Genomic DNA, 60,392 nt, shown 5'->3' with positions numbered 1-60,392 from the left:
GCAGCTCGTGGCTTAGACAGGTATACTCTTCATTGGGTGAGGATCTGGCTGGATGTTCAAAAAACGTGTGGATGTGGCGCTTCAGGACATGGTTTAAGGGGACATGGTGGCGCTGGATTAATGGTTGGACTTGATGATCTTGAAGGTCCTTTCAAACCTTACTGATTCTGTGATTCTGTATCCCTCTCCCATTTGAAAGTGATCATTGGCAAAATATGGCCTTAATAAAAAATACAATTTTTTTCTGCTAGTGAATTCCTTCTGGCTTACTCGCTTCTCTGGCAGTTGGAGACAGAACTCTTTCCAACATTTCCACAGTCAGCAGCCCCGCAGAAACTGAGAATCAGTAGCCCTAGCATATGAATATCATTTTAAGATGTCTTCAGAGGACTTGGGTGTCAAAAGGGCTTATAAGACAAGAAAACAATTTTTAAGGAAGATTAGTTCAAAAAATTTCTGTGCTGAATGTCCCTCAGAGCATGGTTACTGGGGAAGGGTTGACTTAAAGAATCTAGTATTAACTTCAGCTTTAATTACAGCTCTGAAGTTCACCTTTTAATTCGTTCAGTCAGCCATTTCTGTGGGCTGATGAAACGTTCCTGTTTTTAGGTACAGTTAAAGCACCACTGATCCATTTTTCTGCTAATGCAGCAAGGAGGCGATGACAGTCTCAGACAGTATGGAGCTGGCTGAGAGGAAAGGTGAAACAGTGGTCAGAGGAGAAAGCTATTGCTGAGGTCAGTGCTGTGAAGTCAGAAAAGATAAAGGCTGGGAAGATTGACAAAGGCTATAGGATCTTTAGTCAGGTAAGCTGTCCGTCCAAGGTGGATGCAAAAGGCAGACCGAGAAAGTGTGGTGCTACTTATCTGCCTTTATATAGGCAGTAAACCAGGAAGAAAAAAGGACTAGCGTGAAGAGACAGCAGGAAGGACAGCAAAAGAGGAGCTGGGGGGACCTCCCTTGCTTCACAAGGATGAACAGAAAATAGAGGCTTTGAGACTTAATGCATGCTCCCCCTTCCCTTGTAGCCTAAAACCCCTGCAAAGAATGGCTCTGTGTGCATGATTGGGCAAAGAAACTACAAAATGATTTCTGCAAAAGAAACATGCATGGTTTGCAGTTAACATGTCCCATGTTAAATTAGTTAATTCTAGGGTAAAATTGATTGGGTTTGAGTCTTACATGTCTCTTAATGTTGGAATATTTCTTTCTTGACTGACCTTGTTTTCTTTTGCTCTGTTATTCATTTCAGAGGTGCCGAAATATAGCCTTAATTATGTTGCTTTGTAATATAATCTAGCATTACTAGTTTGCAAACAAGCAGAAAGTATTAACAGCATGTTCAGGGCTCAATTTCTAAATCTTGGGTTTTTGCTCTAATTTTGTGTCCTTGTAGCAACATGACTGTGTTCAAATTTATAGGTTGTCCTAAATAATGAGATAGAACAAGGATCAGGTTGTGACTTTTCTCTATTTTCCAGCTTTAATGTAAGTGTTCCTATGACATTTAAGCTTTCAGTATGCAGGTATTATTTGAAGGATGACCAAGCTTTCTTTGAATCATTTGTGTATGTTATCAGACAATGTGTGTTATTACAAGGGAGAAAAGTATCATGAAGTTGTTAGGGCTCAGCCCCAAAAAAACCCCTTTTCGTTGGACCATACCCATACTGGAGTCCCGCATTGGCTCAGCACCAGGCATAGCTTCTGGAGAAGCTATCATAAAAGTGGATATTTTCCCCTTCCACATCCTGCAAATTGGCTGCTCTTCCAAGTTGAGGACCTTTTGGAGGTATTTTCTCCTTCCTCTAGGCTCATCTGCTGGTTCCTTCTATGAGCAAGGTATCTGATGCATGTGTCTCTGAAACACAGCTTGCTGTGCTTCTAGAAGCACACCTGTGTATTCAGAATAGGACTTAATTTCCCTAAGTTTCACCTTAGAGTAGGCTTTTTTAACCCTTGGGTAAACTTCAGGTTTTTTACCCTAGAATACAATTTGTTAATTTCTCTCTGGGGTAGCAGGAAAGAGTTTCTATGAAGTCATAAATGGGGACATGAGAATGAAATAAAAAGATGGCAGTTGAAACTTTTTTTTTCCTGAAGATATCATCATATATCTAAGGACACTACCTTCTTTCACTGTATATACCTACCTTGTAGATGGCAAAAACTGAGCCCTTAAGTTCATGCATAAGTATCAGTAGTACATATACGAGGCAGTGAAAACAAAGCAGATATTCCTCTTTGATTCTCTAATAAGAGAAATGTAGAAATGAATACTTTAAAAAAATAAAATTTAAAAGCAGGAAAGATTATTTCCCTATCTGCATAAAAAGTTAAATTCATTAAAATAGATATTACACTTTTTTCTCAGAAAACAGATGTATTGTAAATCATGCTTTTACGTACTAGTTAAATACTGGGTCCAAGCATAAAATTAGTAGCTTCCTCATGTTAAGATAGGTGTATATTTTCTGCTGCCTTTTGCCTGTAACTTGAAGGTGATGGAAAGAGGTAGTTTTCATTTGTTTGAAATCAGATCTATTTCTTTTGCTATAGTTTATTCCTAACACTTCCATTTGCTTTGGTTAGTCCATCACTAATGTGTGTTTTGTTATTCAGTTGTCTTTCCTTATCAAAAACTATGATTTTTATCATCCCCTTCTCTGAAGAGCAGAAAGCTGAAGTTTGGTGTTCTATCCAGAGGTTTAGCATTCTGATTGTCTTCCCAGCAGTGAGAATGTATGTGAAAGTTAACTCTTTTACATACCAAAACATAAGTGTTTTCAGTGTTTCTTTTCCTGAATTTAGTCTTGAAAGTTCGAATACACTATTTTCATTACTTTTTCTAAACAATGTGACAGGCTGAAGCCTATGGGAACCACCACAAATAATGCCCAGAAAATGTCTAACCATTTACATTAATGACAGAAAGAATAAACAATCTCCATGTCTTATAGGCAAATTAATATTCCAATGACATCAGTTGAAGTTTTTGACTTTTTATTCTTTGCTTTTTTTAATTTCTCGTATCATTCAGGAAGTGCTTTATTTTCAGTAGAGAACCAAAGAGCGTTTTCATCCTGGGTTGCCATTGTAAGCAGATTCCAGGCACAAAAGATCCAAATGATCTCAGGATCTGTGGAAGTCTTTTGGCTCACAGCAGCGACTTGTCTTGATATGATCATTAAGAGTCTGTATGTAAGTGACTGTCGGGTAAAAGCCAACATGCTGCAGCTAGATGGACTTTCATGACATATGTGCAACTAAGCTCTTTAGGTGTTCTTAGCTTTTTCAAAGAGAACAGATGTTTCAAAACTTTTGTAAAATAGTTTGATTGAATTCCAGTTTTGAAAGACTACATTGTTTGGGTTGGTTAGAGTGTTCAGGGCCTATGTAATGGGGTGTGTGCACTGTTGGGTTTTTTGATTCATTTGTATAGCACCATGGTGACAGGATGCTGTAAGTCTAGAGCATTTCCCATGTGAAGGTGGGTCTAGCTTAGATTGCAAACATGTGATGTTGCATAAGGGAACAATCTAGTTCTACTCTTGAATGGTTGGCTAGGGAAGCTAAAGCTTATAGCAAAGATCAAATTATGCAAATTTTGCATGCAATCAATGAAATGGACTCCAGATTTCCTTTTAAGAGGAAGATGGGGAATAATTCTCTTTTTTTTTTTTCTTCCGAGATCCATTTCTGTGGTATCTACAGATAGTTTCCAGGCTTTATTATTTGTCTAAGACTAATTGTTATAGTTTGTGCATGTTAGAATAAAATAAGTCCATAAAAGCATATACCTTTCTAAAGTTGAAGTATTACAAGCTCTGCATCTATGTATCTGTGCAATGCTATCTGCAGAACTGAAACAAATGCTCTAAACATTTCTGCATCAGAAATATAACAGTAGTCTCAAATAGGAAACAATTCTGAAGATTAAAACTAGCAGGAGGAGCTTCGCAGACAGTAATTTGACAGAAAGAACAGGAGGAGAGAGCAATACCATATCCTCCAGGAATGTCATTTAACAGTTATTTAATATTACTGCAGTCTACTACTAATGAACAATTATTTGAGGAGAAAGAGGAAGATAAAAACCTAGTGTTGAAAAGGGGAAAATTATTAAAAGTATTGTCTTGTTCGCAGTGTATTATTAGTTAAGTTCTGTTCAACTTTGAGTAAAATATTTTACATGTTCAGGCCTGTAAATTCAAGCTGTGAGTGTCTCTTTCCTTACTTTTGTGTCTTTGAGTAATAGGCATGATGAAAATCAGACTCACTGTGCCTTTTCTGAAACTTCTGTCTTCAGACAGGTGTCCAGTATATAGTAATTGGTTCTGTTGATTCAGGAGAAAGAATTAATTTTTGGAGAAAATATAACCAAAGCTGAGACTATGACTTGTCAGAGAAACAGGAATGTGATCTTGCTCAAAACAGAACTACAGAGGTCTTTGAAGATGAGACAAAAACTTGTGAATTTAATGAGTGTAGAATTAGGCAATGACTGAGAACTTGGGGCAGAGACTTTCATAAATCTGTGAAATAGAGAAGCCATATTCTGTAGCCTTCCTTTCAGGTGTAGGGTGGGTTTGAATTAGTCTGGTGTCAGCAAGGTGAAATCAGCTTCTCTGCATGTGTTGCATTGACCTTCTGTCGAATTCAGCAAACTATTAAGCCCTGTCTCTCTTCAGGAGAGCGTGGGCAGGCTGTGCTGTGCTGCCCAGCAGTCCTGTTTCTGCCTCAAGGGTCCCTCTAGTTTCAGAAGCCCCTAAGCCCACTTGGCAGCACATCTGCTTACCCATCTGCCCAGGCTGACCAGCCTCCCCTCAGTGTTGGAAGAAAAAAAAAAAAGTATGGAAGCAACCTGGCTTTAACCAGCTTGTTTCCTTGGTCCATCTGATCTCGGTCTGGTGAGCAGCATTGTCAGCATGAGCAGGAGGAGGAGTACAAACTGAGGGCCTAGAGGTAGGGCAAATGCTGTTCTTCTTGGTGTCAGCCAGCACTTCGGTTAGAATGGTCTGAAACCTCACCAAAATGGGTAAAAGTTAGTAGAATTTTTAAATGTGTGTGGTTTTGAATTAGGGAGACCTGAAGAGGTCCTATTCTGTAATAGTAAATGTTAACGTTCTCTGAAATTTTCGAAGATTCAGGAGAAAGGAAGAATTAACATGGGAAGTTGGCAGTGCAGAATTTTAAGTGCTTTAGAAATTTCTTTTGCCAGTTTTCAGATAGTATTAAAAATAAATAATTTTTTCCTTTTTTTAACAAGTAGTTGGTTGAAATTAACTTGGTTGCTGTTTTTAGAGAAAGTTTTTTGATGAAGGAGATAAATGCATGTAGAGTAAGTGGCAAAAAGTACAGTTTACTGATGTGGCTGTGTATTCTTGGGCTGACCGTATTCTGCAATCCAACTGTGCAGAAGTTAATAGGAAGAGCAAGCTTTTGCAAAAATCACTACCTTTCTGGTGACAGGCTGACAGTGGTTCTGTATTGGTTAGTGAAGTTAGAGCATTAAGCAGAAGGCAAAGATAAAAAGAGGGGTCAGTACCTCACAGGTGACATGTCTTACACTTCAGTTGTTCAGAATGTAACCCAAACTGTTGGAAAAGGTGCCCTCAGACTCTGGGCCCTCTGACTGAGCCCTTTTCTCAGTCTGCTCTGGACCTGAGCAGTAGAAAGATAGCATCATGAGGGGTCATATAGTCCCAGGAGAAGGGTAGACTATGGTGAGAGTCATCTCTGTCCATCTGTTGTCTTGGTGAGCCATTGACTCCCAAGAAGGGGCAGCAGGTACATGTTTCTGGTTTACAAATTAGTCTTGCATTTGGAACACTGATTTTGGCTCTATTTTGTTTTGCTGTAAGGCTTTAATACAGAAGAAAGAGCCTTTGCAGATTTCAGTTGGCCTGCAAGCCGCTTTTTCTGCTGTATCTGGCTATTTTCTGCCTTAGTCTGCAGTTCACGTTTCTCATTCAAGTCACTTAACTAAATTAGCATAGAAAAATTTTGCTATAAATCTTCCAGTGGCTCTTGCATTAGTATTTCACATTTGTAGGTGTCACTTCTCACCTATAGTTAGCAATTATCTAAGCAACTGTACTATTCCTTGTTGTAATTGTTCTAGTTATAATTGTTAAATTTCCTGCAAACAACTTGCTGAACTTTCGCCCATCTTTCCAACAGGATGTCTTATGATTGCTCCTAGCTGCTGAGCAAACACCTCTCTGCTAGATTGCATACCACAGCAAAGCTAAACATGCTATCTGCATTTCTCAGCAAAGTACTTGACATCTTAAACAGTAGAGAGCTGTTTTCTTGATTTAGTCTACATATGAATTGGTCTACTCAGCGTAGGGATTTTTCATGAGACTGCATACCCAAGAACGTAAGGTGTAGAGTGCAATCTAAGTTCTTTATTAGGTGAGGTGGGATTTGAGTTGGGCATAAAAGTGCAGAAGAGCAGTTTAGTGAAGATGAGTCTTAGCATCGTAAGAAGGGATTGCAATATCTGCTCTGAACACCTGGAAGTGTTTGGGTTTTTTTGGTTTTGGTATGTGGTGGTGTGAGCACAAATATCTCTGCCTAATTGAAGGCTGGAGTTGCTGTTCTAGAGTATGTGATTGTAACAACAAGCTCTTTTTTTTTTTCCTTTTTTTGTTTTTTCCCCAGATTGAATTTTAAAAATACCGTCTCAGGCTTGGGTTAAGAACTTCCTTACATTGCTGGCCTTGGAAATGGAAAGTCTTTTTGACACTTTCCTGTCCTGATTCCCTGTTGCTATTGTGTTATCAATGAGTTCCTTCTGTGTGTGGTTTGCTAATGTGGTTCTTGGTGATGTTTGTCTTGTGCATCTCTTCCTGCACTGCCGTCTGTCAGTTCAGGAAGATCCAGAGGTATCAAATGTCTGGGATTTTTAGAAAGTAAGTAGCAGGGTTTTTTAGAACATAAAAATTTCTGGCACCTGAAGCTTTCAAGACCAGCAATGGGGAGAGATCCAGAGTATCATATGTAAATGGCTTCACGTGGACTATAGTTTGAGCCTGTGTTCTGGGTAGTACCTACATGAAAATTCAGACCCTGATGAGGAGCCAAATTTGTCTCGTGTAGTGCTTCTTGATTAGCACATTTGAAACATGTTGTTCAGAGCTGTGAAGTGGTAGAGTTACAACAGGTTAAAGTTCACCTTTAGACTGACTTTTTGGGTGGGTAACTTGTTTCCTTCTAGTCAGCTGTTGGTACAGCTAACAGTTCGGGTGCTAGAATTGTCAACCCAACCACTTATATCATAAGAGATCTGTATTGATCAGTAAAGGTATATAGTAGTGATAGTTTTATCTTTCTTTTTACAGTTAAAGATTAGAGAATGGCCATAGTTTGTACAACAGAAGTGTGTTCACATACAACTGCCTTAAGTATTTAGGTATTTTAAACTAACAAAAAAATCCTTTCTTCCACATAGAAACTATATGCTCAAATAACTTAAATATTTCTGGTGGCAATTCATAGCAAGTAAATTGAGATTAAATGAGATGAATGTGACCAGGGTTTTAATATATGAGGAGAGATTAGAATATCATGTGTGTCTTTTTAAAAAAATGCATTAAAGTTTTTTCCATTTATCTTGGTTATTCAAATTGTATTAAAAAGTTCACCACATGTAGCATGTTAATACTTCTATTTCTGATTTTTCCTCACAGCTGCAAGAGAATCCATCTGGTTAGAAAGAGAAGAGAGAGCCCGGCAACATTATGAAAAACACCTAGAGGAACGCAGAAAGAAGCTAGAAGAGCAGAGATTAAAGGAAGAGAGAAGGCGAGCTGCTGTAGAGGAAAAACGAAGGCAGAGAATAGAAGAAGATAAGGTGATAAATGTCATGAAAACACTTTGGCTTGCTTTTACCATAAGACATGATACTATCAACCTTTTTCTTTGGGTTATGGAAAGAATGCAACATAAGCCATGGTCAGTATGAAAGCATACAAAAGAGTGTTTTAAGCCTTACTTGTACAGATACTGCTTCTTAAAGTGCTCTTTGTGAATCAAATGCAGCTAAGTTGAGCATGTCTGGGTTACAGTGTATGGCACCACACAAACTCATGCAGAAAAGTACAAATTGTGTCAGTTTTTTATGGTTATCTGTTCATTCTTAGCTATTCAGTATAAGGGTAGCTAAATATTAGTTGCCCTAACAAAACCTTTAAGGAAGGGAGTGTGTAATGAAATATGCTCCTGGCTGACTTGTCCCAGTTAAGCTGGGAATTATGTGCAGTAGGATCCTATGTAAGTCAGCTCATCCTTGTGGGTTTTTTGTTTCCTATCTTTCCCACTGCTCTAGTATTTAGTAGGTGGGAGATACAAGGTGGGAAGTAGCCCTAGGGTGGTTTGTGTAGTGGCTACCGTAACAGGGCCACTGTTTTGTCTCTGCAGTTCTTCAGGTCTCAAACAGATCTTACCTTTTCAAAATTATAGTTAATAGATTAACTTGTTTATGGCTTAATTGCTGTTTAATCCTGTTCTAGTGTGTCTTAGCAGGCAGCACATAAGCTTGAACACAACTCCAAGATGTCTGCTAGGTTTTGTCCACGTGGAGGGTAGCAGGGTTTGATGAGAAGATTAAATTTAAAGCCCAATAGTATCCAAATGTATTATCCTGTTGTACTTAAGGAACGTCATGAAGCTGTTGTACGTCGCACAATTGAAAGAAGCCAGAAGCCAAAACAAAAGCAAAACAGGTGGTCCTGGGGAGGAGCACTACATAACCGCATTAATAACACAGGTAAAGAGGGAGGCTTGGTTTGCTAGCCAGTTTCCCTGCCCTGCCAGTTAACTGGAATTTATTTCGCTTCTGTTAAAAGGAAGGATGATTCAGTGTATGCTGGTTTAAATTCTTTGCTCTTGATCTTCTTATTGCTAGCAATGGCATGTTTCCGACATTCTTGTGTTAGCAAAGAGATAACAAGGAGAAATCTGAACAAAAGTTAAAACTTGTCAGGAGTTGACTAATTCTGTAACTCTATCTTGCTACAGCTTCTCGCTTCTGCTGCTTTGATGTTGTTTGTGTGTATGTGTGGGTTTGCTTGTGCTGTGTCAATCTTGTGATATGAGCTACTGTGCGCAAATGCTAAATATCATGGCTCAAAAAACAGGTCTGGTGGAAATGACCAAATACCAAGGTTAAAACAGACACAAGGAAGAAGAATTGTTCTTTGTAATAAGCCATCTGTACCTTGTACAGCTACATTAGGAGAAAGAAGTCCCTTTTTTCCCCTAGAAAAACTTAAAGATGGGCAAATTAAGTGATTTTTAGATATATGTTTTTTTCCCCAGTTATCTTCTCTAACTTAATCTGCCAATCATTAATGTATACATGCCCTGTTAAATATGACTTGAACCCAAAAAAGAGAACTTGTCCTTTATTTCTTTCACTAGAAAGAGATATTTAGAATTCTTCCATTCCTACACTAATATATACATTTCAATGTGTCCAGCCTTTCATCAAGCAGGGGGGGAAAAAGTTGATAAGAGTATTCTGAAATCTTTGTCATATGTAAGTTCAATAAACAGTTATTTTTTCATAAAAGATTACTTTTTTTGCTTAACTCTGTATAACTTACTTGATTTTTATTTTCTTTACTGTGAAAAATCATTGTCTTGCATTCTGTCCCTAGGTTATTTTTTTGAATCATCATTCACCTTTCTCGATTTAGCAGGCCTGGAGCACCACTTCAGATCTCTGAGTGGTGCTAGAAAACCTGGTACATAATTGCTGTGGTTTGTTGATTCCTTTACCCATAGCTAGTTCTCAGGAAATGAGATCATCAGTAACTAAACCACCCTCATGTAGTTGCAATGCATGCTTAACACCATGCTGATAGATTAGAACTGTTATTAGTACCAGATTTTTTCATTATTATTTATTTTTACTATGGACAGTTACTACTGGCTGACTAAAGATTTGGCACAATTCGCTGAAATGAGGCGTAATATTCTGTCTACTGGAATTCAAGGAGACCAAATTTGAATATTTTGGTCTTTTCTAAAACCCTTTTGACATAGTGCATATACACAGGATTTACAATTATTTTACACATGAACATAGACATATAACCAGCTGCATTGACTGATTTGTTGCTCGTGGATATTTTAATTCTTTTTTTCGAACAAAGAAACCAGTGATTTTCTAGGCAATGGATTGTATTTGGCCTGTCCTACATTCACAGGATTCATATTTCCAACACTTGCACTCAAATCCTCATGCTGAATTTCTTTCATTTAAACAATGTTCAGAGAAATGTTGGCATGCCAAATACAAGAGGTGATTTTTCATGTTGTCATTTGTCATCTTCAGAAAGCTGTTTTATGCAGTACATCTCATATGCCAAATGTAGAAACTTTTTGGCTGTACTGATATACTATACATTTTGTCAGCTATAGGTTAGATAGGAGATCAAAATCCCCATTCCCACAAATATTGTTCTGACATGTGCCACATGAAGGTTGAGTATCCTGTCTCCAGTACTGACTCGCACAGCACTCTTCAGTATACCCCATAGATCAATGTGGGATAATCTTATGAGCCTACAGAGGTCTTGTTCTTAGCTATAACATTTAGATTTCTCCTTTTTAAAACCCATTTCTGGGTTTTATCCCCCTTCCAGTATCCAGTTTGCTGGTTCTGTACCCTCACTGAGTCAGTCTAACATTAGACGAAGCGAGCAAATAATCACATGGGAGAGGGGGGAATCTTTCTTTGCCCCAACCAGTTAATAGTGAGTCCTACACAGTTCATAGATCTGGGAAGAGTAAAGGTATTTTTCATGCACTATTTCTTATGAAAATTTTTTGTACACAGTGAGTATGCTTTAATCCACTAGGTCAGAACAGCTAAATACAATGTTGATATACTTGTCATAAATAAACTATTTCAGCAATGTCCTCCTTAATGTTGTCAGTGTCCTGAGTTTGTACCTGCTTACAAAACAGTACATATTTTTGCACACACACAAAATATGAATCAGTAGAGCGTTTAGGTGTATGCTTAAGCCTCGTTGCATTTCAGCATGGTTGAATGCTTTGAGTAGTGCTGAGGTTCAGTACATGCTAAAATGTAAGCAAAAGCAGAACTGACTCTCCCGGCATCTTCTGAATGTCAGATTTCCACATGGAAATTTGCAATGGAGGACATGTAGTTGATGCATGTAGCTTTTTTGAGAGACCAAAAAGCATATAACTGGCCTGTTCAGCTCATTCCTCCTCTTCTGCAATTGCTGGCAACCTTCATGTGACACAAAGTGCACAATCTGTATTCTTGAAACAACTGTCACCCCCTCGGTAGGGTGCAGATGCTGACTCTGCAGCAGTTGCATAGACAAATGATGCAATACTGCTCTAGAACGTACAGAACCTAAAAGCAAAATAAAACCCTTTAGTATTATATACCAAGCATGTGCACTGCAAGTAGTCTGTAGCCTTCCACAGAGACTCATTTACTTTAACTGCTAGGCTGTATACAGTTTTTGATTGATTAACTATAACTTTATTCACAGCAGGTAGAAAATGATGCTGTGGCAGGAAGTTTAGCACTTATACATAACCATGGGATTTTTAACTAAATCCTGTAATGCCTTTTGTGCTTGCCCTTGCTTCCCTTGTGCACTAGTCTTCCCTGAATCTTTCAACATTGTATTGTGACAATACTGACCTTCAGCGTAGTAACAGTGCCCTGTCAAGTATCACCTTTTATTCAGGTGCTAAGGGTTTTTTTATGAATAACCTCAAATTTCCAAGCATGTTGGTCCTTCCCTGAAGCTTTCTATTGTAAGTCATGAGCAAGGTTTTTCTGAGAATATTGAAAGAAATGAGGAAATATCATCTTGTCTGTTAGCATCCACTTCAGATCCTCCATGAAGTCCTTGGATTGCAACCTGCTTGAATGATTACCAATGAACAGAATATTTTAGACATTTGAAACTTAAATGGTTTTGTGCCCAGTCTTTGAGTCACCTGTATGACATCTGCTGAGAAGTCCATTCTATTTTGAAAGTTCTTGTGGTAGAGCGGCAGTGACCTAGTCATGTTTTCCTCCTCCCACTAGTGAGCTAGGAACTTGCACTACTGCATGTGAGCTGTCAATTAGCGTTATTTCCATTTGTTTTAGATCCAGACAGGCGGTCTGTTTCAACAATGAACCTTTCGAAACATGTTGATCCAGTCATTAACAAGCGGCTCTCCTCCTCATCTGCAACATTACTAAATTCTCCAGACAGAGGTACAGTTTCAAAGAAAGAAAAAAAAAAAACAACAAAAAACAAACCAAGAAAGAATGTTCTATATTGATGTATTACCTTACACATAAAACAAGCTTCTGAAGTCATTTTCTGTACTTCATCTAAGTGGGAGTGAAAAGACTTCAAATGTGAAAAGTAAATGGTTGAACATTTTTTTCCTGTGAGAAGAAGTATAAAATTCTTGTTTTTTAAAACAAGAGAACTTGCCTAAATAATTTTACTTTAGCAAATGATAAAAGCAGTGCTTCTGTCAGGTTTTTAGTAAATGAAGTACAACTATTGAAAGATACATTGCTCCATAGTGCATGCAATCATGTGTGACCTTTTATTTGCATTAGGCCATTTTGTCATTATTTTGTTTTCCTTTCTTCTTTTGTTAGTGGTTCTTAAATATCTAAGAACATGTTGCATGAAGCTTTCAAAAAGTTATTTTATTACCATTTCTGATTATTTTTATTGAAGAGGTATGTGTGTTTTTCATATGGTCTGTTTATTGACTTTTGTGTCCAGTTACTTTTCAAAGATCGCTTTATTTCAGTGTATGTTTTTTGATGTTTACAACTCTGCACAAATGATAAACAACCAAGCTTTCAAAAATTAATGTAGCTGAATTACTGCTTCTGTTCTAAGGATTTATGAGATTGAAGCATTGAGCTTTAAAGGACTTTTATAAAAGAATGTCTCTTGTATAACTTGTGCAAAGAGCTTTACAGAAAAGTACTCGGGAGGGATTTTTTTTGTCCTCTGCTGAGTATGAGAAGTTCTGTCTCATTTCAATCCAGATAAATGCATGTTTTCAAAGACAACTTTGGAACTTTGTGTTTGTTGTTTGCAACATAACCAAACTGGTTTGTGTGTCTTAACTAAGCGCCATGTTTTATGTGCATGCTTGTATGTGTGTATCTGGTTGATTTGATGAGCCATGTTAATACTAGTGGGCTAACCTTGTTGCAGAGTCTGGTAACTTGCAAAAAATACAGCGTTATTTTAGGAAACAGTTTATTCCAAAACTCCAATAATTTTTTGCTTTAAATGTTGAAATCTAGTCAGTTTTATTTTTATTAGCTTTTCAGGCATATATGTATTTTTCCTGATGGTTGCTGTTCTTTGCCAGGGACTGCTTCTTTGAGGAACAATCTTGGGCTGGCAGAGTGGAAACAGCAGCAGCTAATATATACAAGGGATAGTATTTTATGGACTGTAACTCATTGTGTGAAATGGGTGGCAGAAATTATCAGATTTAGGACAAGTTAGACTGAATAGTAAGCAGTCTTGTGGTGGGGAAAGGGAAGGAATATGGAAGCGATGGCCATATGCCAAAAACTTTAAATGTTTAGGCATTCTTTGCTTGGCATTTCATTAAAACAGCACGGAACTCTTCAGAAGTCTCTTATGCCTTTCACAGACTCCAAGACAGAAAGCAAATCCAAATGCTATAAATGCCCTCTTTCTTGTGCAATGTAGAGTTAGATACCTAAATCTAGTTGAGTATGTATCTGGAGAAGTGCCACTCGTCTCTCCAGTGGCTTCAACATATCAAGGCAAATGCTCAAAGGAAGGCTCTAACTGTCTGCTCCCCATTTCACCTTCCAAAGGACACCCGATCACACTTTGTCTGTAATGCATACTCCTACCTGCAAAACCGCAAGCTGGAGATGAGTATGATAAGCTTACCCTAAGTGGTTTATAGCCGTCATCAAGAACATGTCTTCTTTTAAGCAGCATCGTTTCACCATTTGAAGGACAGGAATTTTTTTGGCCCAGCAAAAGACAGAAGTTTTCATTCAGTATGAGCCTAAAAGACTGGTTAATTCCTTTTCAAGTACAGTATTGTTATATAGCTCTTTATCACAATTTTACAATCGGGCAGCTAGAGCAGGCTTCTCATTATGCTTTTATGTTAGTGGTACAGATCTGAGTAGTTGAAACTGTAACAAAACATGAACACACACATTCAAGTGGTGAAAGCTGCTGTTGACCAATAAATTTAGGTAACTGCTCTTTAAGGAAGGCTTAGCAAGTGGATAATACTTCAGGTGAGGTATGAGTTACACAATTTCTTAGTTTTGAAAAGCAAAACTTGCACCATAGTTGTGTTCCTTCTCTCTGCAGTGCTTTTTCTTTCAGACAGGTGATGGTCTTGATCACTGTGTCACCTTTGTCTGCCACCTTTATAGAAGAAATTCAGGGTCTCCAGTATTGCTTCCTGTTGAAAGAGAATCTAAGTATACAGTAGTTTTTCTCCAGGTAGTCCTCACTATGTTTGTGGCACGCTCTGAGCAAACACAGCGAGAGTTTCCTTTGTGGTGCTCATCAGGAGACCTGTTAAATCCCTGCCTCCCATCTGTTCCCAGAACTAATCAGATGCTGCTGTTTGCTTACTTGCAATTTATTCGGCTGCTGCTAAAGACAACTTTCCAGTGTTCAGTTGGTATATCCTGAAGACAAATACAGATGCTTGTAATCAATTCACTGCTGTGAGCTCTCTGGGACTTTGTTTTTCAGTTAAAAGTTAGGCTATAAAGATCTCCTTTAATCTGTTTAAACTAACCTGCTTGCATCTGGGGGTAGGGGTGCTTGCACCAGCAACCCTGTCACGAATGTGCTTCCTGTGTGGAAACAAGGACCAAGCAGCCCTAACAGGGATAGCCTAACGCAGTATGAGAACAAAAAATAGCATTTCCCCTTGTCTGTCAGATAGTTTGAAGGACTAAATCTTGAAAACATCACCCTAAGTCATTAAAAACAAAAAGAACTTAAAAAAAAAGTCATTGTTTTAAAGTCGATCTTACTATTTTATGATGCTCTTTGGTTTGTATTCAACTTGCTTCAGTGTGAATTGGACACCAAAGTTAAGTTCAAAGCATTTAGGCGTTAATACTCTTGTACTCGGTGGGCAAAAACTTACTTGACTGTTCTAGGTTAATGGTGATGCTAATGTCCCTTAGAATGTGTATTGAAAGTGTCAAATATGGTGCTTTCAGGGACCTGAGCTCCCTGAAGCTTGGAAAATTCAGTATGTGATGACCTTGATCCACAAAGCCAAGGCGTATTTAAGTGAACTCTGATCTCAACCAATTTTAGAGATTTAGGGAGACTTCACTTTGAGTTCCTGGCTAAAACTATTTTGACACCTCTGAATCAGGCTCATTGCTTATATGGAGAAGAGGGTTTTTGTTGATCTCTCAGCTCATTGTTGGTGCATATCAGCTAGCTCACTCCCAAATACTGCCTCAGTGCTGTTAGTTGGATGCTGTGGGCACACGATTGTTTCCAGTAGGTGATGTGGTTATAAGCTCCCTTATGTTATGGGCAAAGATGAGTGTATTAAACCATACTCACCTTTAGGGCAAGTGACATGGGATTGGTGAGAAATGGCAATTTAGTGTTTTAAGTATCAGTCTCTTAGCTGTGTCCTCTTGAGACTACTTCATCTCTGGGGCCTCGCATGTAAGGTCTGTGGCTGGCCCAGACATTATGACATTTACTTATCAGCTGTTTACAGCTGTATGGATGAACTCTAAGAAATTGATAGTATACATAGTACTGATCTATTGGCCTGAAATTTCAGGGGTTGCGTTCTGAGATGCAGATCCAATTTTTGTGCAGCGCTCTTGTTCTTCTGAGAAGTTGTATGATGTTTGTGTTGAACTACGGTAGAAGAATTTCTCCAGACTCCGCCATACTTGTGCCTGTGAGCCTCACCTAGTAAAGCCTGAGACCACAAAAAAGAATCTGTTGTCTTGCAACAGTAGCTTTAAACAGTGATCGTACTGAGCGTGGTGCCCAGAGAAGAAAGAAAGCAAAGATCTTACCATTATTGTATCTGGTTTAATGGTAGCTCTGTGATTTTTTTTTTTCTTCATTGTTAAATTACAAGCTTAATGATAATGTGTGTGCTGTAATGGAGGTCTCTGTAGGGTGTTTTGTGTCTCTGTATAATCTGTGCCAATGCAGAATGGAATCATTAATCACAAAGAGCTCTGGCAGTAGTACATTGTGTATGGATACTTATTGAGAGAGCCTGCTGTGTTTGAGAGTCCTATATTTCTATAGTAATGCCCCTTATTCAGTTAGCAGAATTTAGAGGAGCAATTTGAGAAGTGAAAAACAGCACTGAGGGTGGGATTAGGCAATTATATTTTCATAGGATGAGATTGGCCCCTCTTTTCATGGGGCTCAGCATGGAGTAGATTAAAGACGGATTCAGAGTTTATGGCTATTAAAAGTGATGGATCTCTACCTTTAAAAATGCAAATTATTCTCAAGTTTATTACAGCCAGTCACTTCAATGAATGTTGTAGAGACTGAGCCTCATAAATTCAAGCTACAATTTTGTTGCCATAAATACCAAACTAAGGCCAATGAATGCTGAGGTGTAAGAAGACCTGATTTCACTTGGAACATCAAGATTACTGCTATGATCTAAGCTTATTATAATAAACTACTATGGGAACTAGTTGAATGTTTTGTTTTGTGATGCTCATTATAATACAATTTGTCGCATCAAAGTGTCAATAGTTCAATACACAAAATACAGGGCTCTTTTGGTTACTACTTCACCATGATCAATATTTGAATAGCATTTTTTAAAAAAAGAAATTTTACAAGGCAAAAGAAATATATTGACAAGCTAAGTTTGCATTAGGCAGTATTGGGAAAAGCAAGGCAAGGGAGTGACTGCAGCCAGAGCAATGTGTAGTGTGTTTTCAAAACAGACTAATAGTGCAAAAAGTTGGCTCTTGTTCTAAATTGAAAATTATAATTAGATGGACTTTTGGACAGAAAATTAATGATCAGCTGTACTTACACTGTATTTTGTGGTTTCATGTATTATTGAGGCAACTGTAGCTGCTGAGCTTGGTATCTGCAGTTGAGGCGCATTTTTTGCGATGGTTTGACAGAACCTTTCTTTGACACAATTCTCTCTATAGTAGTAAGCAGCCGCCTTTGGTTTTTTTTTCTAGCTGGGCTGGTAGACTCTGGAATATGTTTTAGTAATTGGTCTTTTTTGTAACTAGAAGACTACATACCTTATGTGTAGAAAGAGCTTGGAACACAAATGTCTCTGTCAAAGCCTATATGTAGGAGTGGCAACTGCTTTCCTAGTCCAGAAGTTATGCTATCATTCCTAGTAGGGAATGTGGCACATGAGCGAAATATCAGTATTAATTTGATAACAATTTGCCATAATGCCACAGGCAGCAACACAAATTAAATTTTCAGATATATATGTTCCTATAGGAATTTCTCTACTATAATGGAGTAAGAATAAAATGCAGAACAGAGTGATTGTATGCTTTTGATCTCTGAAGGACAGTGAAGATTTTCATGGTATGTAGTAGTGAGGAGGTAATACTAATACTTCTGTAACATGTGAAGCGTTTGGTCTAATGTCTTATTTGTACGGTGCATGTTTAGCTCGCCGTCTACAGCTCAGTCCATGGGAGAGCAGCATCGTTAGCAGGCTTCTGATGCCCACTCACTCGTTCCTGGCCCGAAGTAAAAGCACAGCTGCATTGTCTGGAGATGCAGGTAAACCTCTAAGAACAGAGGCTTCATGTCTCAGTGACTTATTTTTCCAGATTCCCTGTGGGATGTTGCAAAGTTATTGATCTAATTATGAGTGTACTGTAGCATCCCAGAATGAGCTTTTGAATGTTCATGATTACGTTGCGTGACAGCACAAAAGCTTGTTTGTACGCTTGTTTGCTATGCCTTTCTTTCTCTCCCACCACCTCTTTCTTAATTCTTCAATCAATGAATACAACACACAGGGCAACAATGTTACGCCATCCTTGGCTGTTTAAGGAAATGCCCACAATGCTGTAAAGAGCTAATTCAACACGTGCAGTGCTAAGGCTGTGAGCTGCTTGTGCAAAAAATAGTTTCACTCTGTACCCCAGGGCACTTGCCATGTGGAACACGTTAGACTTGCAGAAAGATAGGCCCTGGTTCCAGTGGGTTTACTACATGTGAAGTTAAATGCAAAAGTTTAGTGAAGTTACGGTAATTACAAAGTTCTCTGCCAACCCCAGGACAGCTCTCTGATGTACTACTGTACTACTATTAACGTGCAGAAATGTGAAAATATTGCTAAAGGTAACTTAAAGCCCAGGCAAAACTGTATTCCAAAGACAACCAGGCCATACTTGCTTATTGTGTTTTAGGTAGATGACAGTAGCCTCTTCTTTTATCATGGATGTTTTATGATCATGTGCTGGGGTCTTTACCATTACAACAGTATGTTGCTGCACATGTGGAATGTTTAAGTCTAGGCAGGTCTTTCCTATCTGATATGGACAGGATTTTTATTCTAATTAAAGGATGTAGAAGGTAAGAAGGAATACAGATCTGCTAAGATTACTTTTAAAGAAGCTTTCACTTAAGGACTCTTATAACTAATTAGGCTGCAGTACATTTCCACAAGGATAGTGCTGTAGGAGCAAAAATGTGGATGATATTCTGCAAACAGTGGAATTAACAAGTGCAAAATTCCTTTTAACTCTTCATAAACAAGAGCTTGTGAAATGAATACTTAATGTCATCTACCAAGCAGGATGTTGGAAATTCAGCTCTTCATTAGGGAATAGTTGAAAAAGCAATGACTTAATTTTCTAAGTGGTTACTTTACTGGAGCAAGCATGAAAATTTTTTTGACTGCTATTGTTAATGCTGTGCAATAAGCTCTAAACTGAGTGAAATATTGAGAAAGATTGCAAATAGCAGGAATGACTGATGTGTCAGTCATCAATCTGAGGTAATTGCCCTGAAATGCCTTCCCTGTGCTAGCTGGAACTGTACCACCCAGAAGAGTAATCCAACTGCTCATTGTTTTCCAGGATTATTCTCTGGAAGCAATAACTGCACCCCTTCATGCAGGACACTTCCTGGAGATTAATGATCAGGTGGTGGTAATAGCTCACAGCTGTTCTCTGAGCACGCTGCTCATCCCAGCCTGTCATTTTTCCCTGGAAAATTACCCTGCCCTTTCGCTGTAAAGATAAATTACAATGCAAAAAAATCAAAATCAAATTAAATATGGATTCATATAAAATTTTGAGTGAGCTATTAGGGACATCCAGTATAAGAGTATGTCTGAATCTTTTTTAAATAACCCTCCAAAATCAAAATGTTTTCTAAATAACTCTCCAAAAGCTCCTCTGCACAGATGTAATCCTGTTGGCACAGGATTCACTGGGAGTGCTTCCTAAAGTGTTGTTTGGCAACATCACAAATGAAAATGACCTGCTTGTCTTTTAATACTTATGATGTCATCCTTGGTGGTAACTTCAGATAATTGGTGTGCAGCAAGAGAATTGATTCACAGAGGGTGGGAACCACATAAATTATAAACTACTTAAAACATACATTGTGCCACTACCTCCTCTCTGGTTTAGGTACACTCAACCAAAATCAACCATGAACAAAAACCCCTGTTTTCTTGATTTTTATTTATTTACTTTTTGTCAGTCATCTTATAATACCTCATTAAACATAAATACCTATAAGTGATAAGGCAAGCATGAGTGCCGTTGCTGTAACACTTACATGAGACTCTCTTTATTCATAACTTTAATCTCTCAGTGCAGGAGAATTTGCAGCATTAGTAGTGCTAAGTCTATGAGCTCTTCCTGTAACAGCAGCTGTACTGTTGTAAGACTGGAAGAATTAACTGTATGTGGAACTGCATTCTTTCAAGTGTGTTCAGAGGTCTACAGGCAAGAAATGTTGGGCTTTCTTACTGAGGAAGCTGAGGATGTAATTCAGTTTTACTTAAAAAAAAAAAAAAAAGGTAGGGAAGATACCATATAGAAGCTGTACTTTTCCTTCAAGTAACATGCTGAATAATAATTACACTAAGAATATATTAAATGACCAGGAGGAACAAAAAGGAGCAAACAAATAAACCTCTGCAGTAATAACATTGTTTTTTTTCCCCCAATCTTCTCCATCAGTTAAATCAAGAGAAAGTCTTAAGAATACTTTGCTGCAAGAAGTTCCTCATGATATGAAGTGTTACAATTCTCTTTGAACCTGGTATACCTGATAGCCTGCCACTAGCAGGAGATATTTTGGTAATAGTTTTTTGTCCTTGTGTAAACCAAGGAAAACTGCCATCCTAGTTGCTCATACAAATATTAATTTCCAAGTTGATTTGTTGTTGTTAACCTGCTTTTTGTAATGGTTAAAATAGTTTGCTGTTGAGAATGTATTTGAGTCAGCTATTATTCTAGCATTATCAAGAAATATTAAGAGTTCTTAAATGGATGGGCTTCAAATGAATATTCCTAAAAGAGGGGGTTTTAAAAACACATCACTTGCTAAAAATAGTGGACAGCAATTGCATTGATTTCCTGGATGAAACTGTTTTGTATTGTTAATGTGTTTTAATCTTTGTGTGTACATCTCCTTTTATTTTCTTCTACTTCCAAGACCAATTAATACACATTCTGATTTTAGATTTTCTACTCTGAATGCAATTGAAACTCATGCCAGTGCATATACTAAGCTAGTCAGTCAGACCAGTCATTGTGTCCATTGCTTTTTCAGAACCACCAGTTGTATAAAAACCTAACAGAAAAACATAGTTACTTTCTACTACCCGCTTAATGTGGCATGCTTCTTTATGTAAAAGAAATCATTTGTTTGCAAATGAAAACGTACATGAGTGCCTATTGAAATTGTATCATTACTATATGTGTGGCCACGCTAATGTATCAAATGATGGTTCTGACTTGAGAATTAGTCATTCCTCTATGTATTAATACCTTCTTTCTTTTCTGTCTTTCTCGGTTGTTTCTGTTCCTGCTGGCTTTCCTCTGTCAATTCTCCAATGATGCTCTATAATTAAAATTAATAAATAACAAAACCAACCAACACCGTAGTTATCCCCGTTTGTCCCCGTTCAGCATCTTGCAGCCCCATCAGTCCTCTGTCCTACAAGGCCGTGAACTGTAGGAATCCAGGAGACCGAGCAAAACTTTATGCCTCTACTGATGCTGTTGGACGTAGGAGAACAACACATCTTGCAGGGGTAAGCATGCCAGTTGTACGTAGTGTCTCATGCCGTGACACCTGATTGCATTGCTTGTTAGGACAAGAATAGTTGCAAGGATACTTGACTGAGTCTGATCCTTCCCTCTGTGCTGTCCCCACCCCCTCCAATTTGTTTCATATTTGGCTGGATTTTAACTGAAATACACTACATTATGTGGTTGATGTGGCCTGATTCTGCACCAAAGAATCCATGTGGAAAAACACCCATGTTTGCAGAGTGGATGCCTTAGTTTCTTACGAGGCATGGAGGCAGTCAGAGTGTGTGCCCTCTTCTCAAGTGGATTCTTTGCTGCCTTTTAAGGCCCAAGCTGGTGTTGCAGCTTTTCCCTCACTGGGGAATCTGTTTTTCCCAGCAGCCTGTTTTCACAAAGCCGGTAGAACTTCATATCTTCTGAGGCCTTTAGCAAATTCATCTGAGCCTCTGGGATAAAGAGCAGGGAAGGCATGCCCTCACACGTGTCTATATATGTAAGCCCCCAGAGCACTGTCACGCTGGCTTTACTTTCTTAGGAGACCAAGCTAGTAAACTTTTCCTTGTTGAGAAGGAAGAGATTGGTTTAGGAACATGGTTTGTAATAGGAGCATGGTTTGTAAGGAAGGCTTCCCATGGATCACCTGCTCATTCTGAATGATTTGGTGGTACTACTGTGACTGATCTGAGCTTTCAGGGAAAATCAGACCAGTGTGATACAGGCAGACTGAATTCATCTTGACTGTGCTCCAAGCCAACGGGATGCAGTCAGCTCCAATTCAGATATATGCTGAACCTAAGCAGTTATATTGTTCCTTGTTCTCTACAGCCTTGGTTTGTTTAGAGTGTGAGAAGAGTGAAGTCATCTCTGCAATGATTAAGAGGTGCTTGCATTTTCATTTGGCCTGATGGACAAAATAGCAAGAGACAGTGCTGCTATTGCCATCCTTGTTGGAATCAGTGTTAATGACAGTCATGTGAATCATAGCTAGTACTTAATCTTTCAGGCAGATAGTAGTATACTGAAGTTTAAGTTAAGGCACAGCATTTGGATGCATCTGAGGAATCTGATAGTATGTGCATAGTGCATTGCAATCTCCAGAGCTATCACTGGGGACCTTATCAATATCTATAAATACCTGAAGGGTGACTGTCAGGAGGATGGAACCAGTCTCTTTTCAGTGGTGCCCAGTGATAGGATGAGGGGCAATGGGCATAAACTGCAGCACAGGAAGTTCCACCTCAACATGAGGAAAAACTTCTTTACTGTGAGGGTGATGGGGCACTGGAACAGACTGCCCAGAGAGGTTGTGGAGTCTCCTTCTATGGAGACCTTCAAAACCCGACTGGATGCATTCCTTGTGGAGCCTGCCCTAGGTCATCCTGCCTTGGCAGGGGGGTTGGACCAGATGATCTTCAGAGGTCCCTTCCAACCCCTACCATTCTGTGAGTCTGCGATAGCAGTTTAGCACCTGTTGGGTCTTTCTCATTGTGAGTCTGTGTTTTGGTTTGGTTTCAGGCTGGGGGGGAGGAGGGAGGGGTTGGTTGTTTTTTTAATTAGAAAAAAGGTTGATACATTTTGGTGGAGGAGACAATGTAAAAATGTTAATACAAAATGACTGAGTTTCAGTAGCCTGTGTGCTGTGGAGAATCTTTTTTTCTTCTGTAAACTTTTACATTAATTCAGTTTTTTACTTTACTGATATTAAGAAAAAAATTCTGGTGCTCTGTTTTTGAGACTGATAAAGTGGCTCCAATTATAGAGAGTTATTGCTAGTGAGCCAAAATTATTCTTTGTTGTAATGCGTTTATTCTGGCTGTGTATGCTTTGATAACTCAGGTGATTACCATCATATTAATCAGTAGCTATCTGGTAAATTATACTGCTAAAGAGCTGGCTAATTACTCTTGAGTAATGACATCAGGACCAAGACTATCTATCACTAATACTGTTATGTTTTTGGCAATTTAAAATAATTAATTTTAACCATAATGACCCCAAAAAAACACTTGCATTTTTGAAGATAAACAAAGGGTTTATGTGCTCATGAAGTTGTTTTCAGTTTTTCTTCCCTAGTTCTTAGCTTGGTTTTCAGTTCAGGAGACAAGCACTGCAGAGCTCTTGGCTAGTGAGGGTACACATGCTGCAGGGGTTGTGCTTAAGCCCCAGCCAAGGTGGTGAGTAGGAGCTCCTCTGCATCATGTTGGCTGAGTGGCAGCTCTGTGTACTCTCCAGTATTCCCATTCTTCAGACTTACAGAACCTGAGCATATTGTTCCAAAAACCTGAAGTTTTTCATCTGCAGTGAAATGGAGGAAATATATAGATGCCTAAATTGTGAGATATTCCTTTAAACCAATAATTCTATTAATACAAACCAGAGCTATTACAGAAATATTTTTTAAAAGTAAAATCCTGAGATGAGGAATAAAGAAGGAAAAAGAGGAAATCACTACCATGTATAAGAATCAGTGGCAAAAATGTATGTGCTGTGGAATCATCCAAGAAAAATAAAAATATAATAACTGTTGCACCACATTTGAGGGCATTGAGGGCCTCTGTGGTGTTCACATACGAGCATGAAAGCAAAAAGCTTGCGCTATATAGGGACTGTGACGAAGTGGGAGCCGAGGGGAGTGCTGAGAGGGGAGTGTTTTGCTCTTTCTTCAAGTGAAATCCTGGATTTATGGGGGGTAGTGGAAGGTATGCTGTGGCAATCGGCAAAGATCAAACCTTAAAAGGTAATTTTTTTTTTGCCTGTGTAAAAATACACCTCTGCAAATTAGCCCATTATGTCTTAGGGCAGTAGAGAACATGGTTAAGAAGGATTCTTGTTGTCAAATGCATGTTTACTGGCAAAGATGGTGTCAAGTTACAGGGACGGTATTAATGAACTTGTTAAACAGGCTGTAGAAACTACTGACTCGGCACTGCGTTTTCTCAGCCCCCTGACCCCTCATTTTTCACTGAGCTTGCTTCGCTTTAACCGAGCTTCTTGCTTTGCTTTGCTGTGTGAACTCTGGCTTGACTTTGTCTTTTTGTTTGCTGAACTATAGACTGACAAAAAAGAAAAGGAGAGAGACCACTTGTCATCCAGCTTCTCAGCCAGCTTTAAAGGAGGTCATTTTTCTTCCAACCCCAAAGCTAGATCACCAGCTCCCTCTCCAGTTTGGTAAGCCAAGTACATGCTTAGCTGGAGGTTGAGCTATAGGCAGCTCTGTTTTGTTAATTAAATGTGAAACAGTGCAAACTTACTTGGTGGTGTAGATGTTTTCTCTCTGCAACAAAGGAAAGACAGTCCTGCTTTTAGATAAGTATTACTATTGCTTTGAGGAAGGGAATGGAGGAGGAAGATGCCTGGTTTCTTCCCTCTTTGCTGGGCTCAGTGCTCACACATCTGGAGAGCTGCAGGGAAGCATATTGCATGAAAGCTAGTTGGGTGCTCCAGCAGTCCTGCATGATAGCAGAGAAATAGAGAAGTTGTTTTATTTTTAGCTATTGTAGTTGAAGTGATATAGGTGGTGTCCAGCAGAGCATATCTGATAGTAATTGTCACTTTGGTTACACAGGCATGCGTCAAAGTCTTTGCCCTTCTTGCCTGGCACACCCAAGCAGATAACTTCCCCACCTGGTTCCTCCAAAGTTACCTCTGCTCAGGCACGTCCTCCTTCTCCTGGCAACATCCGGCCAGTCAAAAAAGAGGTCAAACCAGAGAGTGAGAAGAAAAGACCAGAAAAGGAGGTTGAAAAGGCCACTGAGGAGAGGACAGAAGAGAGTAAAGGAACTTCAGTAGGTGCTGGAGAATCTGCAAGTCAGGAAGACCTTGCTGCCCAGACAGAGGTCCCTCAAGGTAAGGAGAGATCCTCCTTTACGTTAAGGAATGTCTGAGAGTCTCTTATGTTCTTCCCTTCTTTTCTCTGAAACAACGTAGCTTGCAGTAGTTTTCTATCAAATGTTAGTCTAAGTTCTTCAGAACATTCCTACAGATGTATGTTTATTGTGAGGAAAGTGTAAACTGGTTGAAGTCCTCCTGCTTGTGACAGTCAAAACAACATGCAGATCTGCCTCGTGCCATGTGGCTTCACAGCCTTCTTCTCTTGCCATTTTGGACCGGGATTTTGTCCCTCACAGCTTCTGTTCAAACTGTTGAAGTAGAATAATAATGATCTGAAGACTAATGGTACAGGAAGCCATCACAATAAGGTAGTGTGAGCAGTGAGAATGTCCAGCTCTGCTAGACACTCAGTAGGGTTGTGCTGATAACACTGCCAGCTGACCTATAATATTGCAAGAGTACCACATCGTGGGAGAGATTAGCAGGATAAAATGGAATGCAGAGGTGAACCAAGAAGAGTAAAGAGCAACAGGCAGAATTTTTCAGGGAAAAGGAGTTATTTACAAAAACCCCACAAAACAAAAACAAACAAAAAACCCCCACACCAACCCTGAAAAGCAGCAAGGCAGAAAAGGGTGTACACACAAAATAAAATAATTGTCATAAAGTGTAAGAAGGGCAAAAGGTAAATCTGAAAATGAAAAATGTAGATTTGTTCTAGCAGACATTTTAGTCCATTGTAAACATGGCATAAACTAACTGTCTCACAGATGGGATAGAATGGTCATTGTGATCACTGTGATTCCCAGGACGGCTTACTTAGGATTCTGAATTTAAAACTCATAGACTCCCCTGTGATTGTCTTTCAGAAAACTGTTTTAAGTATTAATAATCCTGCATTTAACTGCAAGATGTGTAGTTGGAGGGTTTTGTTCTGCGAGAAGACCTGATGTGAATTGTTTTCTTTTGTTCTAATAAGCTCTGTTACTGTAGTACCAGTCTGATACACAGGTTCTACCACACAAGGTGCAACCCCACAAAAAGCTAGAGATTTACAATAGTAAATGGATGCATGTGTTGGCCGTGGGCCTGTAAAGAAGATAAAATTGCCATGTTAGCATGCGTTTTCACTCCTCTTCTGATAAAAGGAAGCAGGCAAAAGGTGAAGAAGAAAGCTTCCTTTTAAAAGCATTTCAGGGATACCACTGAGATTATTGCAAATGTTTACAAGTTGTAGTTCCCCAGTACAAGGTGCAGACCAGAGAAACATCATCATGCTTGTCTGGGAGTTTAGGTCAGGAGGAAGAGAGGCTCAGCTTCTTTGCGGAGTCAGGCAATTGAGTTCATGACAAGGTCACTTAGTAGGGAAACAGGTTATGTGTGATAAAAATATTCAAAAGTAAAGTAGTTTTTATTCACAGCAAAGAAACAAGTAGTGAAGAGGGGCAAAGGAGAAGGACCCTATAGTCAAAGTGGTGAGCAGCACTTCGAATGTCGTTTGCCAGAGCTAGAGGAAGTGATGGATTGAGACCTCAGGCGAAGTGTTTTACATGTGAGGTTAGAGGACAGGCTTTGTACTGCAGATGGAGGCCCAAAACTTAACCACTGGTTGAATGCAAGAATCGAGAGAGGAGCTAGAGGGACGTTGCTGATTCTCCTAGGTCTGTGTGGCAGGTGAACGTAGCTGATTTCTGCCAATTAACTGAACTGGCCTTTAACCTGCCTGGCTCAGCTACCTGCTAGCTGTGTAGTCACAGGAACCAGGAGGTCAGCAGGTCGCTGATGGAGCTATTCAAGCTTTTGCAGGCAAATTTCACATGGCTACTAATACCAATGAAGTTTTAAAGGTATTTTGGGTGTGCCTGTGCAAGCTGCTGTCATCTTTTCTGACAGCAGGGCAGGTGTGAGTTAAACAGGCTATTTGGTACTCCGCCAGCTTCAGCACCTGAGGCCAGAAGTGAGCCCCAAGCAGCACAGAGCTGCATTCCCTTTAGGAGGGACAGCCATGGACCCTGACAGTCCATGTTAGTAAATTAAAAAGGGCTGAGGTGCAGGAACTCTCTCATTTATGCTGTTTAACTATTACAACCAGGCTCTCTGGTATGTTTCTGATCCAGGTTGTAATTGCAGCCCCACGTTTTCTTACCTTCTGTCCCCAAGGCTACTAAAAGCATAGCTCTAAAGGCCTCCCAATTTTTAGAGTGATCAAATTACTTGCTGCCTTATATTTGACCATCCTAGAATTTTCTAAGTTCACAGCTACGTCTTGGAGGTTAGCCCAGGCCTAGACTGTTCTCTAGGGGTGGACTGAATACCTGTTTTGGTAATGTGAGAGAGTAGTGCTCTTGCTGAGGCTAAACTGTGCCAGCTCACCTCAGGGCTAGAGAACAGGCCCTGGCACTCTTTAAATTACTGGTGTACATGTGTCATTTGAATTCAAGGTGAAAGCCCTGCAGCAGTTATAGAAAGACTTGCATAATCTTTGCTTGATAGAAGAAGAGAGCAGAGAGGTCAGCAGATACGAGCATTCAGCACAGAGAAAGCAGATTAATTTCTGTTTGTATACATGATGAGGTGTAGAAGGGGGGAATTGGGGAGGAAACTCCTCTTAGAAGTTGTTAGCGAGGTGAGGAAAATGCTGTAACATCCCAAAGGGTGGTTAGAAATGTAGATTTAAAATCATGTCCTGGCTGTTCCTCATGACTTGTTTTACATGTATCTTCCCAGGATCAGAATCTGATTCCATTGACAGTTCAAAGTCTTCCCTCTCCATGCTTGTCTGTGTTGCCAGGTGTGATTGTCCTGGGAACGCTTCCTTCAGTTAGCTTGGGTGTTGGTAATGGTCCCTGGCCTCTAGAGAAAAAAGTGCAGTTGAGGTGCTCTGTACCTGTGCTAGAGAATGCCAGGCAAACTTACGGAAATGTGAACTAGTGTTTTACTTGAGGAAAAACCGGTAACACCTTCTCTACTAGGTGGCCAAAGCTGGCCCTGGATAAAGAATTTATATGAAGACACTATTAAGGTTTGAATACAAGCCATAGTTCACCAATAGTGGCAAAGCTTGTTAAGAAGCTGTGTTCCAGTCCCACGAGTTGGCTCCGGTTGGAGTAACTGCAAAATTGATGGTAGTTTGTGTCCTACCCTTATTGCAGATCACTTCAGACAGGTGATGTTTGAGATCGCTAAGTCACCAAAAGTGACTGGCCTGTCACCAAAAAGTCTGTCTCTGCTCTTCAGGTGTAGACTATCAGACAGAAGAAAGTAGAATATCACAATGTTTCATTTCTGCTTGCTGGATAGAATTGGATAAACTTCAATGTGATGGTAGGGACTTGCTGAGTCAGCATAACTCCTGTTGAGCCACCTCTCAGAATTTTTTCTTCTGACAGAAAAGTTGACTTAACCCTTCAGCTGCAGCTGCTTTTGCATATCCTATAAATGCAAGCTTCCCTTAAGGAATATGAACCCCTAGCATCCAGAAATTTCTTTCTCCTCTGAATCATTTATAAAACCACATAAGCTTGAAAATATTTATGGAGTATTTGAAACTATGTTCTGCTCCTTTCAAGAGAGTGTCATCTTGGCTACTGTGTCTGTATGAACTAGTTTTCCTTCCCATCTGTTTCAGCAGTCAGCCCATCCCTACCTTCTGCTCCACCAGCTCTTTCTCCACCTCCAGCCCTGACAAAGACCTCTGCAGGTACAACTGACCCTGAAGAAGCAACAAGGCTGCTGGCTGAGAAGAGGCGCCTTGCCCGTGAGCAGCGGGAACGGGAGGAGCAAGAAAGGAGGGAGAGAGAAGAGCTTGAAAGGTGACTCTGGACCTCTGTAGTGGAGAAGACCTGTTTTCAGCAGCCTCCTAGCAGCTTCCTGTGTATATTCTGTGTTTATTCCTGTGTATATTTGGAGAGAGCAGATCCTTGCTGTAGTGATTCATTGCTTCCTCAGAGATTAACAAAGCTATACTTGTTTGTTCCAGCTAGGGATCTCTGCACAGCTGTTTGCAACTTTGGGATAATGTCTCTTACTTTGAATTGTAATCTCTCTACCATGCGTTTAGGTGTCCAGCAAGCTCTTTTTTCTCATTTAAAATCAAGAACCCCAACAGTTTGGGAGGGTAATTGATGTTATGTCTCATTTACTAGTAGAAAATTAGTAGCCCATCTGGATACTTATGAATGTGGCTATAAGACAAGTGGAGTGCCTTTTTAGAGGGATGCTATGCCTCTGGAATTTGTGAGAGTTCTTGAACAACATTGCTGAACATAAGAGCAAGGCAGAGCCAGTTAAAATAGCCTGGCTTTGCAAAAGGCTCACAAATAAGCTGCTGTGGCATAAGAGTTAATATGGTGAAAAAATACTAAGACTGAAAGATCAAAAACAAAAGGTAAAGAATAATCAGCTTTCACAGCAAAAGGAGTTGTGGCCACTGAGAGAATGCTGGTCTTCAGTGAGATAAAGCAGTTGTGAAGAGTTTCAGGCCTATCTTATATTGATGAGATAGAAAATGGAAGCTGAATTGCATTACTGCTAAGCATAAAGAAATTCATATAAGGAAATATTCCTAACTTATGTGCTAGTCACAGTCTCTGGGCTAATTACTTCTGAATGGAGAGATCTCATTTGGAGTTGAATATGCAAAAGTATCAGGTGAGTCATGGTCAACAAAATGAACTGTTGTGAGTTACTGGAAAAGGAGAACATGAAAATGTCATTCTGAACTATCCAAGGTGAATCAGTTTCTTGAATAAGGAGTTTTATGAGATATTTTTTGAGATGGTAAACTCAGTAAAACTAGGAAAATAAGTGCAGACAGACATCAAGGAAGATCACAAGTATAGAACAGTTCCTGTATGAAAATCGACTGAACAAGTGGGGATTCTTCAGCTGGGAAGACCATCTTCCCTCTCATTCTGAGTGGGGAATGTAAGCTACAAAATCCTAAATAATTTGGGTAACATCAAAGGTGAAGGGGAAAAGTTATTCACTTCCATAATACAAGGGTGAGGGGGCATTAAGTGAAGTTAGGAGGTAACGTTCAAAAATCAGCAGAATTAGATACTCTTTTTTTTTTTTTTTAAATTCAGGAATCATTGGCACAAGATAAAGGGGGGGTGCTGAAAATGTGTACCATTTCAAAATATGATAAAATTAAATTATGGAATGAAGTGTTTTGCAAGATGCATTAAAGTCAATGATACTGTTTCTGATTCAGAAAGTACCTGAGTCTTAGATAGTGGAAGCCAGGCATGTGCTGGAGAAGTATTGGTACTGCCTTGCAAAATTTTTATGTTCCACAGAGCTTCACCATTGGCCCCTGCTGGAAACAGAATGGGCAACTTGGCTTGACCTAGTTCAGGTGTTTTGATGCTCTTATGAATGAGAGTAGTGCAACCTTTATCCATATGTTCTGTAGTGCTGGTGTCTTGGGTCAGGAATCTGGTAGTCTGGGTTTTTTCCCCTCCTTTTTATACTGATTTTTCTTATGCTTGTTTCATGATTGCAGGCAAAAGAAGGAGGAGCTGTCACAGAGGATAGCTGAAGAAAGAGCTCGCCGAGAAGAGGAAGAAGCTCGCAGGCAGGAAGCGGAAAAAAAACAAAAGGATGCAGAGGAGGAGCGGGAAAAGGAGGAACGGCTGCGCCGACAGGCAGAAGAGAAAGAACAGAAGGAGAAAGAAGAGATGGAGCGCATTCAGAAACAAGTATGCTCCCCTCCTGGAATTTCTGTGCCAGTCTGATTGGAAGCAAAGTGAATGAAGCAACACTTCTTATGCAGTACCTAGATCAGAAGAATATCTAAAATTTAAGTGCTATATATAAAGTGAATAGGGTTGTGGTAGAGTTCATTCCATACAGTGGTTCAAAGAGTAAAGATATTTCTTCTTGACAAAAACATGGTAGGGAGTTGAGTTTCATTTTGTTGAGTTTTTTTTTCTCCTGTAGAGTTTGTTTATTTAGAACAAATCCTTTCCTGTTCCTGACAAATAGTGATGGAGAAATCAGTAGAGCTGTATTGGGGGATTTTAATGAACGGTGTTATACCAGAGAACTTTGTCCCCACAGTTATAGAAGGTCTAAATGCTAAGATAACTAACTATTCAGAGTGTTGGAGACATAGCACTGTTGAGTTCTAATCCTATGCCCAATATTGCTTTTGTGTGGGGCTAGTGGGAAGTGATAGGTTTTGATCACTTTAGTCAAGCCAAGGAGAAACTTTGCCTGATGCAGTCTTCCTGAAATCAGAGCAGCTCCTCAAGAGACATCAGAGTAAATAAATCAAAATACAATTTTTTCAAGTGTTCTCATTTTTGATGGGCATAATGTTGGTTTACTGGCTTCAGGCGAGGCTGTGGGAAGCATTTTGGATAGGATTCTTCTCACACATGCTCTTACTTTGTGCATGTGCTTTCTCACCCCCAAAATTCAGCACTTCAGTCTGCCTCATAGACATTATTTTTTTTCTTCTGGTATATAATTACATGTGTGCTTCTGGAAAATAAATGTTTAAGGGATTGTGTTAGCTAATACAGCTTAGAAACTGCAGTTTTCTTTTCTAGAAGACGTATGCTGCTTTCTTTGAAATGCTAAAATGAGGTATGTTCCCAGTTTAGCACTCGGAGATAACACATGGCCAAGTTTTTTTGGATGTTACAGCCTTAGCAAATGAACTGTTGTAGTAGTTCCATCACACAGTAGTGTCACTGTCAGGGAGCAAGGCCTGTCTACAAGTGTATTCCAGACAAGTTTTACATTTAATCAAAAAAGCAGGAATGGAAAGCTTGTGGAAATGTACCAGTGGCTGTTTGTCCCTGGTCTCATTAAGTGACGACTCTGGCCAAGTAAAATATTCTACTGCTTTTGTTTGACTTCAAAAAACAAAAAACAAAAACAAAAAAACAAAAAAAAAAACACAAAAACAAACAAACAAAAAAAAACACAAAAAAACACAAAAACAAACAAACAAAAAAAAAAACAAAAACAAAAACACAAAAACAAAAACAAACAAACAAAAAAAAATATCCACCACTCAAAACATGACTGTCTTGAATACTGTCCTGGCTGCTGTTTAAATGCTGAAGGTTAGGACATGTACTCCTCATTTGTCATCTGGTGTGCTTTCATGCGCATGCCCCAGACAAGGCACAGAACCAAATATGATGCCCGTTGTTGAGTTATGTATCTCTTAATGTTATGCAAAACATGGAGATGAATCAAGAAATGTGCAACTCAGTCTGAAAAGATTATCGGTGACTTGTAAACATCAAAAGTGTCTTTTCAGGGTGTTAGATATGCATAGCTAAGCAGACATCAGTGTAAATCTGTCCTTAAGTACTAAATTATTTCTCACTTTTTCTTCTACCATCAACTCAGAAAGAAGAGGAAGCTCGTCTACGGGAAGAGGCAGAACGAATTCGATTAGAACGTGAAAAGCATTTCCAAAGAGAAGAGCAAGAGCGCCTGGAAAGGAAGAAGGTAATTCAGTACATGCAGAGAAACTGTAATTCATTTTGCCTTAGCAGTTTGCTTCCACCTCAGCTGTAGAAAGTTATCCAAGATATAAATGTGCCCTCAGAAAAGCCGCTGTCCTCATCTGCATAGCCTGATGTGAAAGTGAAGGGAATATTGCCAACAGTAATAAAATAATTCATCTTTTTGCAATAAACAGATGCAAGTGGTAAATGACAGGCAGTTGTGGTTTGGGAGAGATGTTTTTAAATTAATGCCAACAAAATTATTTTATCCCTTTATTATTTCATTGTAGAGGCTTGAGGAGATCATGAAGAGAACTAGGCGTGTAGAAGCTGTAGATAAGGTCAGTGCTGCTACATAACGTGGAAATATGAGGCATGTTTCACTTCTTTAGTGCCATTTTTAATTTACAAAACTGTGCTTCCTTTGTAGAAACCCAGCGACCAGCAAAATGGACATATATCAAAGGCAAACGTTACTGGAGAAGCAGGTATTGTGTTTAACTGTGAATCAGTTCACAATCAGTGAATAAACATCTACTGAGCATGATGAATTGAGATACAGTTCTGAAGCTTTGCATGCTAATTGTGTTAAAGAAAACCATGAGAGGGGTATAACTGAAGTTTTAGCAAACATTATTTAGCCTTTCCATGTAGGTAGTTAGCCATTACTAAATGAGTCAGCTGTTTTTAGCAACTTTGTCATATTGGTGTTTAAGGAGAGGGAGTTGCTCACCAAGTTTAATTATTTGTAAAGTGAAAAGAAACATTCTCTTTTGATTCTGATCACAAAAGAAACTGATTCTATAGTTTCTTTTGCATAGTATTACAGATGTGATTGTTGCAGATTTATTCCATTTTCTTAAAGGGTTATTTCACCTTAATCATCAAAGCAAACTGTTCATTATCCAAACATGTCCATCTGATTTCTCCCTTCCACACCTGCTCCCTTACTCACTTGGTCATAATTTCTATTTGTTTCAAAATTCAGCTCCTACAAAAGCTGAGTTTCCCTGTCACACCCCCAATTTGTCTTCCCTTCTATTCTGTTTCCTCTATCTTTTTTTTTTCCCTCCTCATCATTTTAGGTAAAGTTTTATATAACATTTTAATACTTACAATGAAGGAAGCAAAATGTAGCCTATATTCCACAATCACTGAGTATGAATTAGCAGTATATAAAGATACTGAAGTCAAGCTATCAAATGGCTTATCCTATTGTAGCATAACATATTAAACTACATTAATCTTTAGTTTTCTTTTGTGTTTTGAGTTGAGTAATGTGGAGAACAAGTAACAGCACTGGCTGTGTGTACTGCTTTTTTTATGTTTAAAGTGAATGCTATAATTAGTACTGCTAGGAAACCTTTTCATGAAGGTTTCATCACGTGTTTGAAAGTTACTTGTTTGCATACTATCTTGCGGGGGGGGAAAGTTTGGGAACTGCTAATACAGAATGCATCTGGGGTGCCATCTTTTGCTGCAGGCACTATTGAAGGTGCTATAAACCACTTAATTCTTGAAACTATAAACGGCTCTATAACCTGTGGCTAGTGCTTTCCTGCCCAAGGTGGAAGAAAAGTAGTCAGTTTTCTAAAGCATAGGAGAATTTAGACCTCCATTTCCCCAGGCCCAAGGAAATGCTGGAGTCCTTGAGAGATTGGATAAAGAGAAAACTGCCCTCACCTTCAGGGCTGCTCTACTATTTGGCTTTGCTTTAACTAGGTATGCTGTTGAGTTAAAGGTATGACTTCACGGACATATTTCAGACGAATCTAAGTACACATGTTATGCTCTAAAAGACTTCTAACTATATGCAAATGGTGGGTTTTTTTCTTTCAATTTTACTGTTTGGCAAAATACGAGGAGACTTTTGTGGGCATGGCCAAATCACACAATGAAACAAAATTTGTCACCTTTTTGTTATTTGTTTGGCCTCTGCTTCAAAACAGGAGATAACTCTGCCTTTCCAAAGCAGAACAACTTCCTTCTGTTTTTCTCTTTTAAATGTTAAAGTTAAATATTTTGCTCTTGTTTTACTTGTAGAAGCACAGAAACCTGGATTGCTAACACCTTCATGTAAAAACTTACAGATCAGACTAAGTCATTTGGTATCAAAGACTTCATCCCAAGCCTTTAGAGCATAGCAAACCAAGAGCAGTTGAAGGAGGGTACTCTCAGATGAGGTTTTGGGTAACAGAGAAATGTGTCCAAGCCTATGAGTACTAAATTATCCTTGTGATTATCGTAACAGATGCTAGTGTGGGTGGGGTGCAATTGCTTCCTTTTACTGAGCTCTGTATGAATTAGTGTGATTAGGTACAGTGCAGAAGGCTGTAGCTGAGCCAGGCCAATAACATCTATCTCGTAGTCTTTGGATGAGGCACAAGGATACTCTTAATTTTTTGTTGTGCTCTACAGCATTTTATAGTAGTGATTTGGTACGTGTTGAAAGAAGTGTCCTTCCCATGGGATTCTTTTCCTCTTGATTTCCTTTTGGGTTACCGTCAGTAATCAACACAGGAACCAAAAAATACCGGTGTGTAGAACTGATGTCCCAGTGTTCTCCTATTCCATTATCTATTGCTGCTTGAAAAGTGCCAGCATAGTATTTTGTCAGTTACAGACCTGTTTTGACCACTGGCTTGTGTGTTGGAATTGTGTATACCATTGTAAAATGGTTATTCTTGTCCATAAAGCTATAGCTTTGAAATTTGTGGGATTTACTTGGGACCTGAAACAGGGCTTGTGTGCCCAAAAACTTGGCAAAGGATGTGGGGTTGGGGGAGGGAGGGGTGTGGGAACTCTTTTTTTTTTTAAACTGTAGTTTGCCTTGACTGTGCTGTCTTTTGTAGGAAATGTTTTATCCTAATCTGCAAATAGATAATGTTGCTTGGTTTTAGAAAAAACTGTCTTCTAGTCATAACCAGTCCTGCATCTCCCTTAGAACCTGCAGGAGGACCTCAGCTTCAGCATGCAACGCAATCTCCACACAACGGGAAACCCATCACCTCCACGTGTGTCATTGTTTCACATCAACCCCCTGTAAACCTGGATGGGTAAGAACACTGCTAAGTATTGGAGGGTGTTCAGAGGATGAGGGCTACTAGAGTAATAAATTATTTTCAGATCCATGTATCCATTAACTAAATGAGACACAGCTGTTCAATCTGCCTTGTTTCCTGTTTGTTTTTATATTTTCCTGTGTTCAGAGAAGAACTTTATCATCTTTCACTTAGCAGTAACCCATTTTTGCCAACTGCTAGGGAAGAATTTTGTAAAAATATCGCATGTTCTTTAGAGTGTTTGGAACAATGTGGTGTTTGCCAGCAATTATTACATAGATTGAAACTTAATGGAAAAGGCAAATTTTTTCTGATCCTTTCCATAAATTAAGCTTCATAAAAACCAGTCTGGATTTGCAGTGCTATTTGTCTTGATTGAAATAATGAACACTGTTTTCAGCCTAGATGTTTCAATTTCTGACCTGCTTGAAGTCTTAGCAAGTTTTGCTTATTAAGCAAAAATCCCTCATGTGAGATACAGAATTACTCATTTTGGCTTTGCATGTAAAAAAAAAAAGCAACAAACCTTTGTCCTCTATAAGGAGAATTTGGGGAGGCAGATATTTAACATTGGGAGCTCTCTAGCCATGAAGCAAATCACTTGGGCTTTGAGAAACTGTTGAAATGCTTGAAACCTTGGTGTTGAACCAAGTGAAATCTGTTCCATAAGCATGAGCTGTCAGCTATTTCAACTTCAGTAAGGCAGAAAGCCAAATAATCCCTTTAGTTCTTTCATGTTTTATGCAGGTAATGCCAGAATATGCATGGAAAAACTTGAATGTGGGAAGCCATCACGCAGTCTGTAATGGGCTGTATGCTTCAGGGTGTGATTGGCACTAATTGAAGGAGGAATTTGCCCCCTCTCTCCCTCTGTATGCCTGGGGGATCTTAGCCTGCTGTCGTGCTGACAAGGATGCTCCTGCTGAGAGAAGTTCTGTCAGTGGCACTGAGCTGCATTGGATGAGCTGCATGGAGCTGCCTCATAATTGTCTCGGGCAGCTATTAAATGTTAATCACTGCCAGCCTTATATGCACCTTGATGTTTGTGATATAAAACGTGCGATGCTGATGAATGCTGTCATGTAGCATTATAATCCGTGTGGAAGGAACCTCAGAATGGCCAAAGTGAAGAATGAATAAATGAGATGGAAGAACAGCAACAAAAGTAGGAAGTACGTATAAGGCTGTGGAAGGGGAAGCTGGTATGCCAGATTTGGGTGTGGAGCAACTCTACTTTATAGAGGTACATCCACACTGACTGGGAAGGCAAAGGCTGAAGCGCTTGGGAGCATCCCCATGTAAGCTTAGCCCAGGCAGTCTGAAAAACCGTTGTAAGGAGTAGATAGCAGCACAGATTTTATCACATGGTAAAAGCCACAGGTGCCAACAGCGCTGCTACTGCATCTCATGTGCCATGGTTGTCTGGCATCTAGATGTACCTGATACTGCAGCACACACAATAGCAACATGTGGAGATGGTCTCTTGTGTGAGAACCTCACTCTAGCCCCAAGAAAGATTTGGCTTTTGTCTGGAAAAGTCTTGAGGATGTTTTAAGGGCAAGATAGCTCAGATTTCTGACCAGAACTTAGGAAGGCTTTGCCTGTGGGACTTGTGGCATGTGTGTGTATGGGCAAGAGGAGGGAGTGAAGGAGAGGAGTCATCCTAAGGCCTAGAGCAACAGTCAGTCTTGTTCTCCTCCTCCTCTGTGGGAAGTTTCACTGGGTCCAGGTCAGGAGTGTATGTGTCAGTGGGTCTATTTTGTACAGCGCTGGGGTCTAGCCTGAATGCATGTCTTTGAACAGAACTGGTGGTTGGTGTTTGGTGACCAAACCCAGAACACCTGTACTTGGGGTCAGGATACCTGTATTTGGGGTCATTCCCCAGACAATGCAGGTCCTCTGTCCCTTGCATTGTAGTGTTGTAATGTTGAAGTAGGGTGACTTGAAAGGCTGCTAGAGGTTTGTGTGAAGATACGGAGTTCTACTGTGGGGCATAACAGGAAGTTTCCTGACGGCTTACTGTGGTGAACGTTCATCCCTATTCCTCCCTGTTGAGTCACCCATCCTGCGTCAGCTCTGTGGCTGGGATTCAGTTGGAAACAGCGTCCTTGTTTCCATGGTCATGAGTACAATGCAATTCAGAAAAAGGAATTCTGGCAATTTAATTTCCACACTTGACCATTCTCTGTTGCTGCTTTTGATCAGCAATGCAGATCTCATTGTGCTGGAACTTCATTAGCTTTCCAAGACAATTAATCTTCATAAACCCTAATGAAAATGCTGTGATCTGCTGCATTATTTACCACGTATCTATTGTCAATAATAATTAGTTTTATTAATAAACATTTATTGCAGATGATAGACTGGCACCATTGTTTGTCCCACCTAATAGTTTGTCAGAATTTTTATCGGTATTCCTACCTGTGTTTTAAACAAATGAACAACAATCACTTTTCCTTAGGCTTAAAGCTCCTCACTTTGCATCATGAAAGAAAAAAGCAGACAACACTAGCTTGTGAATTGAGCTCTTTTACTATCTTAGTTGTCTGAGTTAAAATGATGTGTCTGAACACAAATATGACTTCTGTGGTATGTAGTTTTAAGTGATGCTGCAACTGTTTTGATTTTGCCACCTACGCTTGCTCTGAGTATCTTCTCCATAAGTAAATTTGGTTAAACAATTTAATGCTTGAATGCTAATGAAGAATAGTGAAATTTTGGGGGGTTGGGGGTAAGCAGGCAAGGAGTGACCTTGTATCTGACCTGTAAGTCTGTGGTGAGAAGCCTCATAACTGAACTTAAATGAAGACATTTCTCATATGGGTGTAGTACAATGGAAAAGGCAACACTAAATACATTTTTAAAATGGAGCGTACCGTGGTCCATTTTTCATGGAGCAACTTTCCAGTTAGTAAAGTACCTAGAATTACCAAGAAAACTGGTATTTCATGGATGCTACAGTACTACTAACAGCATGTTAACTTCTGGCTAGGCTCTGGGTTTTGGTGGGGTTGTTTTCCCAACAAATCAAAAAAAAGAATTTGAAACATTTGACAATAAGATATAATATTAAAGTTTTTTCAGACTTTTTGTAAATTATAAAAGATTCCAACAAGATTTTTTCCCAGATTCTGGTTTTTTTTTTTTTTTTGCTTTACTGAACAGTAGAATCCAGGAAGAAACAGTGATAGAAGTTGGAGATGGATAACCAGTACAGCTACCTAATCTATCTCCCGCTTGCAAATTTTTGCTTATTCTTTACCCAAGTTAGATCCTGTTGCTACTTCTCAGAAAGTTATTTCAGTACAGTGGTTTACATTAACAATCTTTTCCTTACGATACTTATCCCGTCATTCCATTTTTTTCCTGAGTTGCTTTCTATAAATGCCTGCAGTGGGCCTCAGTGAGAGCAGTTCACCTCCTCTGTGTCGCTCCATCCTGCACAAAGGGAGCTGGGTCTGGGTAGATTAGATAACCAGTTTTTAGAAATATACATTTAGACAAGGTGACTGCCTCAGTATCTTGGCCCTGGAAAAGGATGTTACTGAGTTCAAATTATTACGTAGTGTTCATTGCTTAGTCTGTAGGATAGCACACTTGAAATTTGCTTGAGCACTACCTTCCCTTCTTTAGTCCTCCAGCTCCTCACTGCTGGCTGATTTCAGTGCTGTTGCCTCAGTGGATTAAAAATAAACACTGCTTCATTTAAATCATGCAAAAGTCTGGGGTTCGTTTTGCTGTTAATGTCTATCTGTGACGTGTCTGCAAAAATCATGTCTATAAATGAGATGACTGACATTGTCTTTCAGATCAGGAATAGCAGGTGTGGAAATATTTCAGCACATTCCGAAAGCCTGAAAATCAGGTGGTTTTTTTTTTTCTTATTCAGTGTTGATTTCAGATGGCTGATCAGAAAGACAGACATCCTAAATTCTGGTCTTTTTTCTTTCTTCTTTACTCTTTTCAAATTCTTTACATATAGATTATGCCTGCACAGAGCTTTGGTTAAAACTGTCTACATCAGTAATTGTTGGTAGTTTTTAACTCTGTGGATCTTCCAGTTCCTTTAATTAAATTGTCTGCTTTTCTCTCAACTTCCTCTAGTCTATCTTTTTAATATTGACGTGACCAGTTCAAAATGGGAAGCTGCACAGATGCTTTTTTTAGCTTCCATGAAGCTGTCCTTCAGATGCTTGCAAGACTGTTTTGTTTGGAAATGCACTCTGAATCTTGGGCAACCATTTTTTTTTAAATTATGTAGGTGTCTTGCTACAAGCATACTTATGGAATGTGTTACAATGCCAAAATTATCCAGTTCTTAGAAACATACCTGCAACATTGTATCCCTGAAATGGGTATTGTGAGTGTTGTGCAGGACACTGAGATGTCACTGAGAATGTAACTTAAGACAGTAAGAACAGCTGTACCAGGTCAAAAATCCATTACTTTTGTGTGTTATTTGCTTTAATGCCCTGTAGCAGTCACTTAGGGAGAGAGTGTAAAGGGGAAAAAAAAAAAAAGGTAAGTACCAGGAGATCCTCTGGTCAATGAAGGGTTACTAAGCAGTGTGGTCCAAATGCAACCATAGGCTCAAGCAGTCCCTAAGCTGCTAATTACCTGCAGCTGGAGGGTATACCAATCTCCTAGGAATTTGTCTAATCTCCTTTTGAGCTTATGGCCTCTAAGATGTCCAGTGGGATTAATTCCACAGTTCTGTTTTTCCCTTTGTTTCTTCTAAACTTGCTCCCCTAGTAATCTGGTGGAGCAAATAGCATAAAATATTAGAAGATTTTATAGCATAAAATACAGAAATTCATAGTTACGGTTGTTTCTTCTGTACCCCCTTTGTGGTTGTATAGACTCCCCTGAATCAAAAGACATCTTTCAAGTCTGTGAATCCTGCTCTCAGTATGTAATGCTGGCAATGCGATGACAAATAAATAGGAAGAACTATTTATCTATGAAATCAGCTGATCAATCAGATTGGAAACATTAAAATCTGTTTGTAGAAGCAAGAGTCGTCTTTGTGGTACCAATGCTTGTTGAAGTACTATGCTGTTTAATTTATGAGTGAGCAGTTGCCTTCTCCCAACCCTCTTTCTTCGCCCATCCATCAAACTTGCTGTGTTATCCTAGCTGTGATAAGGTTATTGACAGTAGATGAGGATGAAATAAGTATGAGGATACCTTTATAGTGAATAATAACTGAATAACTACATTATAGAGCAGGTTTTATTAGTCCTAAAGCATTTCAGAGATTCTGGTTCTCATCCTACAGATTGTGGATCTCTGGCACAAAAGGGTGATGTGACTTGTGACCTCTCCCAGGCAGCCGTCAGGATATCTGTGTCTGCTCTCAAACTCAGTGTAGTGAAACATACTTTTCACTTTGAAATTTGCTCAGCATATCCACAGATGGAAAAAAGGGGAATGCCTTTCTGAAAAAGAACTGGTGGTGGTTTGAAAAACTGGGAAAGGCTTGATATGAAAACCAACATGTCGTTCTCACGGGAAATCTGGGCTTTGGATAAAGTGTTGCTGCTTTCAAAAGAGCAATAATTATTTTCTGTCTTTTGAGAAGTAAAACAATTCTGTAATTGTTTGTGAAAAGTTGGACACCTAAAGAAGCCAGTAAATTGAAATAAGCCATATGCCAGTTACAAGCAGGTTGGGGTTTTTTTAAAAGACTGGTAAGTATACTGTCAGGAGAAAATTAGCCTGTGAAACCAAGCCGCCTGCTTTGAAATGGCCTGCGGAAATTGATAGCCTAGTTTAAATCTAGGAAAATTGCATCTGAGCCTTTGTGGCTGAAGGATTGCCAAACAACCTGAACAGTTGTGATGTGGTTGGAATAGGTACCCAAGATTGTCAAGGTCTAACTGTTGAGGGCCTTAAGAAGCACCTGTGGAAGATCACATGATTTTTGAGTGTCAGTTGAGTACTTGCTCTTTCTCGAGGAGCTTATGGTCCCATGACTGTCATCCTGTGCACTAAAGTAGCACCTTAGTTTCTCCCCTTTGGCAAGGTAGCAAAGACAGCAGGATTTGGCAATACGGTGCCTCATCAAAGGGTTGGGAGGGGAGGAGTGAGATGGTGAGATGTGATCACGTGCCTTCTCCAGAGAGTATGTGTAACTGGAGAGTGTGGCTGTGCTTGTACAGCTCCTGACTGGGGGAGATGGACAAAAACCTGCTCGTAAGACATCTCTGTCAAGTGGAAGATGGAAAAAGAAAGTGCAGATGGACACGAGGGGTGCTGGGAGGCATTTCTTGTGGCTTGGGTGTGATCAGTGGCAGGAGTGCAGAGTTGGATAGTGCCTTGGAAATAAGCCCCGAGAAGCTGTAGAGGAGCAGGGTCTGAAAACTGCACCGGTAAGGGAGTGTTTTCTCAGCATGAGTGGCAGGGAGAAGAGGCTGCTCCAAAACTGGAGGCAGGAGGTGATCCAAGGAGTAACAAAAATGACAATGACCTTATCGAAGGGCAATTACATGGATTTGTAGTAAGAGGAAGGGTCTGGCAAAGGTTATGAGGGCTGAAAAAGATGTTAAAGGCTGTGAATTGCATTGCATGTGTGGCTCAAGATAGCAGTGGCGGTGCTGCAGGGGTTTTCTTGCTGCTTTCCCCTCGCAGTTGCTTCTCGGAACCACAGTGTCTGTAAAGCGCTGCGTAGTTCTGGGTATCGTGTAGCCACAGGTAACAACTGTCCTGTGTGTTTGAGGAGGCATCTCTAGTACCTGGCTGCAAACCCAGTTTTTGTACTGTGGTAGAAGCATAGTTTTGTTTTTACTGGCTAAAAGAATGCTCTGGATGAATGCAGACTTTTCCATTTGTAAAATTGCTTTGAGGAGGACTATATTTCTGTTCTAGATGAAGTATATGATGAAATACCTATGTTTCTCTTTCAGTAATCTCAATCCAGAGAAAAATGCAAATGAAAACGGAATGTCTATGCAGAATGATAACTTTGAAGAGATCATAAACCTGCCTCTTGGTTCTAAACCATCCCGGCTGGATGCCATGAACAATGATGGAAGCAATAGTCCTGAAATTCCCTTGAATCCAATTCTAGCCTTTGAAGATAAGGGGACTCTTTTGCCTCAGGTAGATAGTGTTCAAACACATCAAACAGCAGGTAGGTTTGCCTTGGTTCATTAACTCTTGTAAAGTGGTGTAATTGACAGAGGACCTAGAGCTCTTAACTGATGTAAGTTGATGAATTTACGTGTTTTTTAACCCCCATGTCATTTGGGGAAAGGAGCGTATCGCCTCTTCGTAAAGCTGTGCATGCCGCGTGCACACAGATGCTGTGCAAGTTACAGTGAAGCCTTGCCTTTTGAGGCGGGTTCCCAGTTACACTGCACTTTCTGCCACTAGAAGTTGCTTGAGAATGTTTGTCCTGTGCTTTCAAACAGCAGCAGTGACAACTGCTGCTCCCAGCTTACGATCGGCAGTTGCGTTCCAGTTCTGCAAGTGCAACATCCGATAGGCACATGCGGAAGGGGAGCTGGTACCTACCTTCTGTGTAAAATTCTGGTTGTATTTCCCTCATTGGGTTCTTGCTGACATTAATATTGAGGGATGGGTTGCAGCACACTAGATTTTTCTGAATTGCATCACAGCTTTTAAAGGATGTTAGGTAAACCAATACTAACTTAGCAAACTAAATTGGACTACCATTTTCTTTTCCTGTGGCTAGCAAATGTAAGGATAATCATCTCACAATAAAATAATTGCATAAATGCATAGCGTTTTGAAGTAAGCATTGTCACTCTTTGCTGACCTGTCATTTTTGATACCTTCTGTTGTAGAAGTGATCTGATTGTTTCTTCTGAAGAACCAAAGGTGATTATGAGCATCTCTGCAGTCTGTGGAGTTTCTTCCATGCTATGAAGGAGTGTGGGGTTTTTTTCTCTCCAGTTTTTTAAAGATTTCTTGAATATCTTTTTTTGGAAGGACTTTAGTAAAACCAGCAGAAGAAATGATGGGAATAGACTTGGATCACCTTTCTAATAGCTTTCATCACTAGAAAAATCATGCTTCATATGCATTACTTAATATGGCTTTTTCCAACAAGCTTTTTTCTGTTAGTAAATGGATATTTCTGCATTCCTTAAGACACAAGACACTGGAGTCTGAAAGCAGTGGGCTGATTTGGGTGGTGGGACTGATTCTTTTTTTAAAAAGGTGGGTGTTGGTTTACAAGACATCACTGTAAGATTGGCAAAGAATCTTTTACACTTTGTGGTTCTAATACTTGAAAAATAAATACCTCATTGCTCTACAAGTAGAGTTAATGGGGTGTTTTATTTAAACCTATTGGTTTAAATATTGCAGAGAACTCTAATTATGGGGGCAAAGTATAGGCTTCTGTATCAGGTTCTTGTAAATGTAATTCCTACAGGGACATTCTGTAAATTGAGACGTCACTATGCTCTTCTCACATTTTCTCTAAAAACACAAAACAGGGCAGGTTTTAAAATGTGAAAATTTGAAAGCGTTATTTTTTCATGGACAAGAAGAAAACCTATTGTTCTCCTAGATGTATTTATGAATTTTGTTCAGTACAGAAATAAATCATTTAATTGAATAAATTAGAAAAATGTGGTAAAATGATACTGCAAACTTGATTTTTTTAGTTACATCCATGTTCACAATACTATAAAAGCATACACATATGCGCACACACGTGCACACGCAAGGAAATACCTTGTTCTGTTCCGAGTCCTGTTAAGTTGCTGCTGTTCCCAATGATGGAAGACTTTTCCTTTGCCTTATCAGACTACTGAAGACTGTGTGAAACCTGCAATATTTGATTTTTGGATGATGAAGCAAGTTTGGGGATTTTTTTGGTTTTGCTCGTTTCAGAGCAAATGGAAGAGAGTCATTGTGCTTGTTATGTAGTGTGTGATTTTTATAAGGCAGTACAGTTTGAGTGGTAAGAGTGGCCATGCAGGTTGCTTGCTCTATAGTTTGATGCTGATTTCTACTGTCACTTCCATCCCCCACTTTTGGTTGCTATTGGGCAGAACTGTATCTTGCACCTTTCTGTGCTTTGATAAACAGTGCTGTTACAGGCAGAGCTCACTAGGTATTTGAGTTTGAAGCACCAACCAGGGCTTGATGCGTTGCTCACTGAAGTCAGTGAGTAGATCCTTGGCTAGAGGAAACAGAGGTTTATGGGATTTCGGCTCATGCTACCAGAGAACGTACCGTTAAGATTCCTGCACTTGCCTTTAGCGAGCACTGAGCTAGGCCTCTAGGGACCTGTGCAGAAAGTCTGTGCTAGCAGAAGAAATCTGAGATGAAAGCTGAAGAATTTTTGAAGAAGTGACTTTCTGCTGCTGCCAAGTGTTCACCTTATACAGGAAATGGGACAAAAGCAATGGAAACGCACTGAAAGAGACTTCATCTGCCAGAATACGTGTGGAAGGGCAAAAAACAGCCGTTCAGTCAGGATGCTTTCAATAGTAGCTTGTGACACAGTAAAATGAATTGGGTTCCTTTCTTGCATTCTTTAGTTTTCCATGTACATAGCCACAATATTTTGAAGTGTCCAAAATATGTAGTTTTTCTTTAAACCTATATATAGCATGTAAGTACTAAATAAAACTTGTTTGAAATATTTACTTCTATTTATATTTTCATTTTCTTGCATAGTTGAAACAGGAGTCAATCTGTGATGGAAAAGTCTTCTTGTTGCTCCCGGTCTGCTTAAAACTTTGCTTTACTAGAAAAGCAGTACAGGGTCGCTTACAGCTAGAAACAGAGCAAAGAAATAGCCAGGAATATTTAGCTTCAACTTTGAGGATTCATTTAAGCTTAGGTTTAAATTATGTTGACCTTGATCTATTTAGACTCAGGTTTATATTACACTTATTGTTTTGTGTGAGACTTCAGAACATTTGCCTCGCTGTTTGCAGCACAGGGATGAACAGCCTGCTTCATTTCTCATGTGTGTTTTTTTAACAGGACTGCAGTAAAAACAATTTCTAGTTGTGTTCATTCCAGGTTTGCTTCAAATGAGAGAGAATTTCCTCCTTTTCAAGGGCCTGACACACATACTAAAAGCTAGGGAACTGGGAGTAGAGTTAGGTGTATGAATAAAAAAAAAAAAAAAAAAAAGAAAAGGGATTGAAATTTTAAGTCTTGGTTTAAGCCTCTTTCTTTAAATGCAGGGGGAAATAGTTTTTCTTCTGTTGAATGTGATGTTGAATTCTTCAAAATAAAATATGGTATCAAGTGAAGGCCAGCTCCTTTGCCTGCTCTTGCAACTGTTGTTGTTTGTACTGTCAGAGGCAACTTAACTACTCAATAAGATAGAACTAGCAATCATAGAAGTCACAGCTATTCTGAAGGCATGGAGTAGTGACATTTCACAGGAGCTAGACTGTACACTTTGGAAAGACTGTGCTCCTTGCTCACATCTTAACAGCACACCGTAAACATGTAGTGGGGTGACATTCAGTGAGTTCAGTACCTGACAGCTACGGAGTTGTTCACCTTTAGCTTTGCTTGTTCCATGTGTCTCACCTCCTCATGCATGATGAAGGATGCTTTGTTATCTTCCTTCTTGCTAAGACCTTGAAGTAATGTTTGCAGTTAAATACCTGGGAAAACCAGACAGATTCTAATGCCATTACTTAATATTGCACTGACTCTCTCTCTCTGAAAAATGACCTAAAGTCACCCAAGGAAGTGGCCTGGAGTTGGTGATTTTCTGGTTTTGTTCTGAGCTGTGTCATTCAGCCCTTGGTAGTCCTCTGTTTTAATAAGCCCAAGTGCCCATAGCTGAGCACTTGGGTCTTTTGTGTGAGATTTCAAAAGAAAATTCCTGTCATGCATGAATATTGAAAATGCTGTACGGCTTTATCTGAAGTCTCTCCTGTTTAACACGTCTTTTTACTGTGCTGTAGAGAGGCTTTTGAGTGTCATTTTGGTTGGGTTTGTTTTTAAACAGTACTATTAGAGAGAACTCCCAGTTCTTAAAAGGCATCACTAACAGAAATGCCTCCCCCAAGCACCAAAACGAAGCTGAGATTTGGGCCACAGTACAATATAATGTTGAGCTCTTAATTGACAGAATGTTTTGTGGGTGTTTAAATTTTTTTAATCTCACTTTTATTCCATGTTTGTGGCCTGTAGCAGCTGTAAAGCTCTACATGCATGTAAGAGTTATACCATGGTCAGAAGTACCTCAAAAGACCGGAAACTCTTCTGAAATGTTCTCATAAGAAACCGTTGTATCTGGGAGCAGCTGTTTGCCAGAAGAGTGGTTCCAAAACTTCAGTATTCCAGCAAGTTCAACATGAATCTCCAGCCTGATTCTTGTATTTAAAAACAACTATATTAATAAAAGGTGGAATTGGATTACTAATAGATGATTATTATTAGATTCTCTTATAAATTAAAACCTACATTAAAAAACTAGCCTAGCACTCCATAATTTCAAGGCTCTGTGCTACATTTTATTTTCCTGAAAAATACTGTTTTGACTGGCTGAAACATCTGAGACAGGCTCCTTCTGGAGGAAAGGGAAGAGGAGGTTATTCAGTATCCTGTATACATGTAAAAAATTAGTTAAATTTAAACATATTACTCTTTTTGGTTGTTATAAGATCAGCTCCTAATTTTGCCAAATTTGTTCACTTTTTCCCTGTTTTCAAGTACCTTTGGAAATAATTTACCACTTGCAGAACAGAGATTTTGGTATTCAAACACCTTTTACCCACATCTTTCGCAGTAGCTGCTGTATTCTGAATGTGCTCTGTGCAACATTTACCTGCCTCAATGTGCCTTTGCTCTCCTGCTGGAGTAGTGCCTACAGCGTATGCAGGGATCGGCCTTAAGGCTTGCCCTAGTTTTGTTTCTTACAAACTTTTTGCAGTTTCTGAGCTTTCCCTCAGCAGTTACTTCCTGTAATAACCTGTTAGTAGTTCGCTACCTTTACACTATGTGTTAGTTCAATTATTTTCTAAAGCCCCTGGAGCGTGCTTTGAAATAAGGGACATAGAACAGAAACAAAACAAAGATGAATGCAGAGGAGCCTCTGCATACTTGAGAGATGCCTCTTCAGTAGAATCAGCCTGTTACGTGAATAAAAACTCATGAATACAGCACTGTTTTTTTTGGAGGGGGTGGTGAGGAAACCCAAAATAGACTGTGGAAGATGACACAGGCATAACAGGTGTTTTCCAAAGAGTTGGAAGGAATGAAGCAGTAACCCTCAAATACATTTAAGCAGCCAGCCGAAGTGTTCAAGGGGTGTCTCTTGATCTGTTCCTATTCTTGTTATCACAAGATCTCCTCTCTATGATGAAACTGTAAGTAGCAGGAAAACTTTAACTACTGGAGCCAATGAAAAGAACTGTCTTTGAAAGTTCAGGCTCTTGGATCAGGTAAGTTTTCATAAGCCATCTGGCTTAAATATTAACTGTCTTCGTGGCAAATAGCTGCCCTAAGGAGCTCTTGGGTTTCTTCTGTTTGTTGACGGACTTGCTGAAGGAGTTTGGCCATTTGGCTTTTTCTGAACGCTAATGAAAATTCTGGATCTAAAGAGGAAAAACAAGTGTTAGGCAACTGCTGTTTTGCCCTATAGTCTAATGCAGATGCTTAGAAAGCTGGTATTTCATGTTAGAGTTGATGGTTCTTACTACAGTGTCAAGCATACAGAAGATAGAACAATAGTCTTCTACCACACAAAGCAGATACTAATTCAGTTTTTCATGCCTATGACAATTCAAGATTGTTTGCTGCTAAATTCTCCTGATCCCGATGTCTAAAGTTCAGTTGCTAAATTCAGCCTTATGCAACAGGTGCATATCAAGACATAGCAAGGTCTTGGCTCTGGCTCTACATATGTGAAGTTACCTACTCTATACATCTATTACCATATTATAACTCTCATCTGGACTCAGCTTCTACCCAAAACCAATAAAGACTAACCAAAAATAGAAAAAAAAAAAAAAATCGAGGAACAGAATTTAGAGTATTAAAAAGAAGTTAAACTTTCCAGCTTTAATACCAGCTAATCATGCAACCCTCTTGTTTGCTTTATCAAAATAAACTAAATTCATATTTGAAAAGTTCTTGAGGTAGGTCTGGTGCCAAACATTTTTATATTGGATAAAAACATCCTGTAGCTAAAGTCTTGTTTCCCTGCTGATGGGAAAGCCTTTAGTTTTAAAGCAAACAAACAAAAATCCCTCTGTCTTTATCATAAGATACTCTTAATTACTCAGAAAGAGTTAAGGTAACAGCTCCCCTTGAGGTTATGCTGTTTGCTTACGTGAGCAGAGCTAGCACCCAGAGGGAGTTGCCTGGCATCGTCACTGCTGTTGCAAGGCAGTGCCTGTTTGCTGCTGGTGGGAGCCTGGGGGGCTCGGCCCAGCACTAAGGACATACCTTCTCGCAGTCTGCAGAACGTAGAGATGCCCAGCTGCTGAAAGCGGATCTCTTGGTGGGTAAGAAAATTCCTGAGGTAGGCCTGAATCTCTCCAATGTGACACTTCAACAAAAGCATCATTTTTTCTGCGTAAATGAGAGAACCACTAGACATCAGTAGGAGCCTTTGAAACACTCTGAAAACTGATTTTTTGTAACAACACTTAAGATCATTAATGACTCGTCTACCCTCAGCTATGAGCAATGTTACTGCAAAGAATGGCAAAGGACTTCCGCGTACTGCAGCCTCTGACGCTCCGGGTAAGCGAAGCGCCGAGTAGGCTGCTGCATGAGGTGGCTGGTCCTTGCACGAGGTGCACGCTGATGGACTGATCAGCCTGTCGTGCTAACCCATCCATGAAGTGATTATGCTGTTGGACTCTGATCGCTACTTGAGTCTGCTCTGTTGTAAATCCTCAATGGTAGAATTAAAACGGGTTTGCGTTCTCCCTTATTGGAAACTCATTATGGACTTCAGTTTCTCTGACGTCTAAGGATTATAAATCTAACCATGCTTTTCTAGAGAATGTGGCAAGAATCATCTGAACACCTTTTTCTTGCAAGTCGTAAAGGCTCTCAGCTGCATGGGACAAGTTTATTAAGCATAAAGCTGTTTGCTGCAGGTAAAAATAACACTCGTCATTTTCTCTCACTGAAACTTAAAAAAAATACAGGCTATGTTTTTAAAAGCCACTTTACTTCACTGCTACTGCTAATCTAGTCTAGAATTACAACAGCAGTGTTTGGTTCACTAAGATGTTTTCCTCTTGCTTGTGAGGGAGCAGAGTTGATTTAAAATTTTGGAACACAAAATTGTAACTATCTCTACCAGCCTCTGCTCCTATCTGTGGGGAATGGCATTACGTTGTGTATACTGATACCCTGGTTTCAGCTGGGATGGAGTCAATTTTCTTCACAGAAGCTAGTGTTAGACTATGTTTTGAATTTGGGATGAAAAAATGTTGGTAACATGATGTTTTGGATGGTTATTTGCCTTGAGTGAAAGACAGTCCAGCTTCTCACACTAGCTTCTATGAAGAAAATTTACTCTATCCCAGCTGAAACCAGGACAACTGAGAAGGAGGGTCAAACAGAAAGATGCAACAATGACTTGTCTCAAACATGTTCTCATCTTTCCCTTGGTAAGGAGTATTTTACGTTACCCCACCTTCCTACTTAAGTTGTTTTTAAGGACCTCAGAATTGTCTGCAGACTAGACCTGCAGAATGGTAGCACTTGAAGAAGGCAACAAACACCTGAATCGGATCTTTACCTATGGTCCACTTTCCTCCCTGGGCTTTCTCCTGCACTCGAGCCCTGTTTTATGTGTATTTCAAGGGTGACTGTAGGTGCTTTTATGCTAATAAATTTGTAGAGACGCAGATACAGGAAGCAATAGGAATGTTAAAGGCTGTTTGGTGCCCGACAATTAACTCCTTAGGGAAAAGTCTCATTTCACTCCAGGCAGCCATAAATATCTTTGAAAACACAGATATGCTGTGTGACAGTTACCATGACCTAGCATGTGCTGGATGATGGAGGCAGCCTGAAAGGATGGCTCAATATGTTCCAGTTGGCCAGCCAGTCTCACCAAGCACTTTGTCAAGGGTTCATCCATCCATTCGACCATGCGTAGTGTGGCTCCTTCTGGAAGAGAGAAGGATAAGAATATTCTGTGAACAGAAACTCTAGCGCCAAGGAAATGAAGGTGAGAGGTCTGCCTGAAACCATACTGCCTAAACAGGAAATCCCTCATGCAGCTGGAGAAGCAACATAAGCGCTGAGCTTGTGCAATAAGTATGTTTGGGTTGTAAAAAAGGGTGATGTCCTGAGGTTAGGCTCTCATTAAGGTAGGGCCATGGATTTGATTTGTAGAAAGGCTGGTGGATTTTTATTTTATGGGTTTTGTGTTCTGAAAGAACGAATCATTTGACATACAAGATCTGTTCTTGCCTTGTGGGCTCAGTCTGTCCAGCAGCTGCTGGGCACATCTTGCAAAATTAAATGTGACATGTTGCCAGTTGCATGGCAGTTACACCAGATACAAGAGACAAAATGTTTGACAGGTGATACCCAATGCTGGGCAGGCTGGGAAAACTTACACTGATCCTGTCTGCCATGAGGACTGCCGTACCTTCCACAGGTGCTAATTTGGGATCTCTTATTTAAGTTTAAAGAGTCACTTTTTTATTTTAGTCTTTTCCTCTTCTTATATTAGTTTCTGCTGTTGTGAAATGAATTCAGACAGAGAAGCTGGGCAACATTACAAATAAAAGTAGACAGGCCATGTACAGCAGTAAAGTTCAGCACAAAGAATTTTAAGGAAAAAGTTTTAAGCAGTTCAACAGAAAAAAGTGCAGACAAGGGAGCCCATGTGCCCTGCTAGTGAATGGGATCTTGCTCTTGAAGCTTATGGCAAAACTTCCCCTGAATTTAAAGCGAAAGACCTGGGCTGTATGCCCACCTGTGCTTTGTCTCCCATTAGGATTAATACAGGACATGTACACTTCTCAGATAAAGCCATTTATGGTGAGGTTGCTTCCCTACCTTGCTTTGCCAGCTTAGCAAGGCAAGATGTCACATAATGAAGAGAGTCTTCCTGAATGTTAGTGGAAAGAATGGTGTGCAGAAGACCTTCAACACACGGGCTCTCAATGACTCTCTGCAACAAGAAAGAGATTCATGATTAGCACTTCCATTGTGTTTTGGTGGTGTCCAAAGACTTCAGAAGTACTGTACAACTCTTGGCAATACTGAGAGCTAAAACATCAATAACAGGAATGTCTCCTCCCAGATCTACCACAAGCAGGTGACAAATACCTTGGATTGTTCAGAGATCACCTGATTTTAGACCTTTTCCAGGACTTGCTCTGTCTGTGGGATGTTCTGGGGTCACAGATGACTCTGAGCTCAAAGAATTTCCTGACCTGTTGCTGCTGTACCAGGCTGTATGTTTCTATTACGCTGTCATTTGCTCAAGTCTTGCTGCAGAGGTGAATAAGCTGAGTGCTCCAGGGCAAAGCATTAGGAAATGTGGAAGTTTATTGGTTTATTTTATTTGCCTCCAAGGCCTTTGAGAACTTTCTGGTGTTGAAATGCTCTGATCTGCAGAAATATGCGATAACCTCTCACTAGCAAAGGTGAGAGAAATGGGTTTTTTTCCCCTCTGCTTCTAGACAGAAATGCTATGAATTAAACATTTCTGTGTATCCCTTATCTTTTAGGTTGAATTTGATGTTTCTAAAGTGGTGTTAGGCAGTGTGTCTCTGTACTGGGATATATAGAGAGATATGTATACACACACACACACATTAGAGACAGAGTTGAAAACAGACAGGAGACTTAGCCTGTGCTGACCTGGATTGAAAGCATGTGAGACCAAGGAATGAGTTCTGAATGAGTCACCTGGGGGTGACTGGTTATACTGAAGTTGAATCACAACGTTATCAGCTCTCTGGGAGGTCCTAATAATGGAAGCTGCTCACACCTCCATAAGGGAGCTCAGGTGTCAGTCAACAAAAGGGAAATATCTCTTTTTGTGCGCTCATTTTACATTGCAGTTTTTAACTCACTGCTTGGAGGTTGAAGCTGGATTCAAGACTGCTGCCTTTCAAGTTCGGTTCGTGTCCTGCGAGCATAAAAACAACCCTTTTATTTCCTCTTGTGACACAGACTCTTATGTGTTTTAGGGATGGTTCCTTAGAATTGACCCTGAAAACCTGGCAATCCCACTCATTACTGTGGATTCACTTGTGCAGTGAGAGCTAAATACATCAGAAGGTACACTATAAACCCTTTATGAAGGTGAGCCAGCTTTCTGCTGATAACAGAATAAAGTCACAGAATTGAAGTGACAAATACAGTAATTCTTTTAAAGCAAACTTTGAAAGGATGCTGCATTTTTACTCTTACTGTGGGCCTTGAGTTTGAGGGAATGTATTTCCCTGCAAAAATTGTTTTCACTACTATCAGAAAATCATATAATTCTTATCTTAGTATAAGTGAAAAAAATTAACAGAAATATGTTTCCTTTTGGCTAGTTTAAATATCTGGAACTAGTGGTAACTGGCTCATGAACAAAGGAGAAAAAAAACGCACAACTGAGTCTCAAAAAGTGTGTGTTAGAAAGTGGAGCAAAGCGGAGACAAGGATTTGGGTGGGCCTTTTCCCCCGATATTGATTGTTACTAGTGGTACTGCTTAATCAAGGTACTCTTAAAGGGACAAAGAAAGGAAATGCATCTGTGGATATGGATTCCATTAGAAGCAAAGGCAGCAATAGATATCTTTATAGCATCATGGCACAGACAGTATCTTGCTGAACAGACAAAATGTACTTCAATAGCTGGAGTTATACTTAAAAAAACTGGGAGTGAAATTACATTGGTATTGAACCCTGTAAGTAGATAACTAAGGGCAGCTGAAGAGTAAGAGTTAGGAAATAAGGATTCAGTTTCTAACAAACCTCAGGTTTTCCTGGATGGTTCCTTTAATTAGTATGAAATGTCTTTGCTAGATACATGTTTTATACCCATGATGCAGTTGTTCAAATTAGGTAACCACATTGCTCATAGGAAAAATTAGACATTTCTTATTTTCATTAGCGTTTTTGTATTGTACCCTTTCATTATGGCACATCAGGTCCTTTTATTCATACACACAATTTTATGTAGAGTATCCTTGGCATATGTTTCATGAAAAAAAACCCCAAAACCTTTCCTTGTATAATGCTGATTTGATATAAATGTAACTGCAACCTCACAGGGTATAGTTCAGTGAAAAATATTAGGTACCTACCTGTCTGTTTTTGGAAAGGCTCAGGTTCTGGATGATACAAGCAGTATGGCCAACAATCACAGGGTCTGTTTTATGCGCTGACAGCAGCATCCCCAGGCTCTGTACTAGCTCGGCACATGCCAGAGTGTCCTGAAAAGAGCAACCAGTATCTCAGTTACATCCACTATGGACAACACAGTTGCAGCGAACTATAGATGGATCGATCTTAGCTCTGAAAGAGCAACACTACTTAGCTCATTTAAACCAATGGCGCAGTAGCTAGGTCCAAGTGTGTGTGTTCTCAAAATATGGCCTACTGACTGGCACTGGTCCACAGAGTACTTGCTATGGAAAGCTGGAGTCTTTAAGGTCTGGTAGTTTATTTTTGTTTGCATCAAATACTTCCCAGAGGTTGTTGGTAGTCAGGGGAAAGGTGTGTGATCCTGACTGGAAGAAGTGGTCAGGATTGGTGTGAAAGGCAAAAGTGGTGAAGTAGCAGCAGCAGCATGTCCTTGAGTACCTCAGGAATTTACCTCACCTACAATAACGGGCTGCATGTTTAGATCAGTTTGTGATCAGGCACCACCCCAGTAACACGTTCTGAATGTCATCATCTGAGTTTATACATACATTTGTCTGCTGTCTGATGGATATTTTAGAGGGACTTTACTGAATCCCTCTCTCGCTGAATGTAGCCTTCCTCCAATTATCACTAATATTAATTGAAACAGATTTCTGAATTTGGATTACTGCCCAGGTAGTTTCCTCAAGAACAGTATGGATTAAGGGGACACTGCTGTTTGAGAGAAACCTGATCTCAGCAGGTTTTGGGTTAGGTCTACAGTTAAAAGCGACATATGATTTCCTCTTGGGAGAATTTTTTCTTTCAGTCTCTTTTCCCTTAGGAATTTGAGTTCTTTATGCAGTTGTTATGTTTGTTAGTAATGAACTATATTATTTGCATTACTTAGAAACTGAGACACATTATCGAGTGTCCAATATAAAACAAATCATCAGTCCTATATACAGTTGAGAAAAATCACATAATTCTGAAACCTGCAAAATGTCAGGATCACTGAAGCAGCAGGAAAGGCAGATGTCTTTAAAAATTAGTTTAACTTGCATCTATCTTCTACTTAGGTTAAATTGCATAAGTAAACTTTATTTTCTTTTAATATTAGCTGACAGCTTCACTTAAGTTCACTTTTAAGCACTGTCACAACCAGCAATCCTAAAATAAAACATGAAAATAGATGGAAAAGGCAATGCTATGGCTAAACGTGAGGCATTTAGAGAACCCTTTATGCGGACATGGCTGTAAATTCTCTCTAGTCTTAGTTTTCCTTCTCTCCAAAGGCTGAAATCATATACTTTTAGATAATGCAATTATATTACTATTAATGACTGTTTTCTGGGCTTTTGTCCTGAGTGTCCTCTTTTCTATGTAATCCCATCAACTACGGTACCCTTATTTGATTTGCTACAGCCTGAGGAAGAAATTGTCTATGGACTATAAATGAACTTTCTAATATACGACGACTTCTCTGCCAAGCTCTCCTGTTTATTTAGGACCTGCATTAGCAAGTGACGGTACTCTAAATTCTGCTGATCCTCTTTTTTGTCTGGCACATGGCTAGGATCCAGATTTTGTTTCCACAAGAATCACAAGAAAACTCTTGAGTAAAAATGGATTGGGCAGTTCAGATGGATATTGATCTAACTTTTCCCAAGATTTGAAAACAAACAAAAAAACCAAGGAAAAGCATTCCAGCAGCAACTGTGCTTACAATTGCAATGTCTCACTTGCACCCCTTATCCAAGGATTTCTTGACAAGATAAATATTATCCCCTGTTTACCAAGTAGCAGAGTTGTTTTGTACCTGGAGTGGAGTGTCAGTGCATCATCTGGAGCAGACAGACCCCTGCCACCCTGACTTCCAGGTCTTTACTCAAAGGAATGTGACTTAAAAGGCTGTTTTCTCAAAGCCTGACTCTTTCTTTACTGTTTCAGGGTTGGGCTGTCTTTGGGAGAACTGAATAATTCTCCCTGCACAAGGGAAGTTTTCCAGCACTTGCTGGGAATTGCTGTCAACAGCCTGGCCAGGGGATTGCAAAAAAAGGGTTTAAGCAGGGAGAGGAGCTCCTGTGAAGCATTCCTGGGGGTTTGCTTCATAGTAACGAAAGGGCAGATGAATTCTGCCCTATTGTATCCCGGGTAGTATTTGTAATAATTCAAGCATCACTTGACTTGGTTGTAAAGGTTAGCTTTGTTCGGTGGTTTGTTTTCCAACAGCTGTTCCCATGGAGAAGTCCCTCTTTCACTCACTGAGAATTCATCCTGGGTTAGAGGAAAAAACCTTGAAAAGATTTGAAAAACAGGCCAGAAAAGGATGGCGGTGGGGAGGCGGGATATGAGTAAGGAGAGGTCAGCCTCTTCTCAAAGTGCCCAGGGCTCGCTCGCACAAAGCAGCAACACTGAGTCGTCAGGGACAGCCATGTTTGCTCACTAAAACAAATTTTGAGATGGAGGTACTTCTACTTCTCACTGGAGAACAAACCCTCAAGGGTGATGCTTTGCTTTCCAGCCTCCGGCCGCTGACCCTCTTCCCCATGAAGGACGGGCTGTTTCAGTGCTGGTGTGACAAGTCTGAGCTCCTAGCGCTGTTCCCGCTGACGCTGCGCCATTCCCCTTGTAGCTCGGGGCTTGGAGCACCGGTAAAGACAGGTTTCAGGAGCAGGGAGGAAAGGAGCTGTGGATGGTCTTTTCTGGGAGAACAAAAAGTATAAATGGTGTTTGGGGGCAGGAAAATCAAACACCACTGAGTAACGTTTTTACTGTGTAAATAGCATCCAACTTAATGTATTTCAGTTGTAAAGCTTGTTGAGAGCAAATTGTGTTTTGATTGCATGAGGCGGTTTGACAAGCAATGAGGATGTTTGATGCTAGCGCAGTCAGCACAAAACAGACGAAGCCACAGTGCCTTTGAAAAGCTCTATGCTCTAGTTGCTGCTTCCCAGGCATTGAGCTTGCCCATCTTTTGTATCATGTCCCAGAGTTAGAAGGGGTGCAATTCGGTTCGTACTGTGCTGTGTACGTGCAACCGAGGTATAAGGCACCAGGCTGCCGGTACCCGGAGGATGTTTTAAATCGGACTGAGTGTATTTCAGCCATGAGAAGCCCCTAAGCCCAGCTGTGGTGACCCAGATCATCTGTCACTACTGCTTAAAGCAATGTGGCAGGAAAGGTCCTCACACTTCTTTTGCTTTATCTACCCAAACTCTGACTTTCTTAAAAAGTTATTGTTAGCTTAAGACACCTATCAAAAACCTTTCGTGTCCATGTTCCTAAGGATGCCTTTAATTACTGTAATGGAAAGGCAAGTTTAAAAATAATAACAATGTGTCAATTGCTACTTACTGGTTTTATGTGGCAGATAAAAGTACAGCAGGAGTGCCTGTTTTGTTTATTTGCTATAATTTATTTCTTGTCAGACTTCATATATTTGCATAGTGTTGCACTGCTAAGGGTAGTGTTTACCCTGAGCATGGGCAAAAGAACCATTCTGTAACTAAGGACATGAGGAAACATGGGAAAGTCCTGTGAATTAGATAAAGATGTAAAGGATTTCAAATTTTATTAGACCCCCTTTGCTGTCTTGATCTTAATTCAAAAGGTGTTAAATTTATGCAAATGTACTTTTGAGTAACTGCCTAGACAGGGAAGTCCAGTATTTTTGCACTTTATTTTGCACTGATGCACTTTAAACGCACACTCTAAATTAGTTTGCTTTTCAATGTGTGGGGAAGCTCCATAGCCAAGGAATAACTTCCTCAGCTGCCTCCATGGTTGCAGTCTCTCTTGGTGCCAGGCATGTGTCCTGCCCCTTGTTACATCCACCTGGAGACCTGTGGTCTGGGGACCGAGAAACCCATAGGGAGTTGCAGGGCGTGCAGGGTAGTACCCATGCATCCAAGGAATCCAACACCCATCTCCCCCTCTACCTTCACCTTGGTCCCATTACAGGTAATCTGATTAGCTATGGGATCCATTGGATCCCACTTACCACAACAAGTAGGCTCCCTGGGTAGTTAGTGACAGTGCAGATGCAGTAGACAAAACCTCGTCAATCTGTATGGGCAGGAGAAGGGCTGGGAAGCCTCACGGAGTCTATCGGTCATTCACAAAACGCATTTCATTTGCAGTTTTGCCAAAACAGAGTGCTGCCCCGGGCAGGGGGCCAGAACTTCTCTTTCCTCTCTGGTTTTGGGAAATGACCTCTCCTACCTGGTTGTGTGGGTGCTGGGACAGTATCCAGAGCAGAGCGATGGAGGCGTGACGCACGTCCTTGCTGCCAGATGCTAGGAGAGCGTGCAGCTTGGGCAGGACATCCTCAGAAACGATCCCGGCCTGGATGTCCACTAGTTTGGGAAAATGACTGAGGTCAGGGAGATTGAGAGCACCGTGAGGAGACATTCAGGTCCTAAAACTCATAACCATCTGACTAACTCAGTGATGAAGTTAGAGGAGACCTCCTTATCTCTGTGAGTTGGGACAATGCTGGATGTTTGGTTATAAAAATAAACCCTCACTTGTTTTGGCTCCTTTTGCCAAAGGATTAATGCAGGCTTGAGAGTGTAAGGTACCTTTGGGCACCCTTCAGTTTGCATCTGAACCTCAGCGAGAAGAAAGGGGAATTTTCCAAGTGCTTCATAGGTCTAAGGGCCCGGTTAGAAGGTGGCAGCTTCTGCTGCACAGACCAACCACCCCAAGCACCGCCTATCTTGTAGAGTTATGGTTAGTGAGGGGAAAGATCAGCCATCCTGGCTGAATCCTTATACCCCCACTTGTCCCTGCAACCTCAGCGAGTGCTTTTGGGTGCTAAAGGCAACACCAGAGCAGCCAGCAGATCCAGGGGTTTTCAATCATGCCAAGGAGCAGCGCAGCAGTTCCTTTACGTCCAGCTCTACTGTAATTGTGATTGCTTGAAAATGAAGCACCTCTGTGTTTTCTAGATGAACAACTCTACCCTGGACCCTATGGCTCTAGTGTTGAGTGTGCCAGTCCTCTGCTTTCATCCCCCAAGTATGCTGTAGAAATGGATCTTGGGCATTTAATAGGATAAGATTTTTTAAGAGGATGACAAATGCTTGGGAAAAAATTATATTTAATGACAGACCAATTCATGCCTGGACTATTTGGACCAAAGAATGCAGGTCGCCACTCAAGCAGCAATTTTGAGAGACGTTCTGTCCTAATCAGGTTTAATGCTTAGGAAACATGGAAGGGAGAAAAACTTAATACAGTTGCAAAGGCTCTGTGGATAAGAAGACTTCTGTTGTCTCTCTCACTTTGTCCAGATACTTCCCCTGGCTACCTGGGAGCTCTGAGGCTAGTTTAGCTAGTGTATGCACTGCACCTCCCTCTTATAATCCAATTAAAATGTAGAAAAGGAAGGTATGTCTTTGATTTTAATATGAAAGGCTCCCAGCATACTGTGCTCACTCTGAAAGGCAGAGAGAGAAAGAAAAAGAAATAGTGTAGTTTGTTTATCTGCAAGATATTGCTTACCACTGGTAGCCAAATTTCTTAGGCAAATGCATGCCTGGCTTGAAACCTGTTTGTACCAAAGGGGTGGGGGGGTGGGGAAGAGAGGGGAGAAAAAGAACACTTTCAGTAATGCATGTTCTTGCCTATTGTATGCAAAATAAACATGACAACACTAGCAAGCTATTACATTATCTTCAGAGAACAAATTTTGCAACATGATTTTTTTTTTCCCAAAGTTTTGATGAATTTTGTTCAACCTTCCTCTGGTATCAGTTGTTGTTGATGAGCAAGAGCCAATGGGGTTCAGATGTTGGTTTATTTTAGGAATAAACCTAAACAAAGGTTAGATAAGTTACAGGAAAATGAAGGGAGTGAATTTGTCTCGTTTGCTTTGCCTTTTTTTCACCTCCCTCCTACACAGAATATAAGGTTCCAGCCTTTAAATCCTGAACTGTGGCTTTATTGAAGTTTCTTTGGTGTGCTTCCCTACAAGCAAAATTTTCAAGATGTTATTCTTTGAACCCATATAGTCTAAGTTATGGATACCAAATAGAAAAAAAAAAGTAGCATGCTAGATGGTCCAGATACCTTCTGTCACAGACAAAATGATCAAAGATAGTCGAGAACCTGGACAGAGCACTTCACATTCATAGTTTGAAGTTTAAAGAATACAGGCCATTCTAGTCTAAAGGAAGTGTCCAGGGCTGTGGAACAACTTGAATGATTTCCCTTCTCTTTCTCCAATCATTGACCTTGTAGAACCTATGTATCTTCTAATATATGTGTCTTTTCTGATGGGAAAGAGGCCACAGAGGCACCTGTACAGTAGATAAGAACTGTGCAAGACTGAAACTGGAAGCCCAAGTTTATAGCTCTACTCTGATGCTAAGCCTTTACACAAAGAGAAAGCTACAGCTTTACCTTGTCCACAGAAGAGGATAG

At 39.9% G+C, this 60,392-nt stretch overlaps 2 protein-coding genes across 2 annotated transcripts in view; one reads left to right on the top strand and one right to left on the bottom strand.

The window, feature by feature from the left end:
- The first annotated feature begins 8,530 nt into the window (after positions 1–8,530).
- On the top strand, positions 8,531–44,301 carry MAP7 (microtubule-associated protein 7). The gene is made up of 15 exons (XM_010292661.1): positions 8,531–8,776; positions 12,158–12,268; positions 17,709–17,822; positions 21,200–21,324; positions 24,375–24,490; positions 24,888–25,168; positions 28,782–28,965; positions 30,660–30,855; positions 32,525–32,626; positions 32,916–32,966; positions 33,056–33,118; positions 33,303–33,308; positions 35,590–35,681; positions 42,593–42,819; positions 43,496–44,301. Exons 1-15 carry the CDS (start codon positions 8,605–8,607, stop codon positions 43,504–43,506), a joined length of 1,851 nt encoding a protein of 616 aa, XP_010290963.1. The 5' UTR covers positions 8,531–8,604; the 3' UTR covers positions 43,507–44,301.
- Positions 44,302–48,113: 3,812 nt separating this feature from the next.
- Positions 48,114–60,392, bottom strand: part of LOC104625117 (vacuolar protein 8-like) — a 25,115-nt gene continuing 12,836 nt past the window's right edge. The window contains 8 exon segments of the mRNA XM_010292660.1: positions 48,114–48,235; positions 49,089–49,214; positions 50,640–50,774; positions 51,675–51,789; positions 53,924–54,052; positions 58,188–58,321; positions 59,472–59,517; positions 60,372–60,392. The exon segment at positions 60,372–60,392 is cut by the window's right edge and continues 30 nt beyond it. Coding sequence (XP_010290962.1) covers positions 48,114–48,235; positions 49,089–49,214; positions 50,640–50,774; positions 51,675–51,789; positions 53,924–54,052; positions 58,188–58,321; positions 59,472–59,517; positions 60,372–60,392 — 828 coding nt within the window.

The sequence above is a fragment of the Phaethon lepturus genome, unplaced genomic scaffold (genome assembly GCF_000687285.1).
Source record: "Phaethon lepturus isolate BGI_N335 unplaced genomic scaffold, ASM68728v1 scaffold15278, whole genome shotgun sequence".
NCBI lineage: Eukaryota > Metazoa > Chordata > Aves > Phaethontiformes > Phaethontidae > Phaethon > Phaethon lepturus.
This window is presented reverse-complemented; position numbering and strand designations above follow the sequence as displayed.

Bases quoted from the DNA above. Each gene is read 5' to 3' on its own strand.
- MAP7 (XM_010292661.1), top strand. From the start codon at position 8,605: ATGAGAAGATTAAATTTAAAGCCCAATAGTATCCAAATGTATTATCCT. The intron at 32,967-33,055 runs GTCAGTGCTGCT...CTTCCTTTGTAG, and splicing joins GTGTAGAAGCTGTAGATAAG to AAACCCAGCGACCAGCAAAA. The intron at 35,682-42,592 runs GTAAGAACACTG...TTTCTCTTTCAG, and splicing joins CCCCCTGTAAACCTGGATGG to TAATCTCAATCCAGAGAAAA.